General features: G+C 33.9%; 4 protein-coding genes and 2 long non-coding RNA genes across 11 annotated transcripts in view; 4 read left to right on the top strand and 2 right to left on the bottom strand.

Moving 5' to 3' along the window:
* Positions 1-11,621, top strand: part of LOC18592745 (uncharacterized) — a 12,898-nt gene extending 1,277 nt beyond the window's left edge. The window contains exons 4-9 of one of the 4 annotated variants that reach the window (XM_018126049.2): positions 1,147-1,248; positions 1,995-2,138; positions 5,585-5,636; positions 6,163-6,236; positions 7,280-7,369; positions 11,415-11,621. In XM_018126049.2, coding sequence (XP_017981538.2) covers positions 1,147-1,248; positions 1,995-2,138; positions 5,585-5,636; positions 6,163-6,236; positions 7,280-7,369; positions 11,415-11,481 — 529 coding nt within the window. In that variant the 3' untranslated portion in view covers positions 11,482-11,621. Of the gene's footprint in view, positions 1-1,146; positions 1,249-1,994; positions 2,139-5,584; positions 5,637-6,162; positions 6,237-7,279; positions 7,370-10,568; positions 11,174-11,316 lie in introns of those variants that run through there. The other 3 variants (XM_088808989.1, XM_088808988.1, XM_018126050.2) reach the window with 3 other exon arrangements.
* A 14,058-nt stretch (positions 11,622-25,679) lies between these two features.
* LOC148761215 (uncharacterized) lies at positions 25,680-27,432 on the bottom strand. The gene is made up of 3 exons (XR_016027822.1): positions 27,336-27,432; positions 26,624-26,707; positions 25,680-25,781 (listed from the first exon to the last, which is right to left on the bottom strand). It is a non-coding gene; the product is annotated as an uncharacterized LOC148761215 (long non-coding RNA).
* A 7,943-nt stretch (positions 27,433-35,375) lies between these two features.
* PAB5 (poly(A)-binding protein 5) lies at positions 35,376-39,805 on the top strand. The gene is made up of 7 exons (XM_018125575.2): positions 35,376-35,861; positions 36,491-37,266; positions 37,403-37,480; positions 37,570-37,659; positions 38,247-38,546; positions 38,958-39,182; positions 39,336-39,805. Exons 1-7 carry the CDS (start codon positions 35,621-35,623, stop codon positions 39,558-39,560), a joined length of 1,935 nt encoding a protein of 644 aa, XP_017981064.2. The 5' UTR covers positions 35,376-35,620; the 3' UTR covers positions 39,561-39,805.
* A 4,996-nt stretch (positions 39,806-44,801) lies between these two features.
* On the bottom strand, positions 44,802-45,716 carry LOC148761214 (uncharacterized). The gene is made up of 2 exons (XM_088809266.1): positions 45,629-45,716; positions 44,802-45,535 (listed from the first exon to the last, which is right to left on the bottom strand). The coding sequence occupies exons 1-2, from the start codon at positions 45,714-45,716 to the stop codon at positions 44,802-44,804; spliced, it is 822 nt and encodes a 273-aa protein (XP_088665392.1).
* A 1,851-nt stretch (positions 45,717-47,567) lies between these two features.
* On the top strand, positions 47,568-49,588 carry HGPT (Hypoxanthine-guanine phosphoribosyltransferase). 3 transcript variants are annotated; one of them, XM_018125595.2, is made up of 4 exons: positions 47,568-48,031; positions 48,153-48,317; positions 48,678-48,757; positions 49,237-49,588. In XM_018125595.2, exons 1-3 carry the CDS (start codon positions 47,732-47,734, stop codon positions 48,711-48,713), a joined length of 501 nt encoding a protein of 166 aa, XP_017981084.1. In that variant the 5' UTR covers positions 47,568-47,731; the 3' UTR covers positions 48,714-48,757; positions 49,237-49,588. The 3 variants fall into 3 exon arrangements, with proteins under 3 accessions (XP_017981084.1, XP_007019669.1, XP_007019668.1); XM_007019607.3 differs by having other exon boundaries at positions 48,675-48,757; XM_007019606.3 differs by lacking the exon at positions 48,678-48,757 and having other exon boundaries at positions 47,576-48,031.
* Positions 49,589-62,392: 12,804 nt separating this feature from the next.
* On the top strand, positions 62,393-63,670 carry LOC148761213 (uncharacterized). Its single transcript, XR_016028032.1, has 3 exons — positions 62,393-62,458; positions 62,629-62,741; positions 63,248-63,670. It is a non-coding gene; the product is annotated as an uncharacterized LOC148761213 (long non-coding RNA).
* Positions 63,671-72,089: the final 8,419 nt, after the last annotated feature.

Raw genomic sequence — 72,089 nt, 5'->3', positions numbered from 1 at the left:
GTTTTTTTGGTCTTAATCATATGGTCTGGATTTCAATCAAACAAAAATCCTGCCCAAATGTGATTTTAAGATTGATTTGCATTGTTATGGAACCCTGGGATTGTAGAATCATAAATTTCTACAGTATGAAACTTTCAATATTATGATTTTCAGTAATCTTGATTTCATATGAGGATGATAGATATTTCATTATTTCTAAATGAGGAATTTTGTCTCAATTTAAATTCATCTTGTCAATAGCAAAGAATTCTTCTGAGATGATAATATGTATATTAAGACTTTTTGGTGATGCTATGTCAGGTTAAAGAGATGCTGAGTATAATTTTCTTTCTTGCTCTTCTATATATAACTCAGGTTGTGCTCCTATCTAGATACTTTTTGTCCAAAAGGCCACTTTTCCTCCGTTGGAGTTATGTGTGAATTTTTTTATAAATTATTGATTTAGTCAGATTCTTTTCACTGGTAGTTATTAGGGTCTTAAAAAGAATAAGGTCATTGAATGGATATATGGGAGTAGAAACTACCACTTGATGCTGTTTAATTGCTACACCTGTTATTAGTTTACGTAATTACATGCCACCTTCATATGTTTATCCATGTATTCTCATATGGTTCTACCTTTTGGCGTTTTATATTAAATTAAGTTTCTTTGAACCGTATGAAGCATTTTATCATCTATAGTTGTTTGATCTGCTGATTGACATGTTGAAGTTGGGTTTGTTTTTTTTTAATTGGGGGAGGAGGATTTGAACCCTATTCTCTAGGCAGGGGATCATGCACCAACCAATGAGCCAAATGCTCAGGTGCATGTTGAAGTTGGGTTCACTACCCTTTCTTTCTCTTTCTCTGGCAACATTTTTGGGATAGAAGTGAAAGTTTACAATGCCTTCCTATTGCTGTCTGTGACTGATATTTAAAGACTCTAAGTTGTCCCTTGCCCTTACTTATTTTTACCCTTTTCCCCGTACTTCATTAATGGTTTTTGCTGCAAAAGATTGAAACTGTTTGGTTCAGCGATCATTACATCATTATTCATTTCTGCCCTTGGTCTATTGAGTACTGATGCAATGTAAATATTGTATTTCTCTACCAGTCTCATGATTTATGTTTCACAAATTTAAATTTTAACCATTTCTTTTCCCCCAGTGTTATAACATCTGGCTACCTTTTTATGCAATTTCTCAAGTTGTCTCCTCAAGAATCTTTGCAAGATCCCATTTATCATGTTCTGTTGCATGATACAAACGAGTAAGTATCCAAAACTCCACGTATAATATTACAAAATCATTTGTCAATTCTCCAATAATATGTTAATGTACCCTTTGCAGTTAGTCTATTTTAAAGGCTAACTGTTTGCATTGGCTGTTACATCAACCTTTTCAAATTACTGATCTCTGTTTAAGTTAAAAAGTATTTTGTTATTCTTGGATTAACACCTTTGGCATGGTCTGATGGGCTGATATGAGGTTATTTATGTTTCTAAATATTACAAAAATATTGACAAACCATTCGTCATCTCGTCATATTTCACATATTGGCAATATGCATATGATGGCTTCAAGCTTGATGAATAGGAATGGCATGTCACTTCTATTTTGCAATGAATATCTGTCTTAATAATGACACTTTTCAGTTACTTGTACAGAATTCATGCATTAAGAAAGGAGGGAACATGTGTACATTGCAAAGATTTCTGACTAATAACTAGAAATAGAAGCATGAAGTGTTATGTAATAAAAAGATTTTAATTTTGTTTTCTTAACTGTGCTATCAATACATACATGTTGACTCTTTTTAAAAAAAATACTTGCATGTTGACTGAACATTAGAGGGAAATGGTGGTTCGATGGGTGCAGCAATATGTTGTTTCCTATTGTTTCATACAAATCATAAGTTCTCCACGAATTCCTCTTCTTCTACTTGACTATCTATCTATTTATCTACTTTCTAGATATTAACTTGTCATTTATAAATTGAAAATTCTCTTTGTCTAGGGATGATACAAAACCAAAGGGGAAGCATTCCCCTATTGTCATTGCAAGAACCCTCTTCAGTGTTTTGGGTTGCTTGATGCTGGGAACTTTGATCTACACTCTCTTAACAGATGGTTCACCTTTCCGCAAAGAGCTCCTAACTCCGTAAGTTTTTTTTTTCCTTCCAAAAAATTTTACTCCTTGCAGTTTGGTTTGGAGTAATATATAAAAGAATATCATTCTTGTGAAGAAAATCCAGTCATATTCATTCCACAGACTAGACAATCAGGTCCTTATGCTTTCTTCGCATAGATGCTATATTCTTTCTAGCTCTTGCAACTCCTTTTAAAATTTATTTCTTGAATGGTATGAAAATTTGAGACATGTAAGGGCAAATCAATGCCTTTATCCTTTGCAATAGCTTTTTTTTCATTTTCCCCTAATTTTTACTTCTGTATACAACATCCTTTCCAGAGAGTGAAAGTCCTGTATGTAAAAATCGAAGTCATGATGAGACATGGTAGGCCAAGTTGAGCTGATAGCAAGTTCAACTCTCTAGCTCAAAATCTATTGGCAATTTACACTGAGACTCAGTGTGAAGATATGGGTCATATTGGATGCTTCTGACATGGCCAGAGTCAACTCCAGCCTAGTCCATGGTGTTCCATTGTAATCACCATGCATGCTACCATGTCTATGCTAGGAACGGCATGATTAGAGCATCAACGCAGCAAAAAAAAATTGAAATAAAATAAAAACCATGCCTCCTATTTTTGGATCACCTTGGTTGTTTAATGCAAAGTTAAACACCACATAAAATCAAAAAAAAAAGTTTTACCTTTCTAAATGATATCGTAATCAAATGGATTCTTTTTGGTGACAAAACGTGAACACCTTTTATGTGAAAGAATTTCAGCCACTCAATTGATTGGCCTCCAATGATGCACACACGATTGCAACGAATCCTTCTCAAGGAGAGAGCTTTATGCCACGGGCTTGTGCTAGCAACTGGATAACGATTTGTCCGCTTTTCTTCTTTGATTTTCAGCAAATAATCAAAGGAGAAGTTTTCAAAAGAAAATAAACTTCTCAAGAGTGGCAGCACTCAATAGAAAATCCCTTTTTTTTCTTTGTTTCCTTCTCCTTAAAAAAAAAAAAAAAGAGTGGCTATAATGTAATATTTATATCTAGGTTTAACTTATTGAAATTTACAAAATAAGTCTTTAATATTATAACAATTATAATATTTAACCAATACCTAATTAAACTCTTTTAATTAGGTCCTTAGTAGTTAAACTCTAAAATTTGATTTAAGTCTAACTTAAATCATCACATTCAATTTAATCCAAATTGCAACTTTTGTGTGTGACCCATTAGGTTCCTAACATGTTGGCAATGAAATTGAATTATAATATTACTAATTAATTAATTTAAATGAATCATATTCAATTTTAAATTAACTAATTCAATTCCATAGACTATGATTGGCATCTAGCAATGCATCATGGCCACCTAATTGTTAGGAGAGTCAAAATATTCTTTAACAACCTTTCAGTGTACAGTTTTTCAGTATAATTCATTCTCTCATCATACATCCCTGAAGATGATAAAAGCTTGGTACAGTGCCTACTCTTATTGATCTACATATCGATTCTTACAATTAAATCATTAGCTTTATGAAGACTTATGAAACTCATTTCATGATCTCCAAATCACCTAGGCCAAGGATTTGATTAAGCTAATATCAACCAAGAACTAATGAGATATTTCCCCTTGAATCATTTGGGGTGATGATTCTTATCTTAACTACTCATTTGCCTTCACATGCTTCATGCTATACCCAAAAGCATCTTATTTTGGCATCCTTGGTTAGGCATCCATAGGGATGAAATCAAAGTATAGCACTCCACACATAAGACAACCTGGTGTCTCAAGTCTATGGAGTATTTACACAACTAACACATGAGAAGTATTGCATAGACACTTGAGTGAAATACCAAATGCACTTCTCATAGCAGGTCATGTTCAGAAAACTCACTCTCACATGGCAAGCACCCACATGCTAGTTTCAAGTATCTCTATACTTCAACCTATGAAAACGATTACTTACTTCATAAAGAACATAACATGTGCCAATCTTTGCGCATTATTGATGCTCTGTCTCAATAATACAATGATCAGGAACTTTTAGGAACAATGCTTTAATGCATAAGGATCTCATAATTGTATCCTAATACAATTCCTTTGCAAGGCATATATAGTTCCATGGGCTTTATCTACATAAGTACAAAAAGTAATTAAATTACAAACTTATGGATAAAGAACTACCTCAATGTTATTATGAATAACAAAATGTCATACATGAATATCTCAAAATTACAATTCCCATACAACCACAGATTGGCTTGTAGGGCTTATACTAACAGTCTCCTCCTTTTCTACAATGCCGCAAGTCCAGTCACTCCCATATTCCCTACCCTGAATTTCAAGGGAGATGTTAAACTATTGATCCCACATTTTATTAACATAGACTTCACCTGCAGTTTTTACTCACTTGAATTCTCTCCACATATTACCTATAGTTTATTGGATGTTTTGACACCTTAAAAGGCATGCAACTGAATACCACCTTTTGCATACTTTACTTCTCCTGTCATGATAGCTTGGAAACAGCTTTTATACATTAGGCTGGTGGTATTTAATGCATTCAAAACTAAGTTACATCCTTTTAATTGGGTGTCACTTTGCTCCACATTGTCGTAAGGTGTAACTACATTTTTAGTTTAAAGATATAAATGTTCTTCATAGATTTCCATTATTAACCTTAAAGCTGATCTTTGTAGCGAACATGGAAGAGAAAGATGTAAAATCTCATATAAGATAGCCAATAAAGTTTGCTTACACAATGGTTTCAATAGGAAACCTTCTCCTTTTAGTTAATGAAATCAAATATAAAAATTTACAAATCTAGAAGTAATTCTTTTCTTTCTTTTCTTTGTTCTTTTTTTTTTTTCTGGTGGGGGGAGGGGGGCCGGGGGGAAGGAGAGGCGATGCAATGGCGGCTCTAGACTAGGCATCCTATTTGGTTAGAATAAATGCTGTTGGATTATTTGTCAGCCATGTTTCTGCCAAACAAATAAATGAATATTAATGGCTTTAAATTCATGTTATTGGCTAATTGGTAGTATGAAACTCAAATGATTGCGGCATGATTCTTCCAATTATTATCTCTCCAAAATCTGCTGAAAATGCTGGAAGTCTGAAGGAGAATAATATGTGAAAAGGCTTGACAATCCTTGTTTGAAGTTTCAAACGCTGAAACCGGAGAAAGCATGCATTTTGTTTTCTTTTTGTTGCTATATATCATGTATTTATTCTGTTTATGGTTTCCTAGACATCACGGAAGCATTAATAATTGTAGCAGGTGTCTCATAGTACACTTCTAAACAGATGATGAAATTCCTTTATGCTGACACTGAAGCACCACGTCTGTGTGCGATGGATGTTTTGTGCAGGATAACTTTGCACATCTGTGCATTTCAATTGCTTTTCCCTTTATACTAGTTACTTATCTGTCTGGAAAGTATAACAAATTGCTGAACTGTTTGCAGGTGGATGACAGCTACACTGATTGACTTTTATATAAATGTTGTGGCTCTCTCGGTATGTTTGAAATGCTAACATATGAACTTACATCTTTGTAGTTAATTTTTTTAATTGATTCTAGATTAAATTTTAGAATGCGGTCATTTCTACAATACATTATGGAAAAAATTAATTTTCATAATAACTTAACATCATAAATTTAACTTATGTAAAGTTTGCATCTGAAGAGTGAGAAAGACTGTATTCTTGTCCACATTTTAGGCTTCATGTTTGCTATTCTGAGACAGAATAGAAGGAATCCAACTAAGGATTTATATTTGTAACTTGTAGCCATGGAACATGTCTCCTCTTCATTTCACATGCAAATTAGCTACTTGAAACACTGCATCATACAACTAAAAAGGTCACAAAAATAATAGTTATAGAATTGCTTATTGTGATCCTCTGAGATATTAAATTTACAATAATTCTGTATGCGATAATATTTATTAATGGAAGGTGGGAAATGTTGTGCTCCAGTAAAATCTGTCCTCTATTTGAGTTGTTTGATAATATTAATTTTCTTTTGGTAAGTATATTCCAGGTTTGGGTTGCCTACAAAGAATCAAATTGGATTAGTGCATTCTTTTGGATAATCCTACTGGTATGGTTTGGCAGGTATAGGTTCCTCTCTTTCCCACCTTTTAGTAAAGCTAAAACTGAACAAATGCTTTAGTTTCCTATAATAGAAGCAATTTTTCATTTTATTTAGAAAAAAAAAATTAAGTATCGTTTTATTAACAAACCAAAACATGGAGACAAGGAAATTTAAAAATTTTGAAAGAAAAGATGCTTCAAGTTTTCGGCATGTAGTATTCAAAGTTATTTTTATTTTTCTTTTGCTATACTTGTGCAATATGTTTTCCTTTTGTGAATAAACATGACTTTTAACTTTTGGATGAAACTCCTTACCTCATTTTGTGTATAGAGTTTCACTTTTCAAGATGATAAATGTGTGACAACAATTTGTTGTCAATTTTACTATTTCAATATCTAGAATAAGAACACTCCCTTCGTCCATAATATTGGTTCTTATTTTAATATTCATGATATAGGTGTATTTCACTTCACTTTTTGTAATATTTTATATATTTTAACAATTTTTAACTTATTATTATAGTTTTCTAAGATTACTATTAAAATTTTAATTCTACAAATCTCATAAAAGAACAAGAGTAAAATAAAATTTTAATTCTACAAATCTCATAAAAGAACAAGAGTAAAACCTTTAATAATTAATGTTAAACCTTTAAACATAAACTGAGGTTCAAAATAATGGGAAAAAAATTTTAAAGAAAAAAATATAGGTAATCAAATCCATGCTTTTCCATCGACGGTAACACTAATTTAACTGGTCCCAACTTTATGAAAGAGAACAGATGTTTGATATTATGCAGTTATGCTTAATATCCCTTTCATGAAGATTGACGGAGTAAGGGATCATCTGTTGTTTTGGATAGAAGAGGGCAACAATCACATGAGAAAGTAGAAATTAAATTACTACTAATTATTGAGTGCAAACCTACATTTTTCTACATGTTCTCGTCTTAGGTTGCAAGCTAGTTATTTGGCACCGTCATCTTCCCAACTAGCACTGATATTTCTTTTTTTTTTTGGTTTTTGGCCAAAGATACTAATAATTCTTTCTTCCAACTTTTCAGCGTTACGACATGTGCCTACATTGTCAAAGAGCTATTGCAGCTCACTTCGCAAGATCCACTCTACCTTGTTTTGGTAACACATGATAACAGGCAAGTATATAAGAAGCTACTTGTTCAGAGCTTTATTGTTTCTAGCTGAAGTAATTTATGGTTGCAGAAATAGAAATTTCAATCTTGCCTGCATTTAATATGGAGGAAACTATACCTTCACTGCTGCTTTATTGAAGCTTTGTGTCTGGTGTAAACCTATACATATGAGTAGTTTTAAAGTTGGCACTTGGAATCGTCTTTGGCACATAGCATGAATATGAGAATTACTTAAAATTTTTGTTGATTATAAAAACTTGTTTTTTCAAAATTACAGGAAAGAAGTATATCGAGTCTTGACTTGTTACAAATTAGAAAACTTTGTTTGCAAAGTAAAGAAGACGTTATACATGTACCATGTTCATTTTGACTTGATGACTTTTAAAGCACAACTTTGGTCCTTGATAACCTCAACAGGGTCTTGATATATGGAATTCTTTGGCTGAAACTAAGACCATTTTCTTTTAATTGTTAGAGGTTGAAATGGAAATTTAGGCTTCAAGGCTTGCTTGGGATAGAAACAAGAATAAGTAGTTTGTGCTAGTATCACAGTTTGGCAACTTAAGCATCTCACTGTGTGGCCTTAGGCACCCCTCAAGACTCTTTGGTAGCCTAAGCCAGCCTAAAAACCTCTTTTCCACCCAAAGGAATAGAACAACCAAGAGTAATACACAACAAAGTAAAAAGAATAGAGTGAGGCGAAGAGATTTTGTTTCGTATTCACAAGTATACAACCTATGTACAAGAGATTTAACCCACACACTTTATAGAGGCTTGGGAAACCCCTTTTATAGGTTTAAGGAACACCTTACAATGGTTGGGAGGACAAAGCTCAAATTCAAATGCCCCCAACAATCACAAACAATTTCTGACAGGCTAGGAGGCTCTTGTAGCTGTTGGAACAGTGCTCTGCCCAGTCTACCCCTCTACTAGCCATTGCACAATGCCTGGGTTGGTTTTTGGCCTATTCCTAGCTTGCTCCCTGTCAGAGCAGACCCTTGTTGTCTTGCCAAAACTTCCCTTGAACTTGGCAGAATTCGAAGGGTGTGACATTCTCCCCTACTCAATCCAGCAAAGCCTTCGTTTCTAGGGGATGGCTGCCCTTCCTACACTGCACTAGCCCTATGTGTTGTCCTGGTGCACACTTTGCCTCGGGCCCCCTAGCCCTGAACGTTGTCTCAAATGCTCTCACCGAGAGCATGCTATCTTGTCGCACACGTCGCGTCCCTGAGTATCTCAACCTTGTGCTGTCACTTTGTGTGTCTTTCTACCGCAGGTGCTCTCACCCAGTGCACAAAATCTTGCCTTGCACGCCACTTCATTGGGCGCCTCTCCCTCGGGCTCCCTTGCACCTTGCACACCTTTCCCACACATGTTTCCTCTGTGTGACTCTGATGTTGTGGATTTGCTTCCCTTTGCCTCAACCTCTCTGTTGTGCAGGAATTTTGTTGGTCTCTGCTCTCAGGCTGCAGACTTGCTTCTCTTTGCCTCAACCTCTCTATCATGCATGACTTTCGTTGACCCTTGCTGACTCTCATGGTGTGAGGTAGCTCTGCACACTCCAGCACCCTTACCGTTTCCCTCCTATGTCACTGGCCTGTTCTTCTCCCCTTGGTCTTACCCTCTGCGCTCCTTGGGGAGGTGTTTGGCTACACTCTGAGTCTTGAGGTGTAGCACACAGATACTTCTTGCAGTCGCCCCTCCTGGTCCGCTTGGGTGATTCCCTGCACTCCAGGGCTTGGATCGTGGCATTCCTCTGCCACTGTTTCTTGCCTCTCTCAAGTTGCTTGAGTGATATCTTTCTGCACCCTTGGCCTTTGGTTGAGGCATTCCTCTGCCATTAGTGTTGGCTCCTTTTATACTTCGTAAGTGTTACTCCGCGCACTCCTTGGCTTCTAGTTATAGCAGTCACATTGCCACTTGGCTTGGTTCCTTCTGGACGCTATGACACTCTATTGTCACGTGCATTTGCCTCTCCTAGGCTTCTTGAAGGATCCTGCACCCCCTAGCTCTAATTGTGGCACACCCCGCTACTACACTGGCCTCTCTTGGTCTTCATGGATGGTGTCTACCCGCACCTTAGGATTCTGTGCACTTGCCCTTCACTGATTAATTGGGGTATCCCACACCCTCTGACTTTGCTGTTGGGTCTCTTGCATTTCTCACCGTCTGGCCTCCGTCGTGGCCTAAAGCTGAAGTCATCACTCCATCTTGGTTCACCACTTTAATACTACTTATTCCAGGTTGGCAACTTAAGCACATTGTCATGCGACCTTATGCACACCTTAACACTCTTTATAGCTTAAGTCAGCCCAGAAACTTGCTTTCCACCCAAAGGAATGGAACAATCAAGAGTAATGCGTAGCAAATAAACAAGAATAGATTGAGACAAATAGCATTTGTATTGTATTCACAAGTGTACAACCTTTGTCCAAGAGATTTAACCCACACACTACGTACAAGGCTTGGGGAACCCCTTTTATAGTCACAAGGAACTCCCTTACAACGGTTGGGAGGCTGAAGCTCAAATTCAGATGCCATCAATAGTCACAAACAGTTTCTGGTGGGCTGGGAAGCTCTCCTAGTCATTGGAACAATGGTCTGCCCAATCTGCCTCTTTGATAGCCGTTGTAAAATGCTTGAGCTATTTGCTTGCTTGTGCTGCTGGCTAGCTTGGCCACTAGACTGGTTCCTGGCCTATTCCTCTATTCTCCTTGCTTGAGCAGATCCCTGCTGCCTTGCCAAAACTCCTCTTAGGTTGGGAAAAACTCACGAGCTGTGACACTAGCACCAATTGAACATTTTCAGTGCACTCATATCCGTTCTGTCACCAGGGTGATTTTGTTTTAAAATCTTTACCTTTCTCCCATATTTTGATGCACCTTGAATCAATATTTTTGGCAGCGCCCTCACCCATTAAATAGACCAAAGAGAAAATTTCAGATGACAGATTTGATTTCAAACTTTTTGATAGTTATGGAACCTCATCCGCTCATGGGTCAAGTAGACCCCAGGCACCTATACTATCTCTAACAGGTACCATGTGCGTTTGTCAATTTAAAAATGAAACTACTCATATTGGGAGCACACGTGACCTGATCATTGGTTCATCTGACCATGTGGGACAATATCTCAAAGACTTAAACTATTCTAAAGAGTTAAGAGAAGGTTAAATCCCAGCTTTTCTAAATTCTTGTTTCAGGGACCAGCTAACAATATATCCAAGTCGTGGAAACAGTATCTGCAAAGGAGGGGTTAGGTTGTGAATATCTGACTATCCCCAGGTAATGCAGTATAGGAGCCTTGTACACTGAGTCGCCCTTATGTATTTGTCCTAGAACCAAGGTGGAATTGTGTAAAAGACTTCAGCAGTATGAGAAGTAACATGTTAAATTGTAGGTTGAGAATTGGTTCTGGAATGAGTCCTTACTGACATTTGAAGATGCAAAAGAGTGTTCTTTCCTGTCTGCAATCTGCTTGCTTAAAACTATAAAATGTACAATGAAAGAGGAAAGAAAATCTTGGAAAAGAAAGCAGAAATCCTAATTAAGGACTTGAAATTCTTCTCAGCAGCAGATTTCTCTATGGGTATTGACAGGTCCAGTGCTTCAGAAACTTTAGTCACGCCCAAAAACACAACTTTACATGAATACTCATATGACAACTATTAATAAATTGTTAGATATAATGGATTTTATGTGCTTGGATGACCATACTGATGTTTCGGGAATTGTTTTCTGGACTTTTAGAAGTTTACTTGAATATCTTAAACTTGACCTAAATCAAGACCAGAGGTTGAACAAGGCGTCTTCATAGTTGATTGTTATTCTGTTAAAGCTAGTTAATGTGCTCTGAAATTAAGGGTTTTTTTTTCATTTATTTATTTACGTGTTCTTGTAATTTGGTTGTTTGTTTTTGTATGAGAACATAAGAATTGTGCCATTTGATAGGGCAGAAAACAGGTATGAGGGTGCATCGTGGTAAACAGTGTAACAAAGAGGTTGAAATGCTGAAGATTTCTCACTGGTTTAATATGATTTTCTAACAGCAACATGGCATGGGGCTTACTTCACTTAGTTGAATATGTTGACACCAATCAACGCAAGATCTGGTGAAATGTTCAATTCAAACATTTGGATGCTCAAACATTGTCTACTAATGATCTTATTGTCAAACTCTGATAATGATGTTGGGTGGGTCATTCGTCTTGATTTTTGTCATTTTCAATATTCATGCTTAGTATACATTTCAGACATACTTGTGAGCATGGTTTGAACTTGGCTAGAGGCCACTAGTTACAGAGGAAATCGAAACTGTAACATATAGTATTAACCTAGTATTACAAGACCGGGAAGAATGGTAAGAACTTGATATTTGATTGAAAAGGACACCTCCAGAAGCAATTTACACCAACCGATTTTGAGAAATCTCTACTACATCAACCGATTTAGTTTCTCCCTAGTAGCTACTCACTGAGAAAACACGAGTATGAAGCGTGGAACTCTTCAAAATTCATGTAGAGATTTTTAGCTATGCGTAGAAGGATCTTAAATCAAAGTATAACAGTTTGTCAGTGAAGTAACAATTGTGCAGCATTTAGGTTGTACCCTTTTATTAGCTGCTCATAACATATAATTTTATCAATGACTTGACATGACACAAGCACTTGTTATGCTTTAATGTCCTAAAGTTACTGGATTCTTTTCTCTCTCTCTCTCTTATTTTCTTGTCAATGAGAGCATAAAGTTCAATTTAAGGATTATTATCTGAAAACATAAGAGAAAATTAAGGTGCCGTACACAACCTTTTTGGCGATGGAGCAGTAAACTTATTACCTATCTCATGCATAAAACTAACTTTATGCTCTTCGTTCAGCTGATACATCTAAAGCTCTGAGAATAAAAGGAGAACCTTCACAACAAGGCATGTTAAGCAGGGGGGCTATGTATGCTTGTTTGAGGATTGCTTCCATTTTCACTATCATGACACTGTTCATTCCCTAAGGGCAAATTCAATTCTCTCTTGTTCCAAAGTCTTGGATGGAAACACAAAAAATATAAAATACAATAATCATAAAACAATCACATAAAATTACAATTAAAAAAAAAAGGAAGGTTTTCGGTTTTTTTTTATATTATTTTTTAGATGTTCTAGGCAAACTCTGGCCAGTGGCGACTAGATATAAGTTCTTAGGTGGTCACGATTTTCTTTAAATCTTATGAAAAAAAATAGAAAGGGATTTTCATAAATCCATTCCAATCAAAGGATAGAAGAGGTTGAGAGGAAGAAAAAGGCAATTTCTTTTTTATGGAAAAGGACATCTTGTATACATATTTTAAGTTCATGAAGTAATAGACGACAATAAAGATATCATAGATAAAACTTTAATTTAATAAATAATAAAAATGTTTAAAATATTTCTTAAAACTGGAATTTTTACGAAAGTAACAAGTGGTAATTTTATTATATTTTTTAAGTGAAAATAAATATGAGACCTTACCAAAAGTGTCAAGGAATCTCAAAATTATTTTTACAAGAAATATTTTTCTAAATAATTATTAAAACATATAAAAATGAATATAGATATATATAGTAATTAATATATTTAATAAATTACAAATTGCATCATGATATTATTTGCTTGCATATATGTATATAATTTTTGTTATAAAAATGCACAACAATTCTTCAGTGATGGAATTTTAAGAAAATTGCAAGTGGCATTTTTATTTAGTATGTTATGAGCCAAGAATATCTAGTATGTTTATTATTGACGAGAAAGGTATTGAACTATGCTTACTGGTATAGCTAGCAATCTCCAAAAAAAAGAAAAAAAAAAAACTATTCTTGCTGGCAATCTCAATAATTGAAGAACATGCGGTGGTCTATTGTCATGGTAAATAAGGTTGAAAGTTTTGGAGTGAATTTGGGTTTTCTCCTCAATCCATGAGTCTTAAAACCTTTAAGATTTGAGTTCTAGAATGGGTAATGAATTTCAAGTCATTTTTCCTTAGCATAATGTTTAAATAAAACAATCTTGTTTTAATCATAATGTTTTCATAAATACTGTTAGAGTTTTTAAATATCTCATGGTTTGTAATATCATCTTGAAAAAGCTTGACGGACAATAATATTTGCAGATTTTTCATAAAATCCTTTTGAAAAGAATTTTCACGATATCCTTTTTAGTAGCAAAGGAAGATGCTACTTGTGAATTTGGAAAAACAATTTGGGAGATTTATTCTCTTGCAATAATTTGCTTACAATATAAACAAATTGTGTTAATTATCCCATCTTTTTTGTTTTAACTATTTGTACTCCATGACATGGCATAAAATTATTGGATAAATTTAAAGTGGCGTGTGGTATCTTGCGAGGAATGTGATCACCGGAAATGTGATTACTAGAAGATTACATTGTAGTGTTTAGTTTGAAAACACTTTATTTAAAATACAGTATAAATTTACAAAATTATTCTTATATGTATATGAAAATATAAAATTAAATAAATTTATATTCTTTTTAATATAAATTTTTAACTTTTCAATTAATTCCTTAAAATAATAAATAATAGCATAACAAAAACAATATTAAAATATATGAAATTACTAAAGTTTAAAAAATTACAAAATTACCCTTACATATGAAAATATAAAGTTGAATAAACTTACATTCTTTTTAATGTAAATTTTTAATTTTTAACATTATCACTTAAAATAATAAATAATAGCATGAAAAAAATAACACAATATTTGAATATTAATTATTTAAATATTAAAATGTGAAATTACTAAATATTTTATTTTTAGTAAATTAGTTACGTTTTTAAAAAAATTAAATTAGTTAATGTTAATTATTTTATAAATAAATGAGTTAATTAATGTAACACCCCTGACTTTGATAATGAGCTATATGTAGAATTGACCAAGCTATTTGATGAACTAAATTGAAATTTAATGTGTATACCTATGATTTTGTTATGGTCTATAGAGAATGACTTAATTTTAATATGTTTGAGGATATTTAATGAATGTAGTGTATATAATAAGTCATTAAAAATATGGATTATGATACTTAGCCAAATCTTGAAGAAATGATTGATGAACCATATAATTTAGAGTTTGATTCATGATTTGGACTAGTATGTTTTGGAGTTTTGATGAATATTGGGCTATGGCTTGAACTTATGAATTGAAATTATGATTTATAATAGTTGTTTTGAAGTGTAACTTAAACAGAAAGTGATTTGGGAGTTTGAAATTTGGATTTTTGAAAGTTAGAATGTTGAAAATGTTCACTCTAGAGAAATTTATCGATAAATTATTGGTAGGAAGAACAAGAAGAAGCATTTTGTGAATATTCTATCAAAATATTTTAGAATGTGTCAATAGATTTGAACAATGGGGCCATTCTGCATAATTTTTATTGATACATTGACTAAATGTATCGATAGATTTGTGAAGAGGGACGATTCTATGGAATTTGTATAGATAAATTTCTCAATCTATCGATACATTTGAGGCAAAGAGTATTTTGTTTGATTTCTATCGATACATTGTCTCATGTATCGATTGATTTGAAGGAAATTCATAAAAATATATCTATATATTCACAAATATAACGATACATCCCTGGTTATTTGCAAAAATAAAAAGGGCTAAGGGCAGTCCGACCATTTAAAAACAAAAGAAAAACCCTCCTCACTCTCAGCCTCTTCAAAACCCTATGCTGCAACTGGATTTTAGAGCTTGAGGAAAGTAGATTAGAGCTTGGAAAATCGATATTAAGATACAATCAAACCTTTTTACCGATTAATTTGTGATTTAAACGATTTATAACCTTGAGACCCATTTGTTCCAACTTTGGTGTTACTCCTCTAGACTTTGTTGGGAATTTGGAGTTGAGATTAGGTAACCCAACATCAAAAGTAAGGATTTAAGCATTTTAAGCTTAAGAATCAAAGCCTAGGTTTTACAACTATGAATAGTTGAAACTAGACCTAGTTTGAAATGTTGAAAATTTTCAAAAGTTGAGAAATAATTATTACTTTGATTTGTTCGAGAGGAAAATATAGCTATTAGCACGTTAGTGAACTAGAGTGTCGTTAGAGGCAAGAAAAGTTTGGGTTTGGCTATGGAGGAACTTTTGCTTGTCACTATGAGTGGATTTTAATATTTAAATTAATACATGTGATGCATAACGCATTATTAATGCGCTATCATGGTACTTCAATGATTTATAAATGCCTAGATGGATGTGCCTAGGTTAGTAAATAGGCTACATGCGAATGCGTATGTGTGCCTTAGTGTAAGCCATATAGTGGCGTGCGTTTGGAACTTAAACTAAGAGGTCTAACTATGTGAGTGATGTGAGATTATGATACATGTCTAGGACTAGTACTCAAGACAAATAGACTCTTGAAGGATTATGAGTGTTTAATATCTTAGGTGATCAAAGGTACGTAGTAATGATATTGAGCTGGTTAGTATTTAAAGCTCATTAAGCATGATCTTTGATGTAAAATGGTATTTATGTGATATCAATGGCATGATGGCCTTGATTGTGGATATCTATTCTGTCTGATTGTGAGAAATTTCATACGTTAATTTGATTTGAGGGTGAGTGGAGTCTTATCCTCATGATCTGTTCTCCATCAATTGCTTCGACGCTATACGTGATTTGTTCTTCACCGAACATTTCAACTCCAAGCATGATTTGATTCTCTACCAATTCCTAGCGTGATTTGTTCTCCGTCGGTTACTTCGACACCATGCGTGATCTGATTTTCCACCAATGGTTTCGACCTGAGCATGATCTGACTCTCTATTAGTGGTTTCGACCCTAAACGTGATTTGAACCCTTCACTGGTTTCTTTAGCACCAAGCATGATTTGACTCTTTCAGTTGGCTACCGTACGTGATTTGATTATGTCCAAGGAAGACCATTCATTGATGATATTTTGATTATAATAATAATAATAATTGAGAATAATGTGTTATAGCATTCGATTGTATGAATATTGAGGAGTAAATGAAATATGATTGATATGTGGTGATATTGGCTTTTGAGGTAAGCCTGATTCTATATGTACTATGTATGGAGATGATAACTTTATGATATAGAGTTATTTGAGCTTAATTTTGATAGTAATTTAGTTTAGTTCTTGTAGTAATGCATAGAAATTAGTAAGTTTTATTTAAATTATTTTAAGTTTATTAATTTAGGTGAGTCAATCTAATCTTAGTTGATTTTATATTTAATTTGGTGTTAATGTGATTAAGATAAGTTGTTATTTATTTAGTTATGCTTTTGTAGATGTTTAATGAAGGAAGACTTTTAATGGAAGAAGGAGAGTAATTTCAAGGTGTAGACTTTCATTACATATATTTTGATATTTCAGTCATAACTCTTTCTACAAAGCTCCAAATGAGTGATTTTTAAACCATTGGAAAGATAAGAAAAAAATCTACAATTTCATGTTTACCATTTTGTCCAATTTGGTCAAGAAGGTGGTTTAAAATCTTGTCAAAGTTAAAGCATTGTAGTAGTCCTAAAACAATTATGATTTCTGCTAATTAATTGGTCAAGACAACAGCCCATGTAGTCTAATGAGGAAATCCCGACTGAAATTGACTTCTTTCTTCATCCAACTTGGCTTAACTTCAAAGTCTTATAAAAACAACCTTTTAAAGGACTTTTAGAAAAGAACGAATCACCGAATTGAAAGCTAAGAATCAAGCCGCAAAGTCATTGAAGTTGAGAAGAATTTGAAGGATTCAAGGAGATTTGGAGATCAAGATTACAATTCTTGGGTTTTTCTATTTGTTGTTCTCTTATTTTCTTGGTTTTGTTTATAATGATTAAACTTTATTTGATGATGATGTGTGACTTGATGAGGAACTAAAATTGCTTATCTAAGATTATGATTGAATTCAATATGTAGTCTTATTCATTTATCTCTCTTTTACTTATGTTTGATGGATTTAAGTTATTTATTTTATTTTGTTCTTAATGCTTTTAGTTGATTGGCCACCAATTAGATTGAATTGGAAACCTTAGTTAAACTTTGACGAAGAAGATTTAAGTAGACCTAGAATAAAATAGCGTATGATCAAATGTATTTAGTTGATTAGGTGATTTAAATTGCATATAGAGTAAACATACACTTATAAGCCATACGTAGCCAAAATTAAAGCATGAACTTAAAGAATCTTTCTTCAATTTTAATTGGCATAAACATAGAATAAATTAATTGAGAAAGATATTTTTATGAGAAGCTCGATAGAGACTTATAAATAATTTAGGACTCTAGGTTAGCAACTTAATCCATCAATCTAAGTTAAGAGAAAGAGACAGTAATCAAATGAAGTATTGAGGGATATCATAATTTTAGGTCTAGTTGTCACTTGAATTTAATAAACTTGCTAATAAATTTTAAATTAGTTTTATTTTAGTTTTAATTTTAATTTTAATTGTTTGGATACATGTAAGGTGTGTCAATTTTAGTACTTAACAATATGAATTAAAACAATTCTCTGCGAGAACGATACTCTACTTTATCACTATATTACCTGTTAACGATATGTGTACTTGTGTAAAAAATCAACAATAGGAGATATAACAATATTGTGCATGATTAGAATCTTTAGAGAATACCCTATAAGGATGACTGTGATATACCTTTATAGTTGGAGATGATTGTTAGAATGTTTGGATGGCATCGAAAATGCATTATCTATATACATATATTTATCTGCACAATTATATTTAAGTTAATTACTCTTACTCATTAAGTATTAGATGACTTACCATTTATTTGCATCATGTGCAGATAAATAGGCCACAAGACTTGCCTTGCTAGTGTTGTCTTTTAGACAGACAATTTTGATATTCGGTATGTCACGACCCGGTACTCCCATCGAGCCCATGACAACCGTCGCGGTGTCCTGATAAACACTCATTACCCGAAGTGTTAATCGAAACCCTGCAAGGCTTAATATCAGTTTCTCATTTCCCCTGTGAGTAACCGTCGCCGAATATCGTGTTCTAAAAGATTTTAAGTTGTTTCCAACTTAAAACAAATAAAATAATATTTTCGTTTCACAGGGGTATTTTGGTCATTTTTCCCAAAAATTTCGAAACCAAGCTAAAATGTAACATACAAGTACAAAACACATAATTCATAATCAAAAATGAGTTTTAAAGTCTAAAATCTTCATTTAAAATGAAATTTCGATTATTTGGATATATTAAGAAAATAAAAGAAATATTAAGTAAAATATTATATTTTCTTATAAAATAATATTTTTAAGAGACTACGTAAATAATTTTTTTATAGCATAAATGCAAAATAAATTCCTACATACAGTAGTACAAATAACTAGAGTATGAAATTTAATTTACAACAACAAGTGGGCCCCCGAATAAACAAAAGTAAAAAGAACTGTGAACCTACAGTTTGGAGGATGCAAATCCAATGGTAATCCTCGTTGCAATCAGCTATCTACAGCCTATTTTGAGCTTGAAATGAATGGAAAAAGGGGTGGTGAGATTATAAAATCCCAGTGAGTAAACAGACATCATCATAAACATCTAGAGTTGAGTACATGGAGACGATCAAGTAAATCATCGTAAACTAGATCACAGCATTAGAACAAATTTCATTCAAAATATGTAAAGAGGCTTATGAATCTCATAAAAGTAGTCTTGTGCCATAAATCCATTCTCAGGGACACCTTGGCCGAGGCATCCTACCGAGACTGCCAAGGCTGCTAAAAATTCACATTTCGCATAAATCGTGTTTTTATTTTGAAAACATAGTCATTCCTTGGCGTTGGCTGAGTTCCCCCTCACGTGGTGGTTTGACGTGAAGTAAACCCTAAGCTTTACCCCAGGAGATACCCTACGCGCCTCTCCGTTCAAGGTAAGAATATAATAGGGTTTACCGTGCCCCTCTAAAAGGCTGGTCCACAGAAACCCCCTACTGCAGTAATTAATTAATATAAATCCACCAATTCAATAAAATTTGCAATAGCATGACATGGTAATTATTTTATTCACAGCCTTTCAAGGCAAACAAATAATCCGTATTTCAATACAATTGCCAACCAACCAATCACGCCGATTTATCATAAGCCAATCAATTTAAACAATCGAATTGCAACAATTAACAGTCTCCCTGTACTCTATTTTTTAACATCATTATTAATTTCAAAACAATTTATAACTTAATTTAATCGAAACACATTTATTCATAAAACATGAAAATTTACCTTTTTAAATCCCTTTTTCCATAGAATTCACGAAATCATTTAAAAATCACCCTGGATAATTAAAATGACAGTAAGTTTACTCACAATGTCTAGAGTGCAGATTTTCGAAGTACTCAGACCACTGGTCTTCGGGTGCAATTCCCTTGCCTTTATCGGAGGACTCACCAGCTTGACATAGTACCAAAATCGAAAAATTTACTACATTGGTACTAAATCGAAATTAAACTAATTTAGACTACTAATGCATGATATGGAATGCAAAATGCACTGATAACCATCTAAATTCAGTATCGGCCTAATTCGTCTTATCACTCGATTAATTGGCTAAAGCGTCCAATTTAGCTCCAAATTGCTCCATTTCTTTTTCAATATCTTAATTCACCAAACTCAAGTCAAATAACCTAAAATTTGGCAAAACTATCTTCACTTTTCTTCTTATAATTTTCGGTCAATAATGGCGCATTAACATTGTGATTTTTCTTACTACTTTTCCACACCATAATTCATCATTTTCTAACCAATTCTCTTAAAATAAAATCAAATTCATCCTCATTCAATACAAGGTAGGTTCGGCCATTGATGGGTGATGGGGAAAATGAATTCTTTTTTTATATTGTTTTGTTTCTAAACATGATAAACTAACTAAAAACACTAACATAACTTAAAATCAAATCAATCCAACATCATTCTCTCTCCATACCCATTCCGACCAGCCATGAATTCATTATGAAAACATGTAATTTAACCATGGAAAATGAGGAGAAATGCATGGGAAAGGTAGATCACAAGTCAAAATCAAGAAATTTTACTTTTTATCAATTGTTTCCTTGAATTTCCCACACTTTTCTCTTGAAATTATTCACCTAGGGTTTTTGTTTTTCTTTTCTCCCTTTGTTCTTCTTTGTTCTTGGTTGGGCCGGCCATATGAAAGAAAATAGGCTGATTTTATGCTTATTTTAAAGCTAAATAAATAATGGATATAAACTTGACACATATCACCACATTATTGGTCCATTTGTAATTTCTTAACTATTAAGCTTTCTCTCTCCACCACTTAAATTCCTTCAATTATCCATGATAATATTGGATAAAATCCATGTGCTGGACAAGTGTCGGGTGCTGTAAAATTACAATTTTGCCCCTAAGGTGGCAAAATGACTATTTAACCCCTATGCTCTGAAAAATACCGAGATTATAATTTTTCACTTCTCAACCTCAAATCATACTCCAATAAGTCAAATGTGATCAAAATCTTTCAAAAAAAATTCCCATTTTGTTCTCTAGTGGCAAAATTATCATTTTACCCCTAGATAGTAAAATTTTTGGTTTGACTCCAAATTGATCCTCAAATCCCAAATCACCATTTTAAATCATTTCTGAACTGTAAAATTTTTAATTTCACCCTAAAATCTCTATTCAATCTAGTTCGAGGCTTAAATCAACTTTGTTGTACCTTTAGGTACAATACCGACTTTTGTAAATTTTTTGGGACTCTCCTAGCATGCAAACATGTTGTCCATCACATGTATGTCATGACAAGTATTTTATAAGGTCGGGTTTTACACGGTAGGTTTCCTATCCGATGGGTCCACTTCACTGAATTCAAGTCGCAATAGCTTCCATTACCAGTTTTGGTTTCCTAACCTTACTTGGGATTTGTGTAGGCACTGTGTTGTCATATGTTATTACTATGTTAAGAGTTGTATGGGACGAGCCGCTTTGTTAGTCTATGTATGCCTTGTGAATGATACATTTAAATGTCATGCACTAACTATGTGCCAAGGGACAACTTATATGTATTTGAATTTAAGTTATATTATGAAAATGGTTATTTGAATGTATGATTTTGACTTGAGTTGGAAAATGTTTCTAAGGCTTGCTCGAGTCTCGCGGGCTTCGCCTATCAAGCTCACGCTCCAATCATGGCTCCCTAGTTTGAGTCATGATAATTAATTAATTTAATTAGTTTAAAATAATTAATTAATATTAATCACACATTTATATAACTATTTATCATTTTTGATTAATTCATATACTTTTTATTTAAAAATTTATATATAATTTTTCAATTATACATTTAATTATTTTTTATTTTATTCAACAAAATAAAGTTAATCTTTTTGCACATAACTCCACTTTCCTTTTCTTTTCTTCTTTTTTCTCTCTCCTTCCTCCTTGCACCCATCATCAGATTGAATGACAAGCAAGTTATTTTCATCTTTATTCTCTTGTTCCTCCTTTCATTGAGTCATTAACTTGCCTAGCTTTCTTTTCCCTTCACAAAAGCTCACTTCTCATCACTGATAAAGCAGTTGTGGCAACATTTTAAACTTTTTGTCCTTTTTTTTTTCTTTGAACATTGATTTTTGCATAGCACAAAAAGAATGCTACTCTAGTTTCAGATCATCAATCCTTCAAAAGCTATAAAATTTTATTCAAAAACCATGAGATTCCTTACAAAAAGAAGAAAAAGAAAAGGGGTGGACAATTTGGGAAAGAAAAAAATATGTAAATTTCCCTTTACAAACGAAAAGTTACTTTCCTTCCTTGAAGGAAGGGAATGACATTCCCTTTTCTCATTATAATCACATTACAATTGTAAGCATGTTACGTTCCCTTATTACAAACCAAACACTACAAAGTCATTGCAGCCGTTTAAATTGCAAGGAATATCTTCCACTTACACTATACTAAACACCCCTTAAAAAAGAAATACATCAATTCAATAATAAGTCAATTAATCCATGAATGAGATATTAAAATCAAATCAATAAATTATTACATCATTATATGGAATAGAAGTGTTGAGACAATTAGTATTTTCTTATTATACTTATATATATCCAAATATGTGATTTGACACTTATATTATATTTAATAAAAAAATGAGCGAAAAAAAGTGAGTAGAAAAAGAAGGAAAAAGTTGTTTTGGCTTTTTTTGGTAATAAAGTGGCAATTTGTCTAATCATGGTATCACGACAAAGTGACAAATACGAACGTGATATGATTAAATAATTGTATTAATAGTCCTCAACAATCAACTAGCATGTAAGATTTATTTATTGAATAATTATTGAATAAAACGACATTACAGATTATTATTGGTATATGCCCTTGAGCCAGTTGGATTGGTCAAGGAATATAAATTGTCATTTAATGCATACTTAATCGCATAACTATATGTGATAGAGGTTTTCCTTTATGTTAGTGCAATAATAAAGAGTTATTAAGTACTAATTGGATAAAGCCCATGGAACATAAAGGCCTTGCAAGAGAATTGTAAAGTTGTTACAATTATGAGATCACTATATATCAAAGCCATGTTCCTAAAATTGTTTTTGGTCATTATGTTGTCAAGACAAGGTATTGACAAATACTCATAGACTGGAACATGTTAAGTCTCTTTACTTAGGAAGTAAGCAATTGATCTCATAGATTGAAGTATATGAGATACTTAAGGATAGCATGTAGGCGCTTGTTAGAAAACAAGTTCATTGAACATGACCCGCTATTAAAACTCTATTTATTATTTCACTCAAGTGTCTATAGAATATGTTCTCATGTGATAGTCATGCAATTAGTTCTCAGACTTGAGATACCAAGTCATCTTGTATATGAAATGACATGCTTTGATTTCACCCTTATGGATCTAGAAGTGACCAAATGCCTTAACAAGGTGTTTTTTGATATGCCATGAAGTATACAAAAGTGGATGAGTGGTCAAAAGAGGATTCATCACCCGAAATGATATGAGGAGATGTATCTCACTTGTTCTCAATTCTAGATTAACTTGTACAAAGTCTTTGGCCAAAGCATGATAAATTTGAGGAAAGTTAGTTTCCTAAATTCATAAGGTTAGTCATGAATTTTGAGAACTAATATGAAATGTCATAAGTAGACACTAAGCCATGCTTTATGGCATATCTAGGATATTTAATGAAAGAACTGTATTGCATTGAGAAACTTATCATTGAAGGGCTTTGTCAAATTCTTTAATTAACTCTCTAATATTTGGGTGGTCATCATGTGTTGCTAGATACTGCTCTTAACTTAAAAATATAAATTAATTATCAAATTGATATTTAATTATGATTTATATTTATTGCCAACATGTTAGAAGCCTAATGAGTCACACATATTGACATGATTAAGATTAAATAAAGATAATCAATTAAGTTGGACTCAATTGAAGTAAAACAAAATAAAGTTGAAAAGTTAATTAAGTTCACAAGGATTTAATTGAATAAAAATACAAATGTTGTATCTAGGACTACAACTTAGTTTGGCTATATAAATATGTTATGTTAGCTAACTAAAACTTTAAGCCTTCAACCACTTTTTAAAACCGTTTCATAAAAATAAGAAAAGAAAAATAGTTTTCTTTGTCTGATAGTATCAAGCCTGACCTTATAAAATACTTGTCATGTCATGCATGTGATTGACAATATGCTTGCATACTTGGAAAGCCCCAAAAAATTGTCAAAAGTCGGTAGTGTACCTAGTGGTGCAACTAAGTTGAATTAAGCCTCAAATTAGACCAAATAGAGATTTTAAGAAGAAATTGAGAATTTTAAAATCTCAGAATGATTTAAAATGGTGATTCGGAGTTCGAGGACCAATTTGGAGTCAAATTGGAATTTTCATGATAAAGGGGCAAAATGATCATTTTGCCACTCGAGGTTAAGATGTGAATGTTGGAAGAAGTTTTTGATCAAGATTGACTATTTAGAACATAATTTGAGTTTGAGAAGTGAAAAATTTTAATTTCGACATTTTTTCGACCATAGAGGTAAAATAGTCATTTTACCACCCTAGGGGCAAAATTGTAATTTTACACCACCCAACACTTGTCCAGTGCATGGATTTTACCCAATATTATCATGGATAATTGAGGAAATTTATACGGTGAAGAGAGATTTCTTAATGAATAAGAATGACACATGGACCAATGGAATAGTGACATGTGTCTAATTCTCATCCATTTAATATTTTTCTTATAAATTAACATAAAATCAGCCTTTTTCTCTTCATATGGCCAGCCAAAACAACAACAAAGGAAGAAAAGAAGAACAAAAACCCTAGGTGGAAAAATTCAAGAGAAAAGTGTGAAAATTCAAGGAAACAAGTGAAAAAATGTAAGATTTTTCAATTCTAGCTTGTGATTTACCTTTCCCATACATTCTTTAGCATTTTCCATGGTTGAATCACATGGTTTCATGATGGGTCTCTTGCTGGCCGGACATGGGGGGGAGGAGTTTTGATGCTTGATTTGGTTAGATTTTAAGATATTTTAGTGTTTTTAGTTAGTTCATGATGTGTAGCATGAAAAACCAATAAGAAAAATTCATTTTCTCCCATCACCCATCATTGGCCGAATTCTCCATGTGGAATATTGATGATGATTTTGATTTTATTTCAAGTGAATTGATGAGGAAATGATGAATTATGGTGAGAAAATTGTGTAGGAAAAATCATAGTGTTGATGCACTCACCATGGCGAAAATTTCCAAGAGAAAATGTGTCACGACCCGATACTCCCCTCGAGCCCGTGACAACCGTCGCGGTGTTCCGATAGACACTTATTGCCCGAAATGTCAACCCGAAACCCCGCAAGACTTTACTATCAGTTTCTTTGTTCCCTTGTGAGCAACCATTGTCAAATATCGTGTTCTAAAATATTTTAAGCTGTTTCCAACTTTAAACAAATAAAATATTAATTTTTCGTCTCACAGGGGTATTTTGGTCATTTTTTTCAAAAATTTCGAAACTGGCTAAAACGTAATATACAAGTACAAAACACATAATTCATATTCAAAATGAGTTTAAAAGTCTAAAATCTTCATTTAAAACGAAATTATGGTTATTTGAATATAATAAGAGAATAAAAGAAATATTAAGTAAAATATTCTATTTTCTTATAAAACAATATTTATAGAGTTATACGTGAATAATTTTTATAGCGTAAAAGCTAAATAAATTTATACATACTTAAGTACAGTAAGCCAAAATATTTAATTTAATTTACAATAACAAGAGTGCTCCCGAATAAACAAAAGTAAAGAGGATTGTGAACCTACGGTTTGGAAAATGCAGATCCCACTGTAGTCCTCGATGAGATCAGCTATCTACAGTCTATACTGAACCTAAAATGGGTGGAAAGGAGGGTAGTGAGATTATAAAATCCCAATGAGTAAACAGACATCATCATAAACATCTAGAGTTGAGTACATGGAGACAATAAAGTAAATCATCATAAACTGGGTTATACAATTAGAACACATCTCGTTCAAAATACGTAAAAAGGCTTATGAATGTCATAAAAATCTAGGCTTGTGCCATAAATCCATTCTCGGGGACACCTTGGCCGAGGCATCCTACCGAGACCGCCAAGGCTATTAAAATTCACATTTCACATAAATCATGTTTTTGTTTTGAAAACATAGCCGTTCCTTGGCGTTGGCTGAGTTCCCCCTCACGTGGTGGTTTAGCGTGAAGTGAACCCTAAACTTTACCCCAGGAGATACCCTACGCGCCTCTCCGTTCGAGGTAAGAATATAATGGGGTTTACCGTGCCCCTCTAAAAGGCTGGTCCACAGAAACCCCCTACTGCAGTGATTAATTAATATATAATCCACCATATAATAAAATTCAATAACATGATATAGCAATTTTGTAATTCGCAGTTTTTTTTTTTTCAAGGCAACCAAACAATTCGCATTTCAATACAATTGCCAACTAGCCAATCATGATTGATTTATCATAAGCCAGTCAATTTAAACAATCAAATTGCCACAATTAACAGTCTCCGTGTACTCTATTTTTCAAAATCATTATTAATTTCAAAACAATTTATAAATTAATTTCATTGAAACTCATTTCTTCATAAAACATGAAAATTTACCTTTTTAAATTCCTTTTTCCGTAGAATTCATGAAAGCATCTAAAAACCACCCTAGATAATTAAAATGACAGTAAGTTTACTTACAATGTCTAGAATGCAGACTTTCGAAGCACTCTGTCCACTGGTCCTCGGATGCAATTTCCTTGCCTTTATCGGAGGACTCACCACCTTGACACAGTACAAAATTGAGAGTTTCACCAAGTTGGTACTAAATCAAAATTAAACTAATTTAGACTACCAATGCATGATATGGAATGCAAAAATGCACTGGTAACTATCTAAACCCGGTATTGGCCTAATTCGTCTTATCGCCCGATTAAATTCCTAACAGGTCCGTTTAAACTCCAATTTAATTCTTTTCAGTTTCTATACCTCAATTGCACCCAAATTAACTTAATGTCCCTCAGTGTGGTGCAAATTATCAGTCTCAATAGCAAATTACGAAAATACCCCTAGTGGGTAAAAATTCGTATTTTTGCTCCGAAAATTCTCATTATTTTTCTAGGCTCATAATTCATCATTCCTTAACCAATTCTCCTAGAATAAAATCAAACTCATCCTCACTCACTACATGATAAATTCAGCCATTAATGGTTGGGGGAGAAAATAAATTTTTTTCTTGTTGTTTTGTTTCTAAATATGCTAAACTAACTAAAAACACTAACATAAATTAAAATCAAATAAATCCAACAACTTTCTCTCTCCTAACCCATTTTTTCAGAATTGAATTCGTCATGAAAACATGTAATTTAATCATGGAAAATAAAGAGAAATGCTTGGGAATAAGAAAACTCACCTTTTTCACTTAATTTCCTTGAAAATTCACACTTTTTCTTTGATTTTCTCTCTCTAGGGTTTTGTTTTTGTTTTCTCTCTCTTTTTGCTGGTTTGGCCGGCCATGGGGTGGAAGATGGGCTGATTTTGTGCCTTTTAAAAAGGAAAATAATAAATTAATAAAGGCATGTCACATGGCATCATGTCATTGGCCCGTTTTTAAAATTTTAAAAATTTAAACATTTTATCTCCACCACATGTTTAGTCAAGGGTCAAAGATGAAGACAAAGGAAGACCATGTGCTGGAAAAAATATCCTGGTGGTGAAAAATTACAATTTTGCCCCTGAGGTGGCAAAATTACCATTTTACCCCTATACTCCAAATTATACCAAAATTAAAATTTTTCACTTCTAAACCTCAAATCATACTCCAATAAGTCAAATTATACTCCAATAAGTCAAATGGGGTCAAAAAAATCTTTTCTAAAATTCTCATTTTGTCCCCAGGTGGCAAATGACCATTTTGCCCCTAGTTAGTGAAAATTTCGATTTGACTCCAAATTGATCCTCAAACTCCAAATTACCATTTTAAGTCATCCATGAACTGTGAAACTCTTAATCTCACCTTAAAATTCCTATTTGATCTAGTTCGAGGATTAAATAAACTTTGTTGTACCTCTAGGTATAATACCGACTTTTGTAAATTTTTCGGGACTCTCCTAGCATGCAATCATGCTATCATCACATGTATGTCATGAATAGTATTTTATAAGGTCGGGCTTTACAAAATGTGAAGATAATTTTGCTAAATTTTATGCTATTTGACTTGTGTTTGATGGTTTAGAGAATTGGAAGAAAAATGGAGTTAATTGGAGTTGAATTGGACATATTGGCCAATTAATCTAGTGATAGATCGAATTAGGCCAATACCATTTTATTTAGGTACACAATTGAATTTGTGTAGAACACCGTGTTTGGATGATAATCCGAACAATTTGCATTCCATTTCATGCATCCATATAGTTTTATAACGATTTAGCACCAATGTGGTAAATTGCTTGATTTTGCATTATGTCTAGGTGGTGAATCCTCCGATAAAGGCAAAGAAATTGTACCTGAGGATTGATAGTCGAAGTACTCTAAAAATTCGACTTCCGAAATAGTGAGTAACCTTATCATCATTTTAATTATCTAAAGTGGTCTTTTTATTCGATTTTGTGAATTTTATGGAAAATGAGTTTAAATGGTTAATTTTTAGGTTTTATAAACAAAATGTGTTTAAATGAAAAGATTTTATAAATTGTCTTGAAATTGAATGATGGTTTTGAAAATAGAGTAACTGGAGATCACTTGATGTGTTGTAAATTTATGATTCTAATTGATGGCTTATGATAATGTGTTGGCATGACTGGCTGGAATTGTGATTTGTGAACTATATGTGTCACGACACGGAACTCCTATCGAGCCCGTGACAACCGCCGCGACATCCTGATAAGCACTCATTACCCCGAATGTCGATCGAAACCCCGCAAGGCTTAGCATCAACTTCCGCATCTCCCTGGTGAGCGACAGTTATTAAATCTCATATTTCAAGAAATCATAAGTTGTTTTCAACTCAAAATAATAAAATATTATTTTCTAGCTCACAGGGGCATTTTCATTATTTTTTTTTCTGAAATCCGTAAAAATGTAATATGCAAGTGGAAACACATATTTCATAATTTAAATTAAATTTTGAAGTTTAAAACATTCGTTTAAAGTAAAATTATAGCTATTTGAATATAATAAAAACATTAAATAAAATATTTTATTTTCTTAAAACACAATATTTTCAAAGTCTTCCTAAAATAACTTTTGTAGCATAAGAGTAAAATAAATTTATTCATATAGTAATAAAGATAATTAAAGTATGAAATTTCGTTTACAGTGACACGTGGGCCCCCAACTAACCAAGAAGGTGTAGAGCTACGAACCCTTACTTCCTATGATGCAACTCCGAGATTAATTCTCGTCTTAATCAACTATCAACAAACTGTCCTGAGTCTGAAAAATGGATAGGAAGAGGGGTGAGATTAAATAATCCCAGTGAGTAAACAATTACCATCAAAAGCATCTAAAGCCGAGTAGATGGAGACAATATAAAAACGTTATATCTCAATAATGTTCATAACACAAATTTCGTTTCAATCTATACCAAACAATTTATTTTCATCAAAATTTCCCGGCTTATGAATTTCTTAAACTTGGCCCCTGCCAGAATCATTCTCACAGGTACCTTCGTCAAGGTATCCCACTGAGACCGCCAAGGCTATTCAATGACCCATACCCATAAACATGTTTTCAGATCTAACACACAGCCGTTCCTTAGCGTTGGCTGAGTCTCACTCTCACGTGGTGGCCCGAACGTGAGGTGCACTAAAATCATACCTCAGGAGATACTTCACCCAACATCTTCCCCCGAAGGTAAATATATAATTGAGTTACTGTGCCCCTCTCATAGACAGTCCACGGAAACCCCCACCACTGCAATGACCGTGAGGTGCATTCAAATCTTACCTCAGGAGATACTTCATCCAACATCTCCCCTCGGAGGTAAATATATAATTGGGTTATCGTGCCCCTCTCATAGGTAGTCCACGAAAACTCCCACCACTGCAGTGACCGTTTAATATACCACTAGACCCATAAAAATTCCAATAGCATAATATGGCGAATAAAATGTAATCCAGTCTACCGAGACTAATCCAAAACTGTTCATATATTTCATGCCAACCTCAAAAATTTAGCCATCATGCTACCATAGTGTCATAAGCCACAATTTTAATAACATATAAAATCATAAATTTCAACACAGTCTCCATATACTCAATTTTTCCAAAACAATATTTGATTTCAAAACCAATATAAATCTCATTTTTATTAAAAAAACATTTTAATTAGAAAAACATTTTAATTAGAAAACATAATATTTTATAATTTAAGCTCACCATTCAATAAAAGCATCAAACAAGTATAATAACTCTAGATATTTAAGACGATAAGTTGTCCACTCACAGTTCTAAGAGTCGATGTACTCCTAATCCCAGTCTTCAAGCACAATTTCTGTACTTTTACCAGTGTAATTTGCTCACCACCTATCCACAATGTACAATACATAATTCACCACATCAATGCTTGACCATTATAAAATCAATTCAGACTCGGTATATATGCATGATATGACATGCAACTTATCCGACTACTGCTTAAATGCGGTGCTGACCTAATTCGGCCTATTACCCTATTAAATCGATATACGCGTCTGTTTAAACTCCAAATTAATTTTTTTCAGTTTCTATACCTCAATTGCACCCAAATTGACTTAATGTCCCTCAGTGTGGTGCAAATTATCAATACCGGTAGCAAATTACAAAAATACCCCTAATGGGTAAAAATTCATATTTTTGCTCCGAAAATTCTCATTATTTTTCTAGACTCATAATTCATCATTATTCATCATAATTCCTCAAATAAACATCAAGATCATCAGCCAATATTCCCCTAGAAAATTTGGCCAATAATGGTAATGGAGGAAAATAAATTCTTTTCTTATTGTTTTGTTCCTAAATATGCTAAACTAACTTAAAACACTAACATAACTTAAAATCAAATTAATCTAACAAGTTTCTCTCTCCTAACCCATTTTTTCAGAATTGAATTCATCCTCAAATCACATGATTCAACCATGGAAAATGATGGAAAATGCATGGAAATGATAAATCTTAAGCTAAGCTTGAAAAATCATACCTTTAAACACTTGATTCCTTGAAAAATCACACTTTTTCTTTGAATTTTCTCACTCTAGGGTTTCTTCTTATTTCTCTCTCTCTCCTGCTGGTTTTTGCTGACCATCCCAATGAAGAATTCTGAAATTTTCAAGCCTTTTAATAGGCTTAATAAAATATTATTATTTTATTTACCTTTTGAATATTTTATTATTTTATTTTTTTCTATCCATCTTTTTGACTTTCTTTTTCTACCACTCAATCCTCTTCACTTATACATGTCTTCCATGAAATTTCTAGACTTTTCCAAAGTTTTGGTGGAGTAAATTTTTAAAAATTACACTTTTACCCCTGTAAAGTGAAAAATTACATTTTTACCCCAAAAACTAAAAAATTGCCCATAGGCATATTTTTCATCCCTTATACTCATACCATTCTCCAATTTTTCAAATGTGATCTAAATTCTCTCAAAATCTCAAATTTTGTCCGCGATTGGAAAAATTACGATTTTGCCCCTACACTCCAGAAATCACTGGAATTAAACTTTTTCACTTCTAAACCTCAAATCATACTCCAATAAGTCAAATGGACCAAAAAATCTTTTCTAAAAATTCTCATTTTATCCTCAAGTGGCAAATGACCATTTTACCCCTAGATAGTGAAAATTTCGGTTTGACTCCACATTGATCCTCGAACTCCTAATTACCATTTTGAGTCATCCCTGAATTGTGAAACTCTTAATTTCACCTTAAAATTCCTATTTGAACTAGTTCAAGAATTAATCGACTTAATGATACCATTAGGTGCAATATCATCTTTTAAAGATTCCTCGAACTTCCTAAATATGCAAACATTCTATTGAGCATGTAAATGATGTCGTAATTATTTTATAGAATAGGGTTTGACAGTATGAATTGTTCTGTTTTACATTTTCAAGCTGGGTAGTATAATATTTGTCATGTCATGTTGTCAAAATTTTATTATATGGTGAGTTTAGCTTGCTGCAGTGGGCGGGTTCTGTGGACCAACCTATTAGAGGGGCACGAAATCTGGTTATATATGTACCTCGGTCAGAGAGGCATGTAGAGTATCTCCTGAGGTATGGTTAGAGTTCACGTCATACCGAACCACCTCGTGATGATGAACTCCGCTAACGCCAAAGAACGACTGTGTTTTTTTCAAAATAAAAATATGATTTATGCGTACATGACTTTTTAACAGTCTTGACAGACTCGGTTAAATGCCTTGGCCAAGGTATTCTCAAGAATTATTTTGGCAGGAGCCAAGCTTTTGAGATACTCATAAGCCATGTTGATTATTTAAATGAAATGAATATTTATGTTATGAAATACATATTGAGATGGAATATTTTAATCGTCTCCATTTACTTAACTTTAGATATTTTGAATGATGTTTGTTTACTCACTGGGATTATATAATCTCACCACCGTCCTTTCCACCCATTTCAGGCTCAGAATAGGCTGTAGATAGCTGATTCCATCGAGGCTACTATTGGATTTGCATCCTCCAAACTGTAGGTTTACAGTCTCCCTTACTTTTGGTTATTCGGGGGCCCACTGGTTATTGTAAATTAAATTAAATACTCTGACTTACTGTATTACAATATGTATGAATTTATTTTGTTTTTATGCTGCAAAAATTATTTACGTATAACTCTCAAAATAGTGTTTAATAAGAAAATAGAATATTTTATTAAATATTTCTTTTATTTTTTATTATTATATTTAAATAATCATAATTTCATTAATAAAGGTTTTAGATGTTTAAACTTATTTTTTATTATGAATTATGTGTTTTGTACTTACATACTACATTTTTAGCGGATTTCGAAATTTTCAGGGAAAAATGACCAAAATGCTCTTGTGAGACAGAAATCATTTTTTTATTGTTTTAAGTTGAAAATAATTTAAAATCTTTTAGAACATGATATTTAGCAACGGTTACTCACAGGGGGAATGAGAAACTGATATTAAAGCTTTGCGGGGTTTCGGTTGGCATTTCGGGTGATGAGTGTCTATCGAGACACCGCGACGGTTGTCACGGGCTCGAGGGGAGTATCGGGTCGTGACAGATAGAAATAAGATTTGGCAAAAACTTTTGGTTTTTCATTTAGAAACAAAACTTGCTAGCACAAGTAAAGTCTTACCTTTGAGAAACTCGTATTCGGTCACTATGTGGATTACTGTTAAATGCCAAACACTTGAGTGACTAAAGATTTGACAAATACTAAAGGTGAAGAAGCAAAGATTTCGACTGTAGAATTTCAGACTATCTTATTCTCTTTTTAGGTTACTTGCTTCATTACAAGCGTTTTTCGATTTAATTGGCTCTTACTTACGATATCTAAAGCAAAATATATAACATTTGAATCTATAAGTATTCATAATTAATTTGAAAATTATATAAAAAACACAAATATTGATCCTGAGAGTTTCGACTATTTCTTTGATTAGATGTATTTTGTTTTTTCACTGCGTTATATTTTTATTTCTTGATTATTTTCATGTTTGAACATAAGGCAATTAACTTGTTTAAATATAATTCCCCAAATTATTTATTAAAAAGAATATATCAACATTAGACATAGAAAAGTTTCTTCGTATCAGATTCGGTTAACATGATTATGGTATAAACGTAATTATTTAAGATACGTAATTATTTAAGATTCAATAATAAATGCCTATATCTACTAATCAAAAATTGTTAACCTTACGTGGTAGTATAAAAATAGTAAAAATTAAAAAAAAAAGAAATAATAGATACGTGTGTTCCCAATTAATTAAATTCTAAATATGTGTATCACACATTTTTTTCTCTTCCCACATTTGTTTGTCACCTACCAACATTTAAATTTATAAGAGGATGAAAAAGAGACAGAAGGAAAATATACATGGAAAATTTTACGTGTGATTTATTTTTGCATTCATAGAAATTTTATAAGTTGAAAGAGAACAAAAAGGCAAACACTCAATTTAAAAATAATAATAATAATAATAACCATTTGGTTAGGGTTTGAATTTGTTGTCAATTTTTTCAGTTTTATTATCTGCATTTTATACTTGTTAATGAAAATTTGGTAAATAGTTGAAAAACAATAATAATTAATTTTAAATGAACAAAATTGTTATTATGTAGTTTAATTATAATATAATTGCTTGTATAAATATAAAAATCATAAATTTTATTTGATAAAGCCATGTTTTTTAATTTTTTTATATTCAAGTATACTGTTCACATACAAAAGAGTAAATTTACCTCTTGATTAACTAATCTGAAATATAATAATACGAAACATATGTACAATCTTTTGCACTTGGCTGATGTTTCTTTTTTTTAAAAAAAAAAAAAATTATCTCATATACTAAATACGAAAAGTGCAAAATACATATTCTTTCATCTCTTTATTTTTTGGTTCCCCCCATTGTTTTTAATTTTTTAATAAATTTATTTATTTTAGGCATTGTTCTTAAAAAACACTCTTAAATTAAAATAAAATATTATTCGTTTATTGCATTCAATCAAATTTTTATAATTTTATTTTGAACCAAATAAACTCTTATAATTAATAGTTAATTAACTGTCGTTTGTCAATACATAATTTTTCATTTTATAACAAATGGTGTTGATTTGATATATTGACATGTTGTATTAAATGATGATATGGAATAATAAAATAATTATGCGATATTTTTCACTTTTCACATGAACGTAAAATTACAAATGACGTTTTGATTATTAATAGTTAATATGAGTTCATTTGAGTAAAAAAAATATAAAAATTTGATTCAACCTAATAAAAAAAACTTATTTAAATTTTTTATAATTAATGTAAAATCTTTTTGAAAATTATGTTTTTATGAAATTCCAACGCTACCAAAAGGAAATATTTATTTTACCATCTTTGCTACAATTGAACGATTCCGATTCGCTTACTTTGCTTGAGTGAAAAAGACACGCCAAAAAGCACGTGAAAATTGTTGGAAAGCACCAGTCAAAACACACAACATCGAAAAAGGCCTTAAAAAAATTAGAAAAAAGTCAGAAGACACGTGTCTTTCTGATAATTCCGCCACGTCACATACGACCTCTCTGAAATTCTCTCTTTTTGTACTTTATGCTTCTCCTTCTTAGAAGTACGCTAAAACACACACCAAAGAAGCAAAAGCGAAACGACATAAAAAGACAAAGCAGTGGACCCTCACTTCCATAGAATGCCACGTCATCGCCCATACATGCAAAGGCACCGTTTGCTCACAATAAAATGCTCTGTCTCGTCTGCCTCTCTTCTCCCTCTTCCATCTCTGTACTCCCAAGACCCAAAAAAATCCAAAATCTAAAAAAATAAAAAAAAAGCCATTAATAATATTAAGTTTCCATTTATAGATTACTTGAGAGAACCCAAAAAAAAAAAAACCATAGTATTTATATTTATTTATTAACTTTGATTCTGCTGTCTTTCTGTTTCCAAAATTTAAAGTAAATTTTGGAATTTTCCTTTGCTGAGAGAGAGAGAGAGACAAAGATGGCGACGACGACAGCAGCGATGGCGGCGGCAACGGTACCGATGGGGAGTGTAGCTGCGGGAAGTGGTTTTATGAATGTGTCGCTTTACGTAGGGGATCTAGAGCAGAACGTGGTTGAAGGGCAATTGTATGATCTGTTTAGCCAAGTCGGAACGGTGGCTTCCCTTAAGGTTTGTCGTGATCAGAATAAGCGATCTTCTCTTGGTTACGCTTATGTCAATTACAGCAATCACCAAGAAGGTAAAGAGATTTAAACAGACAGATAATCTTTTACTATTTTCTCTCTCTTTGGTTTTTTGTTTTCTGGATGATCGGGGTGATTATCATTGGTTTTTATTTGATTTATTATGTTTTTAATGGATAGTGGATAGTCGCAAGTATTGTTGTGGTTAATTTTGAGTTGTTTGGTTTTTGTTGTTTTTATTGTTATTTTTAGGAGTTGATCAGTGGCCCTGTTGTTTTGAATTTTGTGGATAGAATTAGACTCTGAATGCTGATTTTGGTTTTACTTGTTAATGTGATTGCTGATAATTCATGAATGATAATAGGAAATTCTAGTTTTCCCAGAAAAAAAAAAAAGAAGAAAAGCGAGTGAGAAATTGTACTTTTCCTGGAAAAAATAAATAATAGATGTTTTTTTTTTTGTTGCTAATGAGTTGAAGATCAGTGCTTGTGATTGTTGTGCTTGTCTCTAAGATTCATATAGATGGATGCCTTGAAGTGGAGAACAAAATCGTTTTTTTTTCTTTGAAGTTGTAGTTACTTCTGCCTTAGCCATTGCTTTCTGAGTTTTGAATTTTTTAATTAGGAAGTATCAAACTTCATATTCAATTTAGTCTTGACTGCGTTCACTGTGTTTTAAACTACAGCTGCTCATGCTAAGGAGATTTTCAACTTCACCCTTATCAATGGGAAACCTATCAGGATTATGTTTTCTCAACGCGATCCTAGCATTCGGAAGACTGGATATGCCAATGTTTTTATCAAGAACCTGGACCCAGCTATTGATAACAAGGCATTGTTCGACACTTTTGCTGCCTTTGGGACTGTACTTTCTAGCAAGGTGGCTACTGATAACAATGGGCAATCAAAAGGGTTTGGATATGTGCAGTTTGAAACTGAGGAAGCCGCACAGAATGCAATCAAAAGGTTAAATGGTATGCTGATAAATGATAAACAAGTTTATGTTGGACAACATGTTCGACGCCAAGAACGTGTGCCACCCAATGCGTCACCAAAGTTCAATAATGTTTATGTTAAAAATTTGTCTGAAACAATAACAGACGAGGACCTTAAGAAAGTTTTTGGAGCTTGTGGTACCATTACCAGTGCAGTTGTCATGAAGGACCAGAATGGGAAGTCCAGATGTTTCGGTTTTGTAAACTTTCAGAGCCCAGATGCAGCTGCTGCCGCTGTTGAGAAGTTTAATGGAACCAAAAATGATGACAAGATGTGGTATGTGGGAAGGGCTCAGAGGAAAGCAGAAAGGGAGGCAGAGTTGAAAGCCAGATTTGAGCAGGAGAGAATTAGTAGATATGAAAAACTACAAGCTGCAAATTTATATCTGAAAAATCTTGATGATAGCATTGATATTGAAAAACTGAAGGACCTATTTTCTGAGTTTGGAACTATTACCTCATGCAAGGTAGGGCTTTGTAGTTGGGTAGTCTTTTACTTCCTTCCCAATGTTTTCATTAAATTTTAGTTTCTTTTCTCTTTCTTTTTCTTTAATGTTGAGTATAATAATTGTTGGAATTTTTTTTCTCAAACTATTGTTTAAGATTATGCTTAATCCACAAGGAGTGAGCCAGGGCTCTGGATTTGTTGCCTTTTCTACACCTGAAGAAGCTTCAAAAGCAGTAAGTTTTATAATTGTTTTATCCATAACATATATGCAGATCTGTTGGAGTTATTTTAAGTCTCCTGCATTCCTTTTTCCTTTCTCCAGTTGATTGGAATGAATGGGAAGATGATTGGAAAGAAGCCTTTGTATGTTGCTGTGGCACAACGCAAAGAAGAAAGGAAAGCTCGATTACAGGTGATCTATTTCATGTTTTTCTCTATTGCACAGGAACTTTTGAGACATATTTTCTTTGTTTTAGGTGTCCAACTTATTTGTGGACAAAGGTACTCAAATATACTAGTCAAGCATTGTTCAAGTCAATAGCAATTATCTTATCTTGATGATATGCTTACTGCAGAAACATTTTCTATTATTTTCCCTTATGTTAGCACTTAGGTTATGGGCTTATAAAACAGTAAAATCTGTAAGGCCACAACACAACAAAGTGTGCTACCTTTGAGACTTGCAAATTCCAAATGTATATGGAGTGTATAGATGGTTGAACTTTATGATCTAGGTGTAGCATCTTGAACAGGGTTTTCTGTTAAATCTATATTATAACATTTTTTCTATAGCGTGTTTCTGGATTAGCATCTTCCAAGGTTTGCATGGTATGCCTGAAATCAAGTGCTTCTCTCCCCTGTTTTTCATGTGCCCCTTCTCCTTTGGCTTGTCAGAGTAGGGATGAGTTAGATTGAAGTCTAAATTCCTGTTGTTTGCAGTGTAATTACTTTCAATATTAATCTCAATATGTTTCCTGCCTAAACAATTTTTGTTTCCAGGCATATTTTGCTCAACTTCATACACATGGTGCAATGTCGCCTTTGGGGTCAGGGATTCCTGGATTTCATCCCGCTGCACATAGGCTTGGTCCTCAGCAATTATATTATGGTCAAGGTGGTCCGGGTCTAATACACCCCCAGTCTGCAAGATATGGTTTCCAACAACAGCTCTTGCCAGGAATACGTCCTAGTGTCACCCAAAATTATATTATGCCATACAACCTTCAAGGACAAGGACAATCAGGTCAGAGGATGGGTGTTCGTCGAGGTGGAAACTCTCAACAGGTGCAGCAGAAACAGGTAGCACTTTTTTCCCATTCTAGTCCTTTTACAAGGCAGATAGTATAATTATGATATTAAATAACTTATTGTTACTTAGCATTTACATTTTATGTTGAATAATTCTTGAATTGTCAAGCCTTGCATTTCAAAAGAGTTTACATGATACTGATTTCAAAGTATTATTAATAAACTGATGTACTGTATAATGGAGTTTGTTTTGAAACTCAACTAATTTTTACTTTGTTTGTTCGTTGATTCCTTGATATTTTTTCCAATAATGCTTTGCTTCACCATTCTCTAGCTATTGTGGTTATGTAAAACAGATGGGAACTAAAATACTGTTTGTGGGAAACTTGCTGTTTGAAATAACATAATCTATTTGTTATTTAGACTGTCAACCTTTGACACCTATATTTATATATTTTTCAGATGCTGCAACGTAATACCAATCAAGGATTTAGATACATGGGTAATGCAAGAGACATTGTGGACCCATCTACAGTTACCCAAAGCATTGTAGGTCCTGTCATGCAATTGCCATTGGAGGTTTCAAGGATGCCCGTAAACCCTATTGATCTTCAACAACCTAACCCAGTGCCCATATCAACACTCATATCTGATTTAGCTTCTGCTTCCCCTAAAAAACGTGATGAGGCATGTAGTATCCCTCCTATTATGATGATTGCGCAATCAGACAATCTTGAATTGAGCGATCTTGCAGTTTAATCGTCTGTTACAGTTTGCTAATATGCAGTTCTTTTTCTTCATTTGTCGTTTGTCTTACTTTTAATATATGTAAAATTGTAGATGTTGGGAGAACAACTTTATCCCCTGGTTCAGCGTTTTGAGCCTGAACATGCGGGCAAGGTGACTGGGATGTTGCTGGAGATGGACCAAACAGAGGTTCTTCATCTGCTCGAGTCTCCAGATGCTTTGAAGGAGAAGGTGGCGAAGGCAATGGCTGTCCTTCAGGATTCTGCAGCAGGAGAGTCTGGTGTCAGGAAGGAGTCGGGGGTTATTGGAGCTGACTGAATGAATATCAGTAGGGAGTTGGGGTCATTGAACTGACTAAATGAAGTTCACCTATTTTTAATTGGTAAATATATTACTTTGCAGGTGCTATTGTCAGCCGCTTTCTAGAGGGCCCAATGAGTTTGCCTTGACTGGGTTTTCTTCGAAACTAATTTTTTTAAGGAACTGATTTCTTTTCTTTGGTTGGTAAACTTTCTAGGCTTTTGAGATGTTTGAAGACTTGGAATTTTTACTACTCTTTATTGTCGACCATTATCTTCATTGATTGACTGGTTCTAGTACTATTTGATTTGGGAGTTTTTTTTAACTTAATGTTTTTCCTTTGAGGTGGTGGCATATACTTATATTAGGCTTTTGGTTGACTATACTGCAGCATTTCTCCGTACTTATGGCATATGCTGTATTGTAGGAAAGCCCAACATCCATCATCCATGGCTCTAGCAAGGGGCAGAAGATAGATTCTGTTTCCATCTAATTAATTTACGGATTCTTGCTATCAGTCATGTAGTAATATGTTATAGGCTTTGTTCGATTTAAGTTTACGGTTGTATTTTGCTAGTTGCTTCCTGCAACCAAATATTTTCGCTTGTAGCAGAAAATCAATTATTAGTTTTGATCATTTTCTGTATGGAAAAAGAAAAAAAGTTATTTTGGATTGATCAAATGTTGGAAATTATCAGAACTAACTTTATTATCTATAAAACTTTTAATGAAATTATGCGCCATGTGAGTCAAAATGGGTTAGCTCATTATACCTGTCAAAATGGGTTTGGCCCATTGGATTAGCTCATTTTTCATTTAATATGGGATGGACTGGGTCATGAAAATTTAAGTCCATATTTAAATCGGGTCTAGATGGGCCAACCCACCAAATCAGTGGATTAGGGTGGGTCAGCCCTATGGGCTAAAAAAATTAATAATTTTAATTAATTTAATAAATTTATATATTTAATTATATTAAATTAATAATTTAATTACCAATAATATTATTTATTTTATATATTTTAATGTGTTTAATCTTTACTTATCAAATTAATAATTTTAATTTATGAATTAAATCATACAATAATTTTATTAATAGAAATTTATTAACTAAAATTATAAAAATAAATTTTTTTTTTGAAAAAAAAGAAATGAGCTGGCCTAACCCAGCCCATGGGCTAGCAAGGGATGGGTTGGGTTAAGGATTTCACAGCCCATATAAAAAATGGGCTCGCTCGGCCTGACCCATATTTTTTCAGCCCACAAGGGCTAAGACCGGGCTGGCCAGGCTGGCCCATATTGACAGGTCTAGATCACATACACACAAACCAGCAGAACCTTCATCAGAAAAAAAAAAAAAAAACAAAGTCTATCTTGTACCTTTCCAAAGGAAAACCCAAGCAACTCCCACCACCCTCAAAAACTACTAGGTGGACAAGAACAAAAACTGTACACAGTAATCCATAACAACAACTCCCTAACGACCTAACAGGATAATGGGGTAGCCACACAAAACAAGCTTACCCCTTAGCCTACCTCATTCCCTAGGTGGTTGCAACAAAAAAGAACCCCTGGGCTGAAGCATAGACAAATTGTGGGATCCCTTCAAAGGGAAAGCCACCAGCATCTTCTATACATATACAGACCATATCCACCACTGACCCCCAGTTACAAAAAGCATAAGCATCAGTGTCACCCTATCCTTTCCATTGCCAGAAGCGAATCTTCAATCATCCTCTCAGAAGAACACAAGAACTTAGCCACAGAACTTCCCTGACATTCACCACAATCTAAAAAACTTTGAACCGTCATAGTAACTATCAAGAAATACCAGACTCAACCGGAAAGCCAACCAAGAAACGGCCTCAGACACCAGAAATTAATCATAGACATTCAACAAATCAACCTGATGCTGCACACCTCCCTTAGCTAAACTATCAGCTAGTTGATTGGTTTCTCTATAGATGTGTTTGATATCCCATTTCCTTACCTCATTCTTCAACTTTTCAATGTGCAAAATCCACTTCCTAAGCCTCTAGTGAGCTTCAGAAGGGTTGTTAGTCCATTTGACAACATTTTTTGAGTCGCTTTCGATAATCAAAGAATGTGTGGCTACCCATTTTGACCTTGCGAAAGTTAAAAAAGCCTTTTTAATCGCTCTAACTTCAGCTGCACTAGCATTATCCACTCCTATCGCTTTTGAGAAAACGATTTTGATGTTTCCTTCATCGTCTCTCATGATGCCTCCAATCCCTACCTCCCCCCGGCAACCTTGAGCTACCTCATCCACGTTGTATTTCATCTCCCTTTTGTGTGGTTTACTCCACTCTTTCGCAGTTCTGGTTCTCTCCTTTTTCTTAACCACTGCACCCTCAGCTAAAAATATATAAGTATCTAAAACCACACTATACTCAAGAGGCCACTTAGCTTGAGCCCATATGGCAACTCTAATTTTAACAAGATCAAAAACTCGATCAGCATTCCAAGTGACTCCTTTGAAGACCGTATCATTTCTATACAGCCATACAGACCATAAAATAGCAAAAAGCCATGCACCAGATTTTGACCTCTCTTTTCCCTTCCAAACCAGCATTCCAAGTATTAAATGAGTTAATTAAATCCTTTGGGATAACCCAGGTGACCCCTTATTCTCTGCACCATCTCATCCACACATACCAGACCTCAAGACAGTGGAGAAACAAGTGTCTTACCGATTCAGGTTCACTCTTGCAGAGCCACACACCGCTCCTGCTTGGTCCATTAAGTTCCTTTTCACCAGCTCTTGCTTAACCGCGACCCTCTCGTGCATCACCTGCCAACAAAAGATCTCAATACGGTGAGGCACCAGGTTTTTCCAAATATTTCTCCATGTCCTATCCTCCAAACAACCCTTTTGGAGAACCTATTTATAGAAAGATCTGGCACTGTAAGCCCTTGTAGCTGATCCTTTCCATGTCACAGTATCTCTAAGATCCCTACACAGGTGGAACTCCTCAATGGTAGCTTTGAGCTATTTCCACTGTAGTTCTTCCCACTCGAGAGGCCTCCTTCTTAGTTCCACATCCCATGACCATCTATTGTAGACCCAAGTTCCAAACTCACCAACACGACCTTCCTTATTTTTAGCAAGGGCGTACATCATTGGGAAAATATCTTTCAACACTCCCCTCTCCACCCAGCTATCAATCCAAAAGCGTATATTGCTTCCATCACCAATCACCATCTATAAGTTGGATTTTATCTGTAAAAAATAGTCATTAGAGGGGGATAAGGGTTTAAGGATGTTAGACCACACTCGAGAAGTTTTCCTATTATTGTTTGGCTCAGGCAGTAAATTAGAAGGGTTCCCACCTACTTTGTCCACGATCACCTCTCTCCACAAACTATTCCTCTCACTTCCAAACCTCCAGATCCACTTATTCAATAAGGCTCTGTTCTTTAATTCAAGACTAATGATACCCAGACCCCTATTTTCCTTATAGTTATGAACCTTTTCCCACCCCAGAAGGTGCAACTTACGTTTCTCCTCTGTACCTTCCCACAGAAATCTCCTCTCAATTTTCTCTAACTCTTTCACCACCCCTTTGGGAATTTAAGATAAGGACATGAAGAAGATGGGAAGGCTAGCTAAAACTGACCTTAGTAAGGTAACCCTACCTCTAATGGACAACACTTTTGCTTTCCAGCCAGCTAAACGTGCCTCGAAGTTTTCAATAATAGGCTTCCAAATTCTCACTGAGTGTTGGTTAGCTCTCAATGGAAGTCTCAAATAAGTCGTTGGCAAATCACCCGCTTGACAAGCAATATTATTGGCTCCCCTCACTATCACCTGCTCCCCCAACCCGACCCCCATTAGACAGCTCTTGTGGAAATTGATTTTCAGCCCTAACACTACTTGTAAACACTTAAGCACTCTTTTAACATTTCGAAGGTTCTCCATCTCCAGTCGACATAAAATCATAGTATCATCTGCAAATTGGAGGTGTGAAATAGTCAATCCATTACTCCCAATTAGGATGCCTTAGCATAACCCAATCTCCTCTACCTTACTCATCATCATACTAAAGGCTTCAACAACTATGTTGAAGAGGAAAGGGGATAACGGACATCCTTGATGTAACCCACGTCTCATTTTGAAAGGCTTTGTGGGCACCCCATTGACGAGAACAGACACTTTAGCATTCGAAATGCATCCCCCTATCCATCTTCTCCATCTCTCCCCAAACCCCATGTTAGTCATCATAAAGTTGAGGAATCTCCAATCAACACTGTCATAGGCCTTTTCGAAGTCGACTTTAAGAAGAAACCCCCCCTTATTACCCTTTTTAAGTGAGTCAATAACCTCGTTTGCAATGAGCGCACAATCAATAAGTTGTCTCTCTTTCACAAAAGCAAATTGTCGTCCTCCAATCACTTCACCAATGAGCCTTTTTAGCATATTAGCCAAAAGTTTTGCAACAATCTTGTACATGCTTCCAACAAGACTTATAGGTTTGTACTCTTTGATCTCACATGGATTAGCAACTTTCAGCACTAAGGTGATGAAAGAGTGATTCACTCCCTCTTCAAGGTTTCCTGTTTCATAGAAATTTCTCATGCAACTCATGACATCCTCCTTAACGACCTCCCATTGATTTTTGAAGAAATTGAGATTAAAACCGTCAGGCCCCGGGGCTTTATTCCCATCACAATTACATATAATATCCTAAACTTCAGCCTCCAAAAACTCCCCTTCAAGCATCACTGCTGAAACCTCACTTATCTTTTGAAATTAGCAGTTTAACCTTTTTAGAGGTAAGACTTTTCTGACCTTGTAAAAGTCTTCGTAGTATTTCGCAATTGAGTATCTGATACATTATGGATTAGTGATCATCTCACTTCCCACTTTCATTTGATGGATCATGTTACTTCTCCTCCTTGCCGTGGCCATAGCATGGAAGAATTTCGTATTTCGATCCCCATTAGTGGTCCATTTAATTCTCAATTTTTGCTACCATTCCCTTTCCTCAACTTTGTAGCATCCCCATAATTCAGCTTTTGTTCTAATTACTTCTTCCCTAGTATCCTTATTCGTCCCATCAACTTCCAACAGCTTATTAAGGCCTTGGAGTTTAGATTCCAGCATCATTATTCTGTCTTGAGAGTTACCAATCACTCTGCTCTACCAATCCTTCAAAATTGGTTTCAACCCCTTCAATTTGAGCCATATACCACCTCCCCGTATTCTCCCGTTATTGGATCCTTTCCAATACTCTTCAACTACCTTGTGAAAGCTTTCGTTGTCCAACCAGTGAGTGAAGGTTTAGGGCCACCTTGAACCCTACCCCGCCCAAGCATAATAGCATTATGATCCGAGATTGATTTGGGAAGACACCTTTGCACCATATTGGGTTCCATGGCAAGCAAATTTGCATTAATCAGGAATCGATCCAATCTGCCAAAAGCTAGTTCCTCTCTGTTATTGCTCCAAGTGAAGTTACTTCCAACAAGTGGGATGTCAACTAACCCAATCTCATTAATAAATTCATTAAATCTTGAAGCAGCCCTTAAATAGTGCCCCCTACCAATTCTTTCCTCATTTGATCTCACAATATTGAAATCAGCCCCCACCACCCATTTAGCCCCTAACCTCTCAATAATTTGCTTTATTGCATTGAACACCTCGCTTCTTTCTCCTTCATTGTTTGGCACGTAAATGTTGCCAAACCTACACTTACTATTAGAATCCTTTGTTGTTCCCACAAGCAAAATGAAGTTTTTATGGAAAAAGCACTCCATCAGATTAAAGAAGTTAGCCTGCGACATACACAATAAACCCCCTGACCTCGCTTCAGACTTAACAGCTCTACCTTTAATTTTCTCCCTCTGCCACAATTTTTCATACAAACCTTCATATGGTTTCTGAATTTTTGTTTCTTGAATAAATACAAGATTTGGCTTGTGCCTCCTTATAATTCGCCTCAATGCCCTCTTTTTCTCTCCCCTGTAGATCCCTATTAAGTTCCAAGACAAAATAATCATGGTGACGAAAATAAAAACTCACCTCTACACAGGGCCCTCCAGCACTTTACCACATGGTCATCTACCATCCTCTGCTCCAAGCTCTTTGAATATCTTTACCGTTTCCTCATTCCCTTCCCAAAACTTCAATCCCAACCTATCGTTGACATCCATTGTTGCTAAAGCTTCCCTCCATAATGCCTTATTTCTCCTGGCTGTGCTTGTATCAGAATCTGAGCACGACTTTCTCTTGTTCCCTGCTATTACACTTGCAGATTCTCCTCTATCTTCTCCCCTTGTTACTTTCCCCACCTTTTTTTTCTTGTTCGTATCCCTCCTTACCGCTCCTAAAATGTGATTCCATCTCTTTGCCTTTAAGCTGCCTTTATATTTTTCTTGCCTTTTTTGACCCACCACTGAGCCCAAGCCCTTGTTTCTCCTTTCACCATTAGTTCGGACTTCCCTGTATCCTTTCTAGTCCCTTCTTGTTTGCCTGCTCTCTACCTCTTCATCCTCTTTTGAAGTTTGCTCCTCTACAGAAGGTTCATTCCATAGAAATTTTCGGACCTTCACCTTCCTTATGGCACTTCTGCTTCTTTTCAACTTAATAATAGGCACATCAACTGAGATAGATAACCCAGGATCTTTAAATCTTTGACCTGAACCCCTCTTTTCCATTTCTACGATACTGCTTTCTTTGTTGTTTTTTTTTTTCCCTTGCACATCCTTAATAGAATCTTTCAAATTTTCTGCTTCCTGTTAATAGTCCTGGGAGTGCTATGTTTGAACAAATGGATAAATGACGGGAAAATGGGACCATTACTTTTGTGGAATGGGGAAGGAGAGTAGTAGTGTTACCACACAAAATCACTAATAGCATGTTTGATTGGGGGAATAGTTAAACTCCCTCAAAAATTTCCCCACATGTTTATTATGTTTATGGAAGAAGGAGGAATAGCTATTTCTCAAAATCAGCTAAAATTTTGGAATAACTAATACCATATCTCCCCATGGTATTAGTTATTCCATGCCCATGGAAATAAAATTCAAAATATTTTGGACTAAAATGTCTTTACATTTTTTAAAAAATTACAAATCTAAACTTAAAAAATTATTATTTTTATTAAAAAATTAATATTTTGACTATAATTATATTTAAATTATAAATAAAATATTAATATTTAAAAAATATTAATTTTAAAATTTTTAAGTGAAAATATAAATTAGAAATAAAAAATAAAAAATTATACTAATACTTAATAATATATTATTAAATTATTAAAATTGAAATTTTAATAAAAAGAAAAATTTAATGATTAAAAAAGAAAAAATTTACTTAATTTTATCTTTTGGTATAAATTTTGCTAAATTATATAAAGAGTAATTTTGTTTTTTATGAAAATAAATCATATCATAATAAAGAGTTTAAGTTTTCAATTATATATTAAAAAATATTTTGAGTTTAAAATTAATTTAAAAATATTAATATTTTAATCATAATTATAGTTAATTTATAAATTAAATAATAATATTTTAAAATTTTAATGATTAAATTATAAATAAAATATTAACTTTTAAACGATCAAAATATTGATATTTTAAATAAGTTATAAAATATTAATATTTAAACATAAAATAAAATATAAATAAATAATCATAATAATATTTAAATTATAAATAAAATATTAATATTTAAAAATAAAATAAAATATAAATAAATAATCATAATAATATTTAAATTATAAATAAAATATTAATATTTAAAAAATAAAATAAAATAATAATATAAATAATATAAGATATTTTTATTTTTTATTACAAAATTATTTTTATCAATTAATAATAATTCATAATAACTATTTTTATTTTATTCTATCGATGATACTAAATTAAATAATATTTATTTTATTTTATTTTTATCTATTTCGTGAAAAAAAATATAGTAACGGTATAATTGGAGTGTGAAGTAGTTTATATATACAAAATAAATTAACGTATCGAGAGGGTATGTTCCCACGTTTGAAATACAAGCCGGCGCAATATCCGAATCATGAGAATCTTGAATACTGTCTCATCTTCTTAGACTATTTATCTTTCCTCATACTTATCTTCCAAAGCAACAACAACCCCCTAATCAAACCCTAGCAAAAACAAAAGGGGTGAACACCCAAAAACCTGTAGTCATCTCCATGTCTCTAGACTCTCACATGGAGAAGGTTCTTTGGACCGAGGACCAGATTCAGGACCGAGTGGCCCAGATCGCCTCTCAAATAACCCACGATTTCAGGGCAGCTCCCCACCCTCCTCTCATTGTGGGAGTTGCCACCGGCGCTTTCTTGTTCTTAGCCGATCTTGTCAGGCGCATCCACCTCCCCATCTCGGTTGACTTGGTTCGAGCTCAATCTTATGGCTTCGCTACTCTCTCTAATGGAGCTCCCACCATTTCCCTTGACTTGAAGCTTGACGTTAAGGGTAAACACGTCGTTTTGGTAATCCCAGTTACCCATTTTCTTTCTGTTTTCTTTCTCCAAGTACCTATAACTTTTCTTTTTCTTTTTCTGTTATTTTTTTAAAAAAATTCAGTGATAGAGTGCGTGTTATGGTCTTTAGGTTGAGGATATTGTAGATACAGGATGCACTTTATCCTATCTCATTGGACACTTGGAATCAAAAGGAGCATCCTCTGTATCTGTCTGCACTTTTCTTGATAAACCAGCAAGAAGGAAGGTTGATATTGAGCTAGTTGGTGATGGAAAGTTCTACAAGGGATTTGAGGTAAGATGTAGCCAATTTTACCTGTGTGCATTCATGGATGAATATGTGTTATTTTTGCATCTTATTACTTGCTTTAATAAAATATACGTTTTTGTTTTCAGAATCTATGATCATTTAAGGAAAAAAAAATGTTGCTCTTAATTTATTTTTTAGGACATTAACCCTAGACTTTTTATCCTAATTGCACATAAATTCTATAGTTTTTAAAATAAATATTCCGTCTTAAAGGAATATTTTGGTTGAATACCGTTTCTGTTAATGTTGTGAAAATATTTTTAAAATAATTTTATCCTTTGTAATTTAAAAAATTAGCATTACATAAATTATAATTTTTCATTTTAAATTTTTTCTCCAAAGAAGCACCCCTGCACCCCAAGGGAGTCCAGGGAGATCTGACCATGCCCAGCCGGCCTGAGAGAAAGGAAAAGTTGAAAACAAGAGTAAGGGTATTTCAGATATTTCACATTTAGACATTAATTCGTTTTGGCAAAATGTTCATTTTGAAAGTTAATGAACCCGCAAATAATTATGATCAAAAGTTGAAGTTTACTATGGAGAGAAACCTGAATTCAGATTAAATCCTTTGGAGCTTCTGATAGATATGTTGCAATTATTAATGTCATACTTTCAAATTTTACAGAACATATTAGCTCGTCTTTGTTCAAAATTAACATCATAATTTGTTGAATTTCAATAATGGGTACAATATTAGTCATAGTTCATGGAAATGAAGCGTTTGATTGATCACATTACTAATGTTTCGCACCTGGTTGTTTTCTTAAATGTGGGCTGCATGGTTTTTTAAATACTTTGTGCATTTTGACTGTTTTAATTATATTTTCAGTTACCATTTTCTGCCCAGGTAGTCAGTGACAGTACACATCATGATGTTTTTTTTTCTATGTTATGTTTTTGGCAGTGTCCAGATTATTTCGTTGTTGGTTATGGAATGGACTTTGCGGAACTATATAGGAACTTGCCTTATGTTGGTGTCTTGAAGCCTGAACACTACAAGTGATTTGATTTATCTCTGGCATTTTGAGTAGATGTAGAACAGTTCAGGTCATTTAGGATTCAAGAAGCAGCCACATGATAATGTTGAATTTAAAGAGTCTAAACCATTGGTATTAGCATGGAGTATAAGATTTGGCATTACTTATTTTAGAAGCCAAAGTGATTGTAACCAGAGAAAGGAAAAAGCCAAAGTGATTTATAGGAAGAACAAAAGATGTCTCTTGCACATTCACTTATATAGGTTTTTGCCAATTTTATTTGCTGAGTTCTATACATGATATCATACATCCGGTTGGCTTGGAAAATTTGCACACTTATTGGGACGATGCACACTGTGTCTTTAATTTGCAAAGTGAATTCCCATTAATGGTTCAGTCAAGAAAAAGCGAAAAAAAAAGTTCCTTCTCCCTGCAATGCAGGGATAAATGGATCAGTCGAGAAAAACAGAAAAAAACGTTTTTTGCTTTGTCGTTACTTTTGCATATTAAATGAGTTTATACTGTAAAGAAAGGTTGAGTCAGTTTTGGTGCCAAGTGAAGTGTCTTGGCAAGGTGACAGGTCTATTTAGATCCCCATAAAATAAGGGCTCTTAGCCATCCCCTTCCTAGATGACGTCTATTCTTTTGTTTGGTTTATCTTTGAAGAATAAGAATGGCTATTTCTTAACAGCACATCTGGTTCATGGAATGGAATAAAGAACAATAGAGTAGTTATCCTGTAAGAATAAAATAAAATAATAATTATATAATTTAATTCTTTTTTGAAAGTTATGCTTTGGAATCATTCTGTCTTCGCTTTCAAACATGAAGTTTGGTATGTTAGGAACCGATGCCTTTAACTTTCTGTAAGACATTCAAAGTTGAGAAAATGCTTTAGTACCTAATTGGATGGAATGTGGTCTGTGGAATTTATTGCAGGAATGGTCTGGTTTTAGTCACATGGAATCTATGATAAACAAAATTTAGGAGGCAAACATCCCATCTCCTGAAAGATGTTTAGCTCATGTATTTGAGTCTTTCATTATGTTCATATCCAGAAGGACCAAACTTGAACTTAGTTAAAAGTGTTTCTCATAAAGTTGAGCATCTCAAAATGGATTACCAAATTTGTCACAATTCATCTCTGGCTCCTACACTAACCTTGACCCCAGGCCCCGCCTTTTCCTCAAGCACCAAATAGAGTAAGATAACCATATGAGATCAATCATCTCTCTTTTGGTTGTGACCTCTCATTCTCTTCCATTTTTCTTTCCTTTGTATTTGGTCACAGCTACAACATCAACAAATTCAACATAATTTTTCCCCTAAACCGTAAAATTTTTATACTTTTATTGATTATATAAAAATATAAAATGTAAGAAGTATATTTCATTGACATATATATATATATATATACAGAGTTGGATTTAAATTTATATTTTTAATAATTATCAAGTTTTCAAGTATTTTTACATCCAGGAGACTTCAAAACCTCATTCACACATCAACTAAGCTTACCAGCATCTCCAATACTTGAGTGAACCCACGAGCCCTAAGAAATCCTTTCAAAAATCATTACAAATGAAATGCGTGTGGAGGGTGAAAGACATTAGAGCAGCCCTTGGTTCCCTTGAAACCTGAAACTACAAACTCATTCTTGAGAGGATTTAAGTTACCCAAATGGAAGCTTGATGTTGGAAATCAATGTTGGGATAAGGGATTCTCCGTTTAAGTTTCAAATTTTAAGTTCAAGGGATTTATAGTGTTTAAATTGTTATGGCAGATTTGACACCTGATTTGAGAAAGTGTTAAAAGGCAAGCTTTTGAATGAACTAAACCATTACCAAGGTCTGGCAAATTGAAGTTCAATTCTTGGTTGATCGAACTAGTTAATTACGGGTTGTGTAGAAAAGCTTTGATAGCTTGAACTTATAAATGTCGTGTGCACATGTTGTTACAAGGTTGTGAAAAAATGATTCCATCCAACCCGAGACCTAACACAAACAATCATTGAGGTGCTAAGTTGTAATAAAGGTAAGAATAATTGATTTCTACTGAGCTTTTAATATTAAATCATTGCTGGTCGTATTATAAATAGATAGTCCTGGGAATTATACTAAGTAAATGTGAATTCTTGATGACTAGGAAATTGTTTGAACTAGTGCCTTGGTTGCTAAACAATGATTGGTGAGAGTACGGGTGATAGGTACTTTGACCCGAAGCATTGAACCTTTAAGGGCTTGGGTGGTGGTGGTTTGAACATTGCTAGAGTCCTCGATCGAATCAAGCTTAAGCTAAGAAAGTGGTTTAGTAATTGGTAAGAATTCCCATCAACGGAGGTGAGTGGACAATTCCTTTTTAACTACTACAAAATATTAAGTACAATTATATCAAGTTTACAAGATATGCCCACTATTAGATATTATTCTATTACGTTGAGTTGCAATGCTGGTATTTGAATAAAATTGGGTTGCATGAGTTGTTAGTGACTCGGAATGATCACTAATCTTGTTTATACGTTCTGTTTTTGTGGACGTATCAAAACTATTAAGCTGTTTTACAAACGGGAAACAAGCCCTTGAAATATGATAAGATTTTTATTCCATTTTGAAAAGTTTAAAACAGTATGTATTCCATTCTCATATAAATGCCCTAGAGTGGCCACTAATGAGTTTTCTATTTTGTCTTGATAGTAATTTTTATGATGCTTGAGTGAAATATTTCAACTATGCCATGCTTGCTGATTTTCATGTGTGAACTTGCTGTTTTGATGTTCACTGATTTTATGAGGAAGTTGTTATATCACTCACGGCTTTTATGATCAATACATGCATATATTGCATATTGAGCACATGATGGAAATTGGTTGTTCATATTTGAAATTACATTTGATTATTTTATTGGGTAAACCTTACGGGTATAGGTTCTGCTACCACACCAGATTGATGTCATCTTTGTGCACAAAGTATTAGCTAGTTATCTATTTGGTATTTGAGTATTAAGGGGGACGGAAGCCCTGACTTGATAATTGGTGGCGTGAGGAGTCCCACGAATAGGTGCTAGTATATGGTAAATGCAAGGGCTCCCACTCTTTTTTTTAGACCTACTTAAGGATATCCTAATTGATACATTTTTATTGACTGAGCATGGCATTACTATTATATTTGCTTTGAGAAAACCATGAATTTGATTTATTAGTACATGATATTATGGAAATTTACTATATTTGAGATTTGCCATGGTTGAGTAATTTTAAACGAGCATGAGATTTATAACTCAAGCATCTCATGCTTTGTTTAAATATAAGTCAATGCATCCATGGCAATTTTAACATAAACGAATTCCAAAAAATAAATTGTAGATACACAAATCACATCCATGGTTTTACAAATTAAAAAGTAAGGATGCCATGCTCAAATGTTTAAAACATAATAGTTAGGATGTCTTTGGGTAGGCCTGTTAACAGAGTACCGAGACTAGTGTAAAGTCTTGTCCATTATTTGTACTACAGCACAATTATGGATAGTAGGCAGCACAAACTCTTAAGTCTTAGTGAGCCACCTTTACTAATAATATTGATGTGAATTGGATAGGTGACTGCTTCCATCCGTGTAAGAGATGACACCTAGGACGTGAGCCACCTCGAGGGAAATTGAAGGGCTTGATGCCCCAGATGATACCGCGGCTAGACCTCACACTTTCACCTTTAGAAGCCGTAAGAGAGGTAGACCTTAAGCTCGAGTTGTTAGGCTTCCTGGCAGTCAAAGTTCTAATGAGAGGCACATTGGTACCAATTTGACGATATGAGAGGTGATTATCCTATAATACTTAATGCCACCTCAAAGGAGTTGGTGGTTAAATTACGAGGGTTGACTCAGGAGTTTGTCAAGTTTAGGAGTCAGGGAGTACAATACCCTAAGGAGTTGATGGTTTCTACTTCTGAGATTGACAATTGGAACTCAATTTAATTGTCGAGATGGTAAAGTATTGTACAATCATAATATTTCAATCGTTCCATCTACCTTACGTTGCCTTAAATTTAAATCTCATTGTTGAAATATATACTTCAAGCTTTTATAATTAGTATATATTTCGTAAGTTTCCCTGTACAAATAGTGTCTCCAATCTTTAAGGCAAACACGATCATTGCCATCTAGATCATGCGTAGGATAATTTTGCTAGTGCCTCTTAAGTTGCCTTGAGGCATAAGTGATAACTCTACCATATTGCATCAATACGTAGCCCAATCCAATCCTTGACCATGCAAGACTAAAATGAGGAGATAATGTATTTGAACTGCCGAATGGGTGGTCGGCCATGAAAGTGTAAAATGAGGAGATAATGTAAACCATGGGCGGTTTGGCAACGGAAAACCTTAGAAATAATGGTAAAATGGGTCAGTGGGGGACCTATGGGTCTCCCACCATGTGAAGACCAAAGACCAAAGAAACACATGTATGGGAAAAAGCATGTAAAGAAGACTATATGGCCATGCATTTGTCTAAGTCGAAGAAATGAATCAATCAAGTAGAACTCACCACTAAGTAAAGATTCCATATAAATGAAACAGGCCATATGGCTTAAAAAGGCTACAAGAAAGAAATAAAACCATGGTTTAAGTGAAAACCAGCACATAAATTCATGAAGAAAAAGAATATTAAGCATGTGAAATATAGCTAATGGGAGACAATAAGAAAAGTAAAAGTTTGTGCATATAAGGCTATTGGTGACAATAAGTGGCTGGCTGATAACTTTATGATATAGAGTTATTTGAAAATTCAACAACACTAGCCACACCATTACAAAAGACTTCACTAGCATATGTGAATGGAAAAGATAAAATGAAATCTACATGGCCAATGATCATTAGATAACTGACCGCATGGAAGGATAATGGAGATTTGGTCAGGATAGATGAAGAGAAAAGAAATAAAATGTGTAATAAGGGGGGGCAACAAACCTTGAAGAATCCACCCATTTGAAACACATTTCGCCACATTCTAAACAAAGTTCTGGTGATTAATCATATGGTCCTATATAAACATTACTAAAAAAAAGACCAATTGACCACTCTCTCTTGGATTCGAACTAGTCATACCACTACTCATAGCCCATTTGTAATTAACCTCGTTAAAATCACTACTTCGTGGGGAGTCACAAGTAAGTATTAGGGGGATGGAAGCCCCGACTTGATATTTGATAATTTGGGGAGTCCCATGAGTAGGTGTTGATAAATGGTAAATGTGGGGAAAGCTTACCTTTAACACTTTCTCAAACCGGGTGTTAAATTTGTCATAGCAATTTAAACAGTATAAATCCTTTGAACTTAAAATTTGAAACTTAAATGGAGAATCCCTTACCCTAACATTGATTTCCAGCATCAAGCTTCCATTTGGGTAGCTTAAATCTTCTCAAGAATGAGTTATCAGCCTCGAGTTTCAAAAAAACCAAGGGTTGCTTCAATGTCTTTCGCCTTTCACATACATTACATTTGAAAGGATTTTTTAGGGATATTGGGTTCACTTAAGTATTGGAGATGATGATAAGCTTAATTGATGTGTGAATGAGGTTTTGAAGTCTCCTTGGATGCAAAAATACTTGAAAACTTAGGAGGTTGTTAGTTGGAAGCTCTTGGGTTGTATTATGAATAGAGGAGGCCAAATGGTTTGTGTTTTAAGTAGGTAGATTCTTCAAGGTTTGTTCCTTCCCTTGTTACACATTTTTTTCTTTTCTCTTCACTCATTCTCACTAAATCTCCACTATCTTTCCATGTGGCCAATTATCTAATGTTTATTGGCCATGTAGATTTCATTTTATCTTTTCCATTCATAAACTCTAGTGAAGTTTTTTGTAATTGTGTGATCGGCCACCTATTGCCACCAATAGCCTTACATGCACAAACTTTTATTTTACTTATTGTCTACCACTAGCTATATCTCGCATCCTTAATATTCCTTTTCCTTATAAATTTGTGTGCTCTTTTTCACTAAAATCATGATTTTATTTCTTTCTTGTAGCCCTTTTAAGCCACATGGTCGGTCACCCATATTTCATGCATGTAGAATCATCACTTAGTGGAAGGTCCCACTTGATTTATTCATTTCTTTGATTTAGACAAATGCATGGCCGTGTAGTCCTCTTTACATGCATTTTCCCATGCATGCATGTCACAGCCCAATTTTCGGGCCATGACTGGCGCATGGACCCAATGGGCATAGCCCACTAAGCCCAAGCAAGCCCATTTATATAACTTGTTCATCATTCTATCAAATGTTCTTAAAGTCACATTTCATAATTCCAACCTACAAGTACTTTAATAATTTGCTACAGTAATCAAATACTTGCATTTATATTAACCCAAAATAATGTTAACCATTGCCAACTCATAGTAGCATTACCAATCAAAAAATATATATATATCTTAGTAATTTACATCGCGTTTATCTATACACAACAAAAAGACACTCGACTTCCAGTAGAGTGACCTTGGCGAAGGTACAACTATTGAATGTCGAGATACCTACCAAGGAGACGAATCTACGTGGACACCTCACCTAGGTTCGAACTGCCTCCTGATATGAAAACATGAAGTTAAAAACAGTGAGTATAAACTCAGTGAGTGAACATAAGAAGGAACAAGCAAACGATACGAAGAGATTTTGAAAACATGATGCACTTTAGTTACAAACAATGCAATTTAGTTTAATTTCTTGTAAAGCCTCTTAATTCAACCCTTGATTATTTAATTCTTTAGCATTGAAAATCCATGATAACCTATGAAGTTGAAAAGAATGAAAAATTTCAGCAATTATCTACGTAAGACAAGCAAAACAGAGGGTTTCTCGCTGCAGCGGAAAGGCATTCTCGTTGTAGCGAAATTCGGATCAAAATCTCGAACCACTCGAGACTTTCTCGTTGTAGCGAGATTCATTTTCGCTGCAGCGAGAATCTGGCCAGATGAAGTTAGGGGAAATTTTCACTACTATATAAATCCAATCCTGTTGCAACGAAAATCAACTTTAAACACATTTGACAATAATCAAGTTTCAACAGTCAATGCAATCACATATTAATTCCAAACCTCTCTATATAGTAAACATATATATATATATATATATATATATATATATATATATATATATATATATATATATATATATGCATATACACCACCACCGCCTCACCCAGCTCATGTGCACTCCCACATCGCACATAGCCGAAGTCATCTTGTGCATAGCTAATACCATTTTGTGAAACCCTTACATCGCGCATAGGCGATATCATCATCCACACTCCCGCACTCATCATCATCGGCATGTGTTCCCCCACATCGCTCACATGCACGGCTATATTTATTACACAATATCACCGCTCAATGCACAACACATATATGTTTATATCAACATAATAAAGGAGTACATGGATTCATCATAGTCACATTTCACAACACAACACAAAAAAAAAAAAAAACATTTCATCAAGGGCTTGTTCCCATGTGCATTTTGAAGAAAAATCAATTAAAATATTTCAAGTGATTCATTCAAACATATATACATTTACCCAAAACATTTTAATGCAAGTTCACTCACTTGTTTTTGTTAATGCTTTTGGATCGACTCCAACTTCAACTAATGCTCCAAGTGAAGGTGTAGGGCCTGGTTGGAACCTATCACACACAATAATATCATAACCAACTAAATTTACATAAATGTAATTCTAAAAGCTATTTCCTAAATCAAGCTCTACTAGTTTTTCCTAACTAGTTTCCAATTGCTATTTGACTCGCCATTTATTTGTATTACTCTAGTTACACTAGAAATAAATAAACAACTCTCCATAATAAAACAGCCCACAAATCAAGTTATTGACCTTGATCAACAAATTAGAAATAAACCTTATCTCATTACTCACCTGAGGGTTTCTTTGTAGTTGAATTCCTTTTCAAAAGCTTTCAAATTATTGTGAAAAATCTCTTTTTCTCTCTCTAGAACTTCCAACTAGTGAGAAAAAGTATTAAGGAAAGGCTTTTGAGGGTTCTTGAGGTGTAGAAGTGGAAGAGCATGAATGTCACGACCTGAAACTCCCATCGAGCCCGTGACAACCGTTGCGAAGCCTTCACAGACATTATTCACCCCGAATGCCGATCGAAACCTCGCAAGGCTCTCGTTTCGGTTTTCGTACTTCCTCGGTGAGCAATAGTTATCAAATATCGTAATTTGAAGGATTACGAGTCATTTCCAAATCAGAACATAACATATTATTTTCTAGCTCATAAGGGCATTTTCGTCATTTTTTGTCGAAAATCTCAAAACTTGCTAAAAATGTAGTAGGTAAGCAGAAAATATATATTTAGTGATTTAAAAACAAATTAAGTATCTAAAATGTTCATTTGAAGTGAAAATTTGACCATTTGAATATAATAAAAATATTTAATAAAATAAACTATTTTTTTATAAAATAATTTTTTATAAAGCTATCGGTAAATAATTCTTATAGCGTAAAAGTTAATTATATTCATATATACTATAAAGCAAATAACCAAAGCATAAAATTACTTTTACAGTGACACTTGGGCCCCAAACTAACCAATAAGGTGCGAGTCTGTGAACCTACAATTTTGTCGATGCAAGGCTAACTGAATCCTTGACATAATCGGCTATCTACCGGCTATCCCGAGCCTGAAATGTGGGGAATTGAGGGTGGTGAGATTATAAAATCCCAGTGAGTAAACAAACACCATCTAAACTATCTAAAGGCGAGTAAATGGAGACGAATTAAAATAAGTCATCATATTGTAATTTCATTACCTTTCAACTCATTTCAACCAAATAAACAAATAGGCTTATGATTTCCTGAAAAGCTTGGCTCGTGCCAAAAATCATTCTCATACTCAGTTATCAGGGATACCTTGATCGAGGGTTATCCCAACCGAGTCCGCCAAGGCTGTTAAATGTCTTTACATCCAAAATTTTAGCCATGCCTTGGCATTGGCATGAGTTTCACTCTCACGAGGTGGTCCACGTGAAGTGCACTCAAATCTTTACCTCAGGAGATACTTCATCCAACATCTCCCCCCGGAGGTAAATATATAATTGGGTTACCGTGCCCCTCTCATAGGCAGTCCACGAAAACCCCCACCACTGCAGTGACTATGGATTATTTTATCTACCACCTGATTTATAAAATCTTTTTCTGCATGACATGGCAATTTATCGCAACCTAGTCTCTCAAGGCTGAATACACAATACAAATAATTCTAACACAAAAAATCAGTTTAGCCATTCATGCTCATATATTGTCATAAGCCATTCAATTTAAAACCATAAATTTACAACACAAGCAGGCAGTCTCCAATTACTCTATTTTCAAAACCAGTATTCAATTTTTCAGAAAATTTATAAAATCATTTTATAAAATCACAATTTTTCCTAAAACATAGCAATTTATCATTTGAACCCATTTTTCATAAAATCACACAATTGTATAAAACTACTCTAGATAATTAAGACGATAATAAGTTTACTCACAGTTCTAGGAGTCGATGTACTCCTAATCCCAGTCTCCAAGCACAATCTTTGTACTTTTACCAGTGTAATTTACTCACCACCTATCTACAATGTACAATACATAATTCACCACATCAATGCTTGACCATTATAAAATCAATTCAGGCTCGGTGTATATGCATGATATGATATGCAACTTATTCGACTTTCGCTTAAATGTGGTGCTGACCTAATTCGGCTTATTCCCGATTAAATGACAATTGTGTCCGATTTGGCTCCAAATTGCTCCATTTCATTTATAATATTTCAATTCACTAAATACAATTCCAATAATCTAAAATTTAGCCTAACAACCCTCACAATTCTTCTTGAAAATTTCGGCCATTGTGGTGCACTATCACTAAAAATTTTCCCATTCCATTTTCTCACCATAAATCATCATTTCATCAATTTGTCAACCAATTCACTTGATCACAAAATCAATTCATTACTTTTACATTTCACATAGGGTTCGGCCATTGAAGGTTTATGGGGAAAATGGATTCTTTTCTTGTTATTTTTTTTCTAAACATGCTTAACTAACTAAAAACACTAACATAACTTAGAATCAAATCAATCTAACATCATTCTCTCTCCATACCCATTCCAACCAGCCATGAATTCATCATGAAAACATGTAATTTAACCATGGAAAATGAGGAGAAATGCATGGGAATGGTAGATCACAAGTCAAAATCAAGAAATTTTACTTTTTGTCACTTGTTTCCTTGAATTTTCACCAATTTTCCCTTGAATTTCTCCACCTAGGGTTTTTGTTTTTCTTTTCTCCCTTTGTTCTTCTTTGCTCTTGGTTTGGCCGGCCATATGAAAGAAATGGGCTGATTTTTATGCCTTATTTTATAAAGAAACAATAAAATAATAAAACCATGACACATGGCATTTCCTTATTGGTTTAAATTTTAAATATTTGACTTTTAATTCTTTAATTCTCCAGCACACATTTCTCATGTTTATCCATTTCCATGATGAATAAAATCCCTTGGTCTTGACAAGTGTCGGGGGTGAAAATTTATCAATTTGCACCTGGGGTGGCAAAATTACCATTTCGCCCCTTTACTCCAAATTATACCGAAATTAAAATTTTTCACTTATAAACCTCAAATCATACTCCAATACCCAAATCATACTCCAATAAGTCAAATGGGGCTAAAAAAAATCTTTTCTAAAAATTTTCATTTTGTCCCCAAGTGCCAAATGACCATTTTGCCTATGGATAGTGAAAATTTCGGTTTGACTAAAAATTGATCCTTGAACTCCGAATTACCATTTTGAGTCATCTCTGAGCTGTGAAACTCTTAATTTCATCTTAAAATCCCTATTTGAATTAGTTCGAGGTATAGTCGACTTACTTGTACTTCTAAGCACAATATCGATTTTTAAATATTCTTCCGGGGCTGTTCAAATATACAATCACTCTATCAGTCTCATGTGTAACATGGTAGATAATTTAGGACTGGGCTTGACAATGAAAACCCTATGAAAAGGTGTAGAAAAACATGAGAAATGGAGCTAATTTGGGAAAGTTATAAAGGTTTCAAGGGAGGCTTCCATGGAAGGTGCAAAGAAAATGAAATGGAGAGAAGGATGGAAGGAAGAAGAAGAGCTGCTGGAAAAATGAGAAGAAGCTACTAGAGAGTTAGATATTTATGCCTACAGTTTATCCAATTTCTCACATAAATTACCAAAATGCCCTTAACAAGGTCACTTTGTCTTCCTCTTACCTTTATACAATCTTTTTACTTCTTTGACATTGAGACAAAGTCCATAATAGTCTAGAAATACTCGGGTTCACGAAAAGTAAAAATTTAAACTCAAAATAAAAAATAACCATTTTGCCCCTACTATGGAAATTATCAGTATTTCTATCTTTTTCATTCATTTTACCATCATTCATCTATTCTTTAGGCCTACTTAGACCTTAATAACATTAGAAAGCTACTTCCAGGAGCTCACCATGAGAAATGACAAAATTACCCTTGGTCCATGTTATCGCGTCTACCTCTAGTTATCGGTCTATAGAGGTCGAGGTTTCACAATGCATTTCTTTGGTCTTTGGTCTTCAATGGTGAGACACCCACATGTCTCCCACTAACCCATTTTACCATTGTTTCTAAGGTTTTCCATGAGCAAACCGCCCATGGTTTACATTGCCTCCCCATTTTACACTTCCATGGCCAACCACCCATTTATCCACTTTGCATTTCTATATCAAATGCACATATTTAATATACAATTAACTTAAGGATAGTTTAATAGCCCATAGGTCTTTCAACTTTTTCTTATTTACCATTTAACCCTCAAAACTTTTCATCATTTACAATTTAGTCTTTCAAATTTTTCATTAATTATAATTTGATCCTCTAATTTTTCATTAATTACAATTTTACCCCTCAACATTTTTCTTCTTTTCAATTACGTCCCTCTATCAATTCCTTTACTTTAATTACCTTCACAAAAATCCTTCCCATATTAAAATTCTTCAATTTGTAAAATCTTCACTCCCTTACTTTGCCCAAACTTACTTCTACAAAACTAGCCAATGATGTAACACCCCCTACTTTAGTATGAATTATGTATGATATTGGCTAAGTCGTTTGGTGGGCTAATTTGAACTTTAATGTGTATGTTTATGAGCTAAAGGGTATGCCTATGTCGATAGAGAAATGACTATGAAATGTATGAGTATGTGAAAGCTTAAATGATGTTGTGCATATGTTTGGCACTTATATGAGTATGACATATAAGCAATTTATGCTATGTTGTGATTGGTATACTATGTGACATAGAGCATGAATGAGAATTTGAAGTATACAATGAGCGTATGTGTTGATATTAAGTGATTTATGATGAATTGAGATGGGAATGTAAGTTAGAAATGAAATGGGAGTTTAGAATTTGAGTTAAAAAGCCCTAAGTGTAGGAAAATATATATTATAGACAAGATGTATTGATACATTCCCTCATGTATCGATACATTATAGGCAGGAAAAACATAAGAGGGGTATTTTAGCAAATTTTTATCGATACATTGCCTAATGTTTTGATAGATTTGAAGAACACAATAGTGAATGTAATTTTTATCGATACATTGTCCAAATGTATCGATAGATTTGAAGCAAGGGAAATTATGTGAAAAATGTATTGATAAATTTTCCCAATCTATCGATACATTTTGGATAGAGAGCATTTTGTGTGATTTCTATTGAGACATTGCCTCATTTATCAATAGATTTAAGGGTAACTCGTAAAAAAAGTATCAATACATTTGCAAATGTATCGATACTTGCATGAAAATTTGCAAAAAATAAAAGGCATTGGGTAGTCCACCCATTTGCCAAATAAACCAAAAACAAACTCTCTCGCCCTTCTCTTAAAACTCTCACCCCCCACTTGAATTTAAGACTTGGAAGAAGGCACTTTGACGATAGGAAATCAATCTAAAGGTAAATTTAAAGCTTTTTACTGATTGATTTTTAATTTGAACCATTTATTAATTAGAAATCTTGTGTTTTAGCTTAGTGGATGGTGATGTTTGAATGTTACTAGGAATTTGAAGTTTAAATGAGCCAAATCAACATCTAAGGTAAGGATTAAGCTCATTGTTGAAGAATTTGAGGAATTTGAGCTTGTATGTTAATTTGCTAAAGATTTATGTTATTTCGAAAAGCTAGAAATGCTCTAAAAGCTAGGATTTAGCTTGGAGATAGAGAATAATTGTATAAACACTAATGGTTATGTATTGTTGAATGCTAGACTACAATGGGAGTAAGAATTCTACCCATTTTCCAAGTGTTGAATCGTTGAGTTGAAGTTAAAGCATTTGTGAGCAGTGAGCATCGAGTTGAGCGACAAGAGCAATTGTCACTGTGAGTGGGATTTACATTTGAATTAAGTGCATGTGATGCACCACGCATTGTTTAATGCACTGCCATGGTACCAAATTGCTTGTGTTATGCCTGGATCAGTTTGCCTAGGCTAGTAAATTGTATGATATAAAATGTAATATGAATATGTGCCTTGTATGTGATTGTTATTGGGAAGTATGAGCTGTCAGACATCTAGGTGGATGCATGGCCTTATTGGCTATGAATGTTGTTATGGTTGATTAAGGTAGTAGCTAATACTACAATATGGGAATAGGTTGTTCAAATACGGAGGATATGTTGATACATAATTTGAAATGAGAGTTAATGATGCCTAATTTAATGGAAGTTTCATCGCAACTATACACATTTGGGGTGTGTAACCTATGGTTATGAATGTGAAGCCGATTGTGTATATAAGGCTAGGGAGCCTAACTAAATGATGCAAATTATATCTTATGGACTATAAGGGTGTTGACGACCCATGACTTGATATGTTTTGATCGAAGGGTGAATGTCGGACGTTGATTTAACTTGAGGTCGAGTGGCGTCTTTCCCCAATGACTGTGTATTCATCTGAAAGAATGGTGGTATGTAGGAACGGTGGTACAAATCCTGCCTATGATTCCTGCATGCAGTGCTTTGATGTCATCCATTGAAGAATTTCGGGTGATGATTTTGATTCTCCATTAGTTGTTTCAACGCTGAACATGATTTGATCTCTTTGTCCGTTGTTTTGGCATGTGTGTGATTTAAACCCTTCGTCCGTTGCTTTGGTATGTGTGTGATTTGATCCTTTGTCAGTTGCTTTAATGTTATGTGTGATTTGACTCTCCACCGATTATTGTGATTTGACTCTCCACCGATTGCTTTGACATTGAGCATGATTTGACTCCGTCGATTGGCCATTGTACGTGATTTGACTATATCTAAGGGAGGACCACTCATTGATTATGTTGATTATGATAATATGCATTTAGTATGGCATGATATAATATGGGAACTTGTGGTTATTAACATGAAATCCAAATGTGGTTGATATTTGACGAAAAGCTTCAAGGTAAGCAGATTTTATATTGAGTTTAAGGTTGTGCTTGGAAATTAGGGTGTGCCTATAGAGCCTAGCTTGATGATGGCCTTAAAGAAGGTAAGTTATGATTTAATGTGCTATGCTATATAGTCAGAGATTTAATTAACTATCGAATATGAGTATGCCATTTGAGATGTGATCACGACAGGGCATAGTTTAAATCTGCATGTTGGATATTAGAATGATCCTCGCACCCTTATTTTGGAGATGTTTAATAAATAGTTGTGATATTATTTGTCATTAGACTAGATATGTCTTTATGCATGTCACGACCCGGTACTCTCCTCGAACCCGTGACAACCGCCACGGTACCTCGATAGACACTCATTTCTCGAAATGCCAACTGAGATCTCGCAGGGCTTAATATCAGTATCTCATTTCCCCCGTGAGTAATCGTTGCCGAAAATCATGTTCTAGAAGATTTTAAGCTGTTTCCAACTCAAAACAAATAAAATAATAATTTTCTTCTCACAGGGGTATTTTAGTCATTTTTTTAAAATTTCGAAATCAGCTAAAATGTAATATACGAGTACAAAACATATAATTCATAATCAAAAGTGAGTTTTAAAGTCTAAAATCTTCATTAAAAATGAAATTTTGATTATTTGGATATAATAAGAAAATAAAAGAAATGTTAAGTAAAATATTCTATGTTCTTATAAAACAATATTTTTAGAGTTATACGTAAATAATTTTTGTAGCGTAAAAGTTAAATAAATTCATACTGTAATATAGTAAGTCAGAGTATTTAATTTAATTTACAATAACAAGTGGGCCATCGAATAACCAAAAGTAAAGAGGACTGTGAACCTACAGTTTGAAGGAATGCAAATCCAAGGGTAGTCCTCGATGACCTCAACTATCTACAGCCTAATCTGAACCTGAAATGGGTGGAAAGGAGAGTGGTGAGATTTTATAATCCCAGTGAGTAAATAAACATCATCAAAAATATCTAAAGTCGAGTAAAAAGAGACAATTAAAATATTTCATCTCAATATTTATTTCATAACATAAATATTCATTTCATTTAAATATTCAACATGGCTTATGAGTATCTTAAAAACTTGACTCTTGCCAAAATCATTCTCGGGGATCCCTTGGCAGAGGCATCTAACCGAGTCCGCCAAGGCTATTAAAAAGTTCGTATACACGTAAACATATTTTTAGTTTGAAAAGCATAGCCATTCCTTGGCGTTAGCGGAGTTCATCATCACGAGGTGGTTCGGCGTGACGTGAACTCTGTCCATACCTTAAGAGATACCCTACTCGCCTCTTCGACCGAGGTACATATATATATCCGGATTTTGTGCCCCTCTAATAGGCTGGTCCATAGAATTCGCCTACTGCAGTAAGCTAAACCCACCATACAATAAAATTTTAACAGCATGACAGGGCTAATATAATACTACCCAGCCTGCAAGGGTAAAATAAAACAATTCATACAATTCATAAAACACAGCCTAACTAGTCATGCCAACACAATAACAATATAACATAAGCCATCAATTTCCAATCATAAATTTCCAACATATCAGTGGTATTCAATTACTCTATTTTTAAAATCATTATTTCGTTTCAAGACAATTTATAAAATCTTTCATTTAAACACATTTTTGTTTGCAAAACCTAAACTTAGCCATTTAATTCATTTTCATAAGATTTCACCAAAACCGAGTTAAAACATACTTTAGATAATTAAAATGATGATAAGGTTACTCACAATGTCTAGAGTGGGGATTTTCGAAATACTCAGACTACTGGTCTTCGGGTACAATTCCCTTGCCTTTATCGGAGGACTTCCCACCTTGACACAGTACAAAATTGAGAAATTCACCACATTGGTACTAAATTGAAATTAAACTAATTTAGACTACTAATGCATGATATGGAATGCAAAATGTCCGATTAATCGCTTAAATGTAATATTCGACCTAAGTCACATTATACTCGGTCTAATCGGCTAAAATCTCCAATTTAACTCCAAATCGATTCTTTTCACTTTCTACACTCCAATTATACCTAAATTACCTCAGTGACTATGAATGAGATTCAATTTATCAATCCCGGTCAATAATCACACATGTTTATACATTGAGCAAAAATTCAGATTTTCACACCAAAATTTCCCATTTAATTTCTAGCCTCACCAAACGTCAAATATCACCAAAATATCATGAAATATCATCAATTTCAGCCTCAATATTCTCCCTAGAAAATTCGGCCTCTTATGGGTAATGGGAGAAAATGAATTTTTTTTCTTGTTATTTTGTTTCTAAATATGCTAAACTAACTAAAAACACTAACATAACTTAGAATCAAATCAATCCAACTTCATTCTCTCTCCATACCCATTTGGTCAGCCATGAATTCACCATGAAAACATGAAATTTAATCATGAAAAATAAGGAGAAATGCATGGGAAAGGTAGATCACAAGTCAAAATCAAGAAATTTTACCTTTGATTGCTTGATTCCTTGAAATCCCACACTTTTTCTTCAATTTTCCCACCTAGGTTTTATGTTTTTCCTTTCCTCTCTTTGTTCTTACTATAGCCGGCCACATGAGGAGAAAATGGGATAAATATGGGCTGATTTTTATGGAAAATAATAAAATATCCTTACTGACACATGTCACATGCTTATTAGTCCATTTTTTTTATACTTTAATAATTATGCTTCCATTCTCCACCACATGATTAGTCAAAGGTCAAAATGAGGATAAGGGAAGACCATGTGCTAGACAAGTGTCCTGGTGGTGGATAATTACGATTTTGCACCTAGGGTGACAAAATTACCATTTTACCCCTATGCTCCAAAAAGTACTGGGATTACAATTTTTCACTTCTCAACCTCAAATTATACTCCAATAAGTCAAATATGATCAAAAGCTTTCAAAAAATTCCCATTTTGTCCTCGAGTGGCAAAATTACCATTTTACCCCTAGATAGCGAAATTTCCAATTTGACTCCAATTCGATCCTCGAACTCCGAATCACCATTTTAAGTCATTCTGGGACTTTAAAATTCTCAATTTCACCTTAAATTCTCTATTTGATCTAGTTCGAAGCTTAGTTCAACTTAGTTATACTATTAAGTACACTATCGGCTTTTAATGATTTTCGGGGCTTTCCTAGCATGCAAACATGCTATCCATCACATGCATGTCATGACAAGTATTTTATAAGGTCAGACTTTACAATGCATATGTATATAGTTATATGTGTTATATTATGCTATGATAGCTGTGATATTATTTGTCATAAGACTAGATATGTCCTTATGCAAATGTATATAGGTATATGTGTTGTATTATGCTATGATAGCTTCCTACTCACTGAATATTAGATGACTCACCCCTTTGTTGTACCATGTGTAGATAAGTGAAGCTATGGAATTTGCGTGGCAATTAGTGTCTTTTGATAAACACATTTTGGCATCGAGTGGGTTTTCTATCGATAGGTCCACTCTGTTGAGTCCAAGTTATGATAGCTTTTGCTATCAGTTTTTAAAACTTAGAATAATGTTGTAGGCACTGAGTCGCCATATGTTTTATGTTAAGGGTTGTATGGTACGAACCCGCTTGATAGCTAATGTATGGCTTGAATTATTATTATAATTGTCTTATTTAAATTATATGCCGAGGGGCAATATGTGAATATTTGAATTCTGTGTTGAATGATTATGCGATGGTTATGTAAACCATTAAGTTGTGTATTATGAATGTTTGAGGTTACCCTTTGAGGCTTCCTCGGGTCTCATGGGCTCCGCCTATTAGACTCATGTGTTGGTCACTGCTCTTCGTTTTGGGCTGTAAAGAATGATATTTCAATATTTTATTCCATTATCATCAATAAAATAATATTATTTTAATTCTAGATCGACTTCTCTACTTCCACATGATTTTTCTCCTCGACAATAGCCACAATTCATGTTAGTTGGCAAGAAATATCTCAATTTAATTAGCATCCCGAGAGATGGGATGTTACAAACTCCTTTACATAAAATAAATTCATCCTTGAATTAAAACAACATAAGGGGTTTGTAAATATACATTCAGTCCTCGAATAAATATGAACATTTCGTCCTCATTTCTTCTTCTGGTTCCTAAGTCACCTCTTCAACCAAATGGTTTTGCCATAGTACCTTTACCGAAGCGATAGCTTTGGAACAAAGCCTCTTCACTTATCGGTCTAATATGACCATGGGCTGTTTCTGTTACTTTAGTCCATCTTCCAATGGAATTATATCATATTGTATCATATACGAATGGTCTCGAACATTGTGACGACTCGGAACCATCCTTGAGTCTGTGACAACCGCCGCGATGTCCCGATGGGCATTCATCCCCCGAATACCATATCGAGACCTCGTAAGGCTTTCGTATCAGTTTCTTATCTCCCCTGTGGTTAATCGTTGTAAAACCCGACCTTATAAAATACTATTCATGACATACATGTGATGATAGCATGATTGCATGCTAGGAGAGTTTCGAAAAATTTACAAAAGTCGGTATTGTACCTAGAGGTACAACAAAGTTTATTTAATCCTCGAACTAGATCAAATAGGAATTTTAAGGTGAGATTAAGAGTTTCACAGTTCATGGATGACTTAAAATGGTAATTTGGAGTTTGAGGATCAATTTGGAGTCAAATCAGAATTTTCACTAATTAGGGGCAAAATGGTCATTTCCCACTTGGGGATAAAATGGGAATTTTAGAAAAGATTTTTTTGACCCCATTTGACTTATTGGAGTATAATTTGACTTATTGGAGTATGATTTGAGGTTTAGAAGTGAAAAATTTTAATTTCGGTATAATTTGGAGTAAAAGGGTAAAATGGTAATTTTACCACCTCAGGGGAAAAATTGTAATTTTCCACCACCAGGATATTTTTCCACCACATGGTCTTCCTTTATCTTCATCTTTGACCCTTGACTAATCATGTGGTGGAGATAAATTGTTTAAATTTTTAAAATTTTAAAAACGGACCAACGACATGATGCCGCGTGTCATGCCTTTATTAATTTATTATTTTCCTTTTTAAAAGGCACAAAAATCAGCTCATCTTCCACCCCATGGCCGGCCAAACCAGCAAGAAGAGAAAGAAAACAAAAGCAAAACCCTAGAGAGAGAAAATTAAAGAAAAAGTGTGAATTTTCAAGGAAATTAAGTGAAAAAGTTGAGATTTTTTCTATTAAGCTTGAGTTTTCTTATTCCCAAGCATTTCTCTTTATTTTCCATGATTAAATTACATGTTTTCATGATGAATTCAATTCTGAAAAAATGGGTTAGGAGAGAGAAAGTTGTTGGATTTATTTGATTTTAATTTATGTTAGTGTTTTTAGTTAGTTTAGCATATTTAGAAACAAAACAATAAGAAAAGAATTTATTTTCTCCCCCAACCATTAATGGCTGAATTTACCATGTAGTGAGTGAGGATGAGTTTGATTTTATTCTAGGAGAATTGGTTAAGGAATAATGAATTATGAGCCTAGAAAAATAATGGGAATTTTCGGAGTAAAAATACGAATTTTTACCCACTAGGGGTATTTTCGTAATTTACTATTGAGACTGATAATTTGCACCACACTAAGGGACATTAAGTTAATTTGGGTGCAATTGAGGTATAGAAACTGAAAAGAATTAAATTGGAGTTTAAACGGACGCGTTAGGAATTTAATCGGGTGATAAGACGAATTAGGCCAATACTGAGTTTAGATAGTTACCAGTGCATTTTTGCATTCCATATCATGCATTGGTAGTCGAAATTAGTTTAATTTTGATTTAGTACCAACTTGGTGAAATTCTCGATTTTGTACTGTGTCAAGGTGGTGAGTCCTCCGATAAAGGCAAGAAAATTGCATCCGAGGACCAGTAAACAGAGTGCTTCAAAAGTCTGCATTCTAGACATTGTGAGTAAACTTACTGTCATTTTAATTATCTAGGGTGGTTTTTAGATGCTTTCATGAATTCTATGGAAAAAGGAATTTAAAAAGGTAAATTTTCATGTTTTATGAATAAATGAGTTTCAATGAAATTAATTTATAAATTGTCTTGGAATTAATAATGATTTTGAAAAATAGAGTATATGGAGACTGTTAATTGTGGCAATTTGATTGTTTAAATTAACTGGCTTATGATATATCGAGCATGATTGGCTAGTTGGCAATTGTATTGAAATGCGAATTGTTTAGTTACCTTGAAAAACTGCGAATTACAAAATTTCCATATCATGTTATTGAGTTTTATTATATGGTAGATTATATATTAATAATCACTACAGTAGGGGGTTTCTGTGGACCAGCCTTTTAGAGGGGCACGGTAAACCCCATTATATTCTAACCTCGAACGTAGAGGCGCGTAGGGTATCTCCTGGGGTAAAGTTTAGGGTTCACTTCACGTTAAACCACCACGTGAGGGGGAACTCAGCCAACGCCAAGGAACGGCTATGTTTTCAAAACAAAAACATGATTTATGTGAAATGTGAATTTTAATAGCCTTGGCGGTCTCGATAGGATGCCTCGGCCAAGGTGTCCCCGAGAATGGATTTATGGCACAAGCCTAGATTTTTATGAGATTCATAAGCCTTTTTACGTATTTTGAACCAGATGTGTTCTAATTGTATAACCCAGTTTATGATGATTTACTTTATTGTCTCCATGTACTCAACTCTAGATGTTTATGATGATGTCTGTTTACTCATTGGGATTTTATAATCTCACCACCCTCCTTTCCACCCATTTCAGGTTCAGTATAGACTGTAGATAGCTGATCTCATCGAGGACTATAGTGGGATCTGCATTTTCCAAACCGTAGGTTCACAGTCCTCTTTACTTTTGTTTATTCGGGGGCACTCTTGTTATTGTAAATTAAATTAAATATTTTGGCTTACTGTATTTAAGTATGTATAAATTTATTTAGCTTTTACGCTATAAAAATTATTCACGTATAACTCTATAAATATTGTTTTATAAGAAAATAGAATATTTTACTTAATATTTTTTTTATTTTCTTATTATATTCAAATAACCATAATTTCGTTTTAAATGAAGATTTTAGACTTTTAAAATCATTTTGAATATGAATTATGTGTTTTGTACTTGTATATTACGTTTTAGCCAGTTTTGAAATTTTTGAGAAAAATGACCAAAATACCCATGTGAGACGAAAAATTAATATTTTATTTGTTTAAAGTTGGAAACAGCTTAAAATCTTTTAGAACACGATATTTGACAATGGTTGCTCACAAGGGAACAGAGAAACTGATAGTAAAGCCTTGCGGGGTTTTGGGTTAACATTCCAGGCAATAAGTGTCTATCGATTCACCGCGACGGTTGTCACGGGCTCGAAGGGAGTACCGGGTCGTGACAATCGTTGCCAAATGTCATATTTTAGAGGCTTTTAAGCCTTTTTCTGATTTAAAATAGTGAAAAAATAAATTTCACTTCACAAGGGCATTTTGGTCATTTTTCGTCAAAAATTTCAAATTCTACCAAAATGTAGTACTTAAGCGAGAAATGCATATTTCGAAATCGAAATTAAATTTGAATGTCTAAAATGTGATTTAAAATGGAATTATAACCATTTAAATAAAATAAAAATATTCTACAAAATATTCTATTTTCTTACAAATTAATATTTACAGAGTATTCTGAAAATGCTTTTTAGTAGCGTAAAAGTTAAATATATTTATACAAACTATAATACGGAAAACCAAAGTATGAAATTTAATTTACAATGCTACATGGCCTCACAAATGAACAAAAGTAGTAAAGACAGTAAACCTACAATTTTTGAAGTAGTATGCCCAACTATAGTTCTCGACAATGTCTGCTATCTACAGGCTAACTCGGCTTGAAATGATGGGATAAAAAAAAGGGTGAGATTATAAAATTTCAGTGAGTAAACAAACACCATCTAAATAATCTAAAAGCGAGTAAAGGGAGACAATTAAAAATAATTCATTTCAGTAAATTTTTCACAACACGAATATTCATTTCAACCAAATAATCAATATGGCTCGTGAATTTCTCAAAACTTGGCTCATGCCAAATCCTGTACTCGGGGACACCTGGACCAGGGGTATCTAACAGCGTTCGCCAAGGCTATGAAAATTTTTTTATAATCATAAAACTTGTTTTTATTTTGAAAAAAAAAAGCAGCCGTTCCTTGGCGTTGACTGAGTCTCACTTCACGTGGTGGTTAACGTGAAGTGCACTCAAAAAGCCCACCTCAAGAGATACCCTATGTGCCTCTACGACCGA

The sequence above is a fragment of the Theobroma cacao genome, chromosome 8, assembly GCF_053813885.1.
Source record: "Theobroma cacao isolate CCN51 chromosome 8, ASM5381388v1, whole genome shotgun sequence".
NCBI lineage: Eukaryota > Viridiplantae > Streptophyta > Magnoliopsida > Malvales > Malvaceae > Theobroma > Theobroma cacao.
Note: the sequence above shows the minus strand (reverse complement) of the source record. Positions and strands in the feature narration are given on the sequence as shown.

Bases quoted from the DNA above. Each gene is read 5' to 3' on its own strand.
- PAB5 (XM_018125575.2), top strand. From the start codon at position 35,621: ATGGCGACGACGACAGCAGCGATGGCGGCGGCAACGGTACCGATGGGG. The intron at 37,481-37,569 runs GTAAGTTTTATA...TCCTTTCTCCAG, and splicing joins CTGAAGAAGCTTCAAAAGCA to TTGATTGGAATGAATGGGAA. The intron at 38,547-38,957 runs GTAGCACTTTTT...TATATTTTTCAG, and splicing joins AACAGGTGCAGCAGAAACAG to ATGCTGCAACGTAATACCAA.
- LOC148761214 (XM_088809266.1), bottom strand. From the start codon at position 45,716: ATGGATGTCAACGATAGGTTGGGATTGAAGTTTTGGGAAGGGAATGAG. The intron at 45,536-45,628 runs GTAGATGACCAT...GGAACTTAATAG, and splicing joins AGAGCTTGGAGCAGAGGATG to GGATCTACAGGGGAGAGAAA.
- HGPT (XM_007019606.3), top strand. From the start codon at position 47,732: ATGTCTCTAGACTCTCACATGGAGAAGGTTCTTTGGACCGAGGACCAG. The intron at 48,032-48,152 runs GTAATCCCAGTT...TATGGTCTTTAG, and splicing joins AGGGTAAACACGTCGTTTTG to GTTGAGGATATTGTAGATAC. The intron at 48,318-49,236 runs GTAAGATGTAGC...TGTTTTTGGCAG, and splicing joins AGTTCTACAAGGGATTTGAG to TGTCCAGATTATTTCGTTGT.